Source organism: Staurois parvus, unplaced genomic scaffold, assembly GCF_062004578.1.
Source record: "Staurois parvus isolate SC_StPar_1 unplaced genomic scaffold, SC_StPar_1.0 ptg000635l, whole genome shotgun sequence".
Classification (NCBI taxonomy): Eukaryota; Metazoa; Chordata; class Amphibia; order Anura; family Ranidae; genus Staurois; species Staurois parvus.
Genome location: NW_028318431.1, coordinates 1,344,002 through 1,416,090, shown reverse-complemented (window position 1 = coordinate 1,416,090; position 72,089 = coordinate 1,344,002). Strand labels below are relative to the sequence as shown.

The 72,089-nt window shown below is 43.3% G+C and overlaps 2 long non-coding RNA genes and 1 pseudogene across 3 annotated transcripts; 1 reads left to right on the top strand and 2 right to left on the bottom strand.

The window, feature by feature from the left end:
• Positions 1 to 16,472: 16,472 nt before the first annotated feature.
• Positions 16,473 to 28,279, bottom strand: LOC149449169 (uncharacterized). Its single transcript, XR_016315443.1, has 5 exons — positions 28,133 to 28,279; positions 27,596 to 27,651; positions 25,359 to 25,632; positions 22,290 to 22,403; positions 16,473 to 16,661 (listed from the first exon to the last, which is right to left on the bottom strand). It is a non-coding gene; the product is annotated as an uncharacterized LOC149449169 (long non-coding RNA).
• Positions 28,280 to 35,217: 6,938 nt separating this feature from the next.
• LOC149449168 (structure-specific endonuclease subunit EME2-like) lies at positions 35,218 to 55,616 on the bottom strand (annotated as a pseudogene). The gene is made up of 8 exons (XR_016315444.1): positions 53,640 to 55,616; positions 51,321 to 51,457; positions 46,952 to 47,044; positions 43,275 to 43,387; positions 41,084 to 41,186; positions 39,211 to 39,324; positions 37,403 to 37,592; positions 35,218 to 35,453 (listed from the first exon to the last, which is right to left on the bottom strand). The product of XR_016315444.1 is annotated as a structure-specific endonuclease subunit EME2-like (transcript).
• Positions 55,617 to 55,834: 218 nt separating this feature from the next.
• On the top strand, positions 55,835 to 62,838 carry LOC149449167 (uncharacterized). Its single transcript, XR_016315445.1, has 2 exons — positions 55,835 to 57,891; positions 61,305 to 62,838. It is a non-coding gene; the product is annotated as an uncharacterized LOC149449167 (long non-coding RNA).
• Positions 62,839 to 72,089: the final 9,251 nt, after the last annotated feature.

Here is a 72,089-nt window from a genome sequence, read left to right as displayed (position 1 = left end):
GGCTCCACTGACACTGCTGCGACCCTGCTGCTGTCTCCTGGGCAACCCACCGACTGTTTTGCTCGCTGCCAAGCTGCCACCCTCTTCTCCTGATGATGCGGAAGAAATTGCCTGATGACGACGAGGCTGCCAAGTGCGATCAACCTCCTCATCATCAAGTAGGGTCTCCGCCTCACTACTAGCCCCCTCGGCTGCGTCTGGGTCAGGAGACAGACCTGTCTCTAGACCGGCTACCGAGCCACTCTCCTCGCCACTACTTCTTCGCCTGGCTGCTGAAAAGGCGGATGTCTCCCCCCGTTCCTGACCGCCCTCTGTTAGCTCTTTCTCACTGTACAGTGGGGCTGAGCCCACAGCATGCGATACTTCGCTTGGTGAGGGAACACCAAAGGACAGGGGCAGGTAGAGGACACGTGATTTCAGTGGGCTTGGTCCCGGGCCATGCCAACTAACGGTTGTGTCTGACGTACCCACCGACCGTTGGCTGTAGGTGTCAGAGGTGACCTGGGAAGAGGAAGACGACCGAGCCAACCAATCGACGACGGCAGGGTTGTCGGTGGAGACACGACCGCTGGATGACACCGGGAGCACTGGCCTCTGGCTGCGAATAGTGCTGCCTCGACCCCTTCCTCTGCTGCCACGTCTGCTTGCTCCTAAAACATTGCCTCCTCTGCCACTCCTCTGCATGTTGTCTGACATACTCTTTAATTAAACGATTATGTGTCCCTGAGTAACAATTCTGTGTCCCTGAGTAACAATTCTGTGTCTGTGCGAGTAACAATTCTGTGGCCCTAAGTAACAGTTCTGTGGCCCTCAGTAACAATTCTGTGTCCCTGATTAACGTTTCTGTGGCCCCAAGTAACAGTTCTGTGGCCCTCAGTAACAATTCTGTGTCTGTGCGAGTAACAATTCTGTGTCTGTGCGAGTAACAATTCTGTGGCCCTAAGTAAAGTTTCTGTGGCCCTAAGTAACAATTCTCTGGCACTCAGTAACAATTCTGTCTGTCCCTGAGTAACAATTCTCTGGCACTCAGTAACAATTCTGTCTGTCCCTGAGTAAAAATTCTGTGGCCCTAAGTAAAGTTTCTGGGGCCCTGAGTAACAATTATCTGGCACTCAGTAACAATTCTGTCTGTCCCTGAGTAACAATTCTCTGGCACTCAGTAACAATTCTGTCTGTCCCTGAGTAAAAATTCTCTGGCCCTAAGTAAAGTTTCTGGGGCCCTGAGTAACAATTATCTGGCACTCAGTAACAATTCTGTCTGTCCCTGAGTAACAATTCTCTGGCACTCAGTAACAATTCTGTCTGTCCCTGAGTAAAAATTCTCTGGCCCGAAGTAAAGTTTCTGTGGCCCTGAGTAACAATTCTCTGACACTCGGTAACAATTCTGTCTGTCCCTGAGTAACAATTCTCTGGCACTCAGTAACAATTCTGTCTGTCCCTGAGTAAAAATTCTGTGGCCCTAATTAAAGTTTCTGTGGCCCTAAGTAACAATTCTCTGGCACTCAGTAACAATTCTGTCTGTCCCTGAGTAACAATTCTCTGGCACTCGGTAACAATTCTGTCTGTCCCTGAGTAACAATTCTCTGGCACTCAGTAACAATTCTGTCTGTCCCTGAGTAAAAATTCTGTGGCCCTAATTAAAGTTTCTGTGGCCCTAAGTAACAATTCTCTGGCACTCAGTAACAATTCTGTCTGTCCCTGAGTAACAATTCTCTGGCAGTCCGTAACAATTCTGTCTGTCCCTGAGTAACAATTCTCTGGCACTCAGTAACAATTCTGTCTGTCCCTGAGTAAAAATTCTGTGGCCCTAAGTAAAGTTTCTGTGGCCCCTTAGTAACAATTCTCTGGCACTCCGTAACAATTCTGTCTGTCCCTGAGTAACAATTCTCTGGCACTCAGTAACAATTCTGTCTGTCCCTGAGTAAAAATTCTGTGGCCCTAATTAAAGTTTCTGTGGCCCTAAGTAACAATTCTCTGGCACTCAGTAACAATTCTGTCTGTCCCTGAGTAACAATTCTCTGGCACTCCGTAACAATTCTGTCTGTCCCTGAGTAACAATTCTCTGGCACTCAGTAACAATTCTGTCTGTCCCTGAGTAAAAATTCTGTGGCCCTAATTAAAGTTTCTGTGGCCCTAAGTAACAATTCTCTGGCACTCAGTAACAATTCTGTCTGTCCCTGAGTAACAATTCTCTGGCACTCCGTAACAATTCTGTCTGTCCCTGAGTAACAATTCTCTGGCACTCCGTAACAATTCTGTCTGTCCCTGAGTATGAATTCCGTGGCCCTAACTAGCGTTTCTTTGTCCCTAAGTAAAGTTTCTGTGGCCCTCAGTAACAGTTCTGTGTCTGTGCGAGTAACAATTCTGTGTCTGTGCGAGTAACAATTCTGTGGCCCTAAGTAAAGTTTCTGTGGCCCTAAGTAACAATTCTCTGGCACTCCGTAACAATTCTGTCTGTCCCTGAGTAACAATTCTCTGGCACTCAGTAACAATTCTGTCTGTCCCTGAGTAAAAATTCTGTGGCCCTAAGTAAAGTTTCTGTGGCCCTGAGTAACAATTCTCTGGCACTCCGTAACAATTCTGTCTGTCCCTGAGTAACAATTCTCTGGCACTCAGTAACAATTCTGTCTGTCCCTGAGTAAAAATTCTGTGGCCCTAAATAAAGTTTCTGGGGCCCTGAGTAACAATTATCTGGCACTCAGTAACAATTCTGTCTGTCCCTGAGTAACAATTCTCTGGCACTCAGTAACAATTCTGTCTGTCCCTGAGTAAAAATTCTCTGGCCCTAAGTAAAGTTTCTGTGGCCCTGAGTAACAATTCTCTGGCACTCCGTAACAATTCTGTCTGTCCCTGAGTAACAATTCTCTGGCACTCAGTAACAATTCTGTCTGTCCCTGAGTAAAAATTCTGTGGCCCTAATTAAAGTTTCTGTGGCCCTAAGTAACAATTCTCTGGCACTCAGTAACAATTCTGTCTGTCCCTGAGTAACAATTCTCTGGCACTCAGTAACAATTCTGTCTGTCCCTGAGTAACAATTCTCTGGCACTCCGTAACAATTCTGTCTGTCCCTGAGTAACAATTCTCTGGCACTCAGTAACAATTCTGTCTGTCCCTGAGTAAAAATTCTGTGGCCCTAAGTAAAGTTTCTGTGGCCCTGAGTAACAATTCTCTGGCACTCCGTAACAATTCTGTCTGTCCCTGAGTAACAATTCTCTGGCACTCAGTAACAATTCTGTCTGTCCCTGAGTAAAAATTCTGTGGCCCTAATTAAAGTTTCTGTGGCCCTAAGTAACAATTCTCTGGCACTCAGTAACAATTCTGTCTGTCCCTGAGTAACAATTCTCTGGCACTCCGTAACAATTCTGTCTGTCCCTGAGTAACAATTCTCTGGCACTCAGTAACAATTCTGTCTGTCCCTGAGTAAAAATTCTGTGGCCCTAATTAAAGTTTCTGTGGCCCTAAGTAACAATTCTCTGGCACTCAGTAACAATTCTGTCTGTCCCTGAGTAACAATTCTCTGGCACTCCGTAACAATTCTGTCTGTCCCTGAGTAACAATTCTCTGGCACTCCGTAACAATTCTGTCTGTCCCTGAGTATGAATTCCGTGGCCCTAACTAGCGTTTCTTTGTCCCTAAGTAAAGTTTCTGTGGCCCTCAGTAACAGTTCTGTGTCTGTGCGAGTAACAATTCTGTGTCTGTGCGAGTAACAATTCTGTGGCCCTAAGTAAAGTTTCTGTGGCCCTAAGTAACAATTCTCTGGCACTCCGTAACAATTCTGTCTGTCCCTGAGTAACAATTCTCTGGCACTCAGTAACAATTCTGTCTGTCCCTGAGTAAAAATTCTGTGGCCCTAAGTAAAGTTTCTGTGGCCCTGAGTAACAATTCTCTGGCACTCCGTAACAATTCTGTCTGTCCCTGAGTAACAATTCTCTGGCACTCAGTAACAATTCTGTCTGTCCCAGAGTAAAAATTCTGTGGCCCTAAGTAAAGTTTCTGTGGCCCAGAGTAACAATTCTCTAGCACTCCGTAACAATTCTGTCTGTCCCTGAGTATGAATTCTGTGGCCCTAACTAGCGTTTCTTTGTCCCTAAGTAACAGTTCTGTGGCCCTGAGTAACAATTCTGTGTCTGTGCGAGTAACAATTCTGTGGCCCTAAGTAACAGTTCTGTGGCCCTCAGTAACAGTTCTGTGTCTGTGCGAGTAACAATTCTGTGTCTGTGCGAGTAACAATTCTGTGGCCCTAAGTAACAGTTCTGTGGCCTTCAGTAACAATTCTGTGTCTGTGCGAGTAACAATTCTGTGTCTGTGCGAGTAACAATTCTGTGGCCCTAAGTAAAGTTTCTGTGGCCCTAAGTAACAATTCTCTGGCACTCAGTAACAATTCTGTCTGTCCCTGAGTAACAATTCTCTGGCACTCAGTAACAATTCTGTCTGTCCCTGAGTAAAAATTCTGTGGCCCTAAGTAAAGTTTCTGTGGCCCTAAGTAACAATTCTCTGGCACTCAGTAACAATTCTGTCTGTCCCTGAGTAACAATTCTCTGGCACTGAGTAACAATTCTGTCTGTCCCTGAGTAAAAATTCTGTGGCCCTAATTAAAGTTTCTGTGGCCCTAAGTAACAATTCTCTGGCACTCAGTAACAATTCTGTCTGTCCCTGAGTAACAATTCTCTGGCACTCAGTAACAATTCTGTCTGTCCCTGAGTAACAATTCTGTGGCCCTAATAACGTTTCTGTGGCCCTAAGTAACAATTCTCTGGCACTGAGTAACAATTCTGTCTGTCCCTGATTATGAATTCTGTGGCCCTAACTAGCGTTTCTTTGTCCCTAAATAACGATTCTGTGGCCCTCATTAACAAGTCTGTGTCCCTGAGTAATGGTTCTCTGTCCCTAAGTAACTTTTCTCTGTCCCCAATTATCGTTTCTGTGGCCCTAACTCTGTCCCTGTCCCTAGTACAGAGCGGTCTGCCTCTGTTCAATAACTGCAGGCAAATGAAGAATTCCAAAATGGCCGCTATTTATAGCTCGACCATTACACAGTGCTGGCTGGCTGGCTGCTGATAGGCTGATGCGATCACATGTAGTTGAGGAATGCATTATGGGTCAGCGCGCCTTGTCTGCGCGCCTTCCCAGACATCCCCGCTCCGTCGCCGCACATGTCAGCCGCCATTTTCTGAAAAATTTCGATTCGCGCGTCCGAATTAGGCTATTTTTCGGATTCGGCACGAATCGAAATTTTTCCGATATTCGACTCGAATTCCACTTCGGATACTTCGATTCGCTCATCTCTAATTCTAATCAACAAAATTCTGTAAGACACTGTAGTACAATACATACCCGGCTATTGGCAGACGCAAACATGTCACCCTCAACCCTCTTAGCATACGCCACCAGGTTCTCCACGCGTCGATCTCTCATGGCAGCTGGATCAGGAGCACGGAAGATTGCCTGGACCCTGTAATTAGAATAACATTGGATAACATTCACATATACTACCTTAGGGGAATTCAGTACAATTCAGTTCTTACACCTACAGTATAGCCCAACACTATTTCCCTACTGAGATTCACTTACAGTCTGTAGACAATGTGATTTCGAAGATCCTGAGTCACGTGTTGGTGCCAGGCTTTCCTCACCCCTAAAGCGCACTCAGCAGTTGGTATAGTGCCCATATTGCCATCTTGCCTGTGATTATTTACATAATTCAGTAAAGAAGTGAAATGAGAAAATTATAGCAAGTATTAACTATGGGCATTTTTCATTAGCAGAAATATACAGTAGCCATTGTGAGTCTATGAAGGGGACCAGTCACCTATATAATAGATCACGTAGTGAAGTGTGGTTTTGGCAATGGTCTCAGGCTCTGCCGGGTGCGGTTGGGTGGGTAGTGCTGTTATATTCCCAGCTGCTTACTTGGCGTTTGGGCCAAAGCAGGGCAGAGATGAAACCCAGCCTGGATTCAGAGTCTGAAGTTGGCAGCTGTGCTGTGCCTGCTGCACAATTTGAATCTGGCTGGCTGGCCTTTCCTCCTAATGTGCTGAATGAAAGAGGCTTAGATTACAGCTGGCTGGATTCACTCTGTTGTATTGGGTGTTCCAATACTTTTGTCAATATAGTGTATGTCTGTGTGACCAAGCTCTGTACAAACAACCTTACTTCTGTCCTTAGCAACAACGGTTCTGCACCTTACACGTTATGCCAGTCGTGTGGCTTAATCCGAGGGTCTGACCCTATGATCATAATGTGTAAGGGGGAAAGACGGTGGTGTCACTATGCTAAGAACGCTAAAATCCAATGTATATTCTGGTTATTCTAAGTATAGGGATACCACATACTGTATGTAAGACTTTTTTGCAACCTAGCTACATAAAGGGACCTAAAATCCAAAAAGCACCCTCAAGCTTTCAAGGGGTATCAATTAGGCATCTCATTACCTGACTATTTATCACAGGTTTGGAGGCCCAGGAGTGCCAGGACAGTAGAAATACTCGCAAAATGACCACATTTTGAAAAGCAGACACCACAAGGTATTTTTTTAGGAGACATAGTAAGCCTTTTGAAGATTTAATTTTTTTGTCACAAGTTTTTGAAAATGCGTAAAAAGAAATGAATTCTGTTGCAAGCTGTAAATTAATAGGTTATTCCTAACACACAGTAAGGATATACTTAGAAAAACACCCCAAAACACATTCTGCTTTCTTTCTAAGTATGGGGATACCACATACAGTATGTGAGACATAGAGGGGCCAAAATCCAAGGAGCACCTCCAAACTGACTACCTATCACATTTTGGAGGCCCTGAATCACCAGGACAGTAGGAACACCCACAAAAAAGTATTTTTTATGGTAAAATGGTGAGTCTTTGTGAGGATTTAATTTTTTTTGCCACAAGTTTTTGGAAAGTGCATAAAGAAAATAAATTTTTTTTTTTTTTTTACACAAAGTTGTCAATTTAATAAGATGTTTCTTACACACAGCATGAGTATACTTAGAATTACATGCCAAAAAACATTACACATATGTGAGACTTTTTTAATGTATTTATTTATTATGTATTGAACATTGTATCTTGTGTATCGCAAAAAATCAACCAACATTGTATCAAAAACATACTGTAATGCCTCTGTAAAAGTGGTCAGGGAACAGAGCTTAGTGCAGCTTCACCTATAGCAGTTCCCATCCTATAAGCCAAGCAAAGCTAGCCTACTGGTACATCGATTTCCTCAGGAATTATACTCTGCTATGTTCACTGGCCAGAAAGTGTAGGACGTTGAGCAAAGGGTGAACAACAGAGTTCCTGTGGTCCAGAAGTGCAGTTGTCAGCAGAACATGGCTGGGATTGGTGACTTGCAGGAACTTAGTCAGTGGGATATGCAGATGGATCAGTTCAGGCAGCAGGCAGAGAGGTGGTTGTCAAACAGGCAATGGATCAGTCCAGGCAGCAGGCAGAAACATGGTCAATACATAGGCCAGGGTCAGCACAGGTGACAGGCGGAGGCAACACTGCATTAGTATGGCAATGATTAAGACCACTGTTGCTGGCTGCACTTTTAGGCAGGTTGCCTACTGTTCTGAGCCTGGTCTGAGGTTATTCAAAGGGGTGCATGTTGGTTCTAGTGTATCAAAAGAACTTAAGTCAGTAAAGCACAAGTGGAGCATGGAAAAAAGCTCCTACAAAAGTCTAGCAGGAGGATCAATGCAGTTGCTATGGGTAACCAGGTACTAGTGCAAGGTACATCACAGCCAGTCGTGAGGCATGCTACCTGATCCAGGTAAACCTCAGTAGCAAGGGAGGTCTGTGTTCTGGTTCCCTTCACAGCAGTCAGTCTCCCAAAGGAACCAGGACTGAACCCACGTTAAGGAGATCCTTAGCCTGATCACATGGCACAGGAGCAAAGGATTTATCAAGTACACACATGAGGTCTGAGTGCACGGCAGACCCCATTCTGTTTCTGGGAGTGAGGTAAAAGAGGTTAGCTGGACTGGTGTAGAGGGCTCGGGCTCAGAAGCTGCCCTCCTAAATGCTACATACAGGCAATGTGTGTATCGACATGGGACAACACTTTTCAGAGGAACTCTGTACATGTTATTACTGCATACAGTGGCAAGGATCATCTCTAATTCGGGGAACTTCCATAATGTTTGATTTGCCTGCAGCCCCCACCTTGTCCTAAGCATTGATGAGCACAGCCACATCAAGGCCCCCCACGTGCAGTTCAAATGTCCCCATCCACACACTGGTTCTGGTGATACTGAACTGATGTGTTGGAAATCAGGGACACTGTTAATGGCTGCACTGCCTCTGGTGACATTGGCACTGGTGTGGCTAGCAATTAGGAACAGGAACATTGTTGCTGGCTGCACTTGTTTGGTGACACTGTCAATGGTGTAGCAGCAATCAGGAACATGGTTGCTGGCAGCACTGGTTTCGAGTCATGGTACTGGTGTGGCTAGCAATCAGGAACACTCTTGCTGGCTTAAACTGGCCTGAAGACTGAGACTGGTGTGACAGTGAACAGGAACAATGTTGTTTGGGGTCAATGGAACTCATGTGGCGATGATTAGGGATATTGTTCCTGGCTACACTGGCTGTGCTGACACTGGGACTGCTGTGGCAACAATCAGGTACACTCTTGCTGGCTGCACTAGTCTGGGTCACTGGCACTGGTGTGGCATCTAACATGAGCACTGTTGCAGCCTGCACCAGTCTGGAGACACTGGGACTGGTGGGACGGTGATCAAGAACACCGCTGCTGGCCTAAACTCATCTAGTAATACTGGGACTGGTGTGGTGGTGATCAGGAACATGGTTACTGCCTTCCACTAGTCTGGTAATACTGAGACTGGTGTTGTTGGGATTAAGAACACTGTTCTTGTCTCTCTGCAGGTTGAAGACCGAGAGCTCAGCGTTCAGCGGTGTTTGATCACTCAGTTCTCGGTCCTAGACCCAGTGGGGGACAGATGCAGTATTAGATCGATGCTGCATCCACCGAGGTGAGGCCCAAAGTAGGCTCAGCAGCCATGATTTCTTCCTTTGTGTCCACCATGGAGCTTGCAGTTCCAGGAACCTATGCATGGGAGGCATCCACAGAGGACTCTGCACTCGTGGCCAGAGAAAGGGTGACAGGAGTGGATGGCTGGTCTCCATTTGCCATGCTGAACCCCCATCGGACAGGCCTCTACTCCTGCGCTGTTGCATAGTGCACCAATCTGGTGACACTGGGACTGGTGTGGAAACAATCAAGTACAATCTTGCTGGCTGCGTTAGTCAGGTTCAAATCAGTAGTCAAAATGCAGGCAGAGCTCAGAGAGTAGTCGATGTCAGATTCAAGGACGTCAATGATGAAATCCAGACTAGCAAGCAGGGCAGACAAACAGGGAGCTTGAAGCATGTGTTACAAATGAAATATCACAAGCATGAGACTGCAGACTTGGCTGGCTTAAATCAGGTTTAGTCTCCAGCCAGAGACTGGCCACATCAATCACCTTGCAAGTGGACAGACAGGCAGACAGACATGAAGAATGTATTATATCCAAAACCAGGATGCTGGAATGAGACTAGCAGCTGAGATGGAGCAGGAGCGCTCCTGACGGGGACACATTGCCCATTCTGGAGTTGTACTGTGATATTCCCCCAGAGTTGTACCATGGAGCTACTTTGCAATATGCTACAAGGTGGAGTGATCCGGGAAATCTGCAGCCCCTGGGCCGCTTCCATTGTACTGGTGCTCAAGAAAGACAGCAGTCTGCGGTTCTGGATGGACTATTGAAAAATGAACGCATGCAGCCACAGGGACGCCAACCCCCTTCCTTGAGTTGAGGAATCCCTGATGGTACTTGGACAAGCCAAGTTCTTCTCCATCTTGGACCTATCCAGTGGCTACTGGCAAGTCTCTTTATGAGACCAAGACAGGGAAAAAACCGCCTTTATTACAACCCTGGGATAGTTCGAGTTTAATTGCATGCCCTTCAGCCTTAGCAACACTCCCAGCACCTAATGGAGAGATGTCTAGGGGATTTCAATTTTGAGACTGCTGGTTTACCTTGATGACATTATCATCTTCTCCAAGACGTTTGCTAAAACGTGAAACATCTGGACCAAGTGTTCTCCTGTTTGGCTCAATATGGACTAAAACTCAATCCCAGCAAAGGCCACCTTGTGAGGCAAAAGATACAGTACTTGGAATATGTGGTCAAAGCTGGAGGCATGACCCCATATCCAGGCAAAGTACAAGCTGTCCAAGATTGGCACCCACAAAACCATCAGGGAGTTACGCTCCTTCTTGGGTCTTGTAGAATATTACCAGCGTTATATCCTTATCGTGAAGTTTACTCAGATAGCTGCCCTACTTACTCAGTACCTGGAGGAAGGGTGGACCCTCCCCTTCCATCCAAGCCCAATGGTACGAATCCCAACAGCAGGCCTTTGAGATACTTAAGCAGAAACTGACTTCTGCCCCATTACTGGCCGACTCAGACTACACCCAGCCCTTCCAGGTGTACATGCACGGAAGACTCCAGGGACCAGGTACTGTTCTGGCCCAGTTGCAGGATGGCCAACAGAGGGTGATTGCATATGCCAGCAGGAGCCTACTCCCTGCTCACGAGAGCCGACATTGGGGTCTTTACTGACAACAACCTGCTGACCTACCTGGGAACTGCAAAATTAGGAGCAGAAATGGGCAGCCTGCTTGGCATGGTTAAAACTCAAGATACTTTACAAGCCAGAAAAGCTCAGTCCTGCTTGCCCTGTCCCGTTTTCCAGTGGAGCGCCCAGGAGAGGATGTGGACTCTAACCTGGAAGACAGAGGTCGCTTCTGTCCTTCCTCGTATACCATTTAGGAACGAGATCATGGCCCACAGACCAAGACAGCAGAGCTCTATGGGCAGGAGGAATGAGCACTGATCCAACTAAAGGACCCAAATTTCAAACAAGTGCAGCGCAACCTCTCACAGAAGTACAAGCCTACCTCTCGGGAGTGCCAAAAGTTGTCCTCTGTTAATAGGGCAATCCTGAGATAATGGGATTGACTGGAGTTATGAGACAATATACTGTACCATTAAGCCTGCATCCCTTCTGAACAACGGGGTATCCTTCAAGTTGTGGTCCCTCAGTCTTGGAAATCTGTCAATTACTCCACACCATGGGAGGCCATTTGGGGGCAGATCGAACTGAGTCACTGGATCGGAGGTACTTCTTTTTCCTCCATTTGCCACACTGGGTACTCAAAGCATGCCAGGAGTGCAAAAGCTGTACCATCCACAAAGCATCCCCTGAGAAGGTAACACCTATGATTATCACCACCTCTGAGCCATTTGAGTTGGTGACCATGGACTTTCTGACAATTTCCAGTGCACCTTTCTGGTATCAGTATGCAGTGGTCTTCATTAACCACATCACTAAATTTGCAGTGGTGGTGTCTACCAAAGCCCATACAGCTGTCACCCCCTCCAAGCTCTTCTGCCACACATCATTTAACCCTATGGTTGCCCGTAGTGGATCCTTTTGGATCAAGGTTCAAACTTTGAATCCATGATCATGATGGAACTGTGCCACCTCAGTGGTATTTGGAGGTCCCACACCACCCTCTACCACCCTCAAGGGAATGGGACCAGTGAGTGGTTTAACCCCACTCTGCTGGGCATGCTACAGACTCTAGAACTGAGCTACCGGGATTGCTGGCATGTTGGAGCCGTAGTGTGGGCCTAAAACAACACCGTCCACTGGACACACACCCTTCTTCCTGATGTTTGGGCGATATGGCCAAATGCCTGTGGACCCCCTATTGGGAACTCCAAAGCACCTCCCACCCAGAACACCCAGTTCTTGGGTACAGGAGCATTGGGAGCGAATGCAAAAGGCCAAGCAGATAAACACAAAAAAATGTCTTCTGACCCTGTTCTGAGAGAACTGCCACTACAACCGGGGGACATGTGTTGGTTGGTTAAGAACACCAAGCACACAAGAGGGAGAAAGCTGGAGCCCAAGTGGGTCGGAGCACACCCAATCACAGGGTGGTGGGGCAGCTTTTCCCACCTACCCCACTCTATGACCTGGTCTCTGAGGGCCCCGACCCAAAAAGAGACTGCATTGGAACATGCTGAGACTTTATGTGCTGAGTGGTGACTGCCCCAGGAGGCCCACCGATGACTGGGAGGCGTTTGACACCACATATCATCCCCCAGTGCATGAAGCTCCAACGGATTGGTTCCCGCTGCCCCCCATACTCGAGTCTCTAGCTTCCCAGACCTAGAGCCTGACTCCATTGATGTTAAGAGCATGGGGGGCCAATCTATTTTATTCAGTAGCACAGACTGTATTGACTCATCTGAGGACTTAACCATGGGCTCAGGTGAAGGAAAGGCAGTGGACTCATCTGACCCCTTGTAACCCTAGGCCTCTGAGTCACTACATGTTGAGGAACCTGTTCTGAGTGACTGAGAATAAGGGAAGCCAGTGCCCTCTGTGGCCTAACTGTGGGAAGCTCCCTGCAAGATATTCACAGGAGTGCCGATCAAGCGGCATTCCTGTGATTCATAGGAGAAGTACAGCCAAAAAAGCTTTGACTATACTTCTCTTTTAAGCTTAGTGCTAGCCTGGACTTCCACTTTAAGGCATTAGAGGGCATACACACGCACCAGCTTCAGACATCTTGCTGTTCAGCACTTACTAAACATGTTTAGGACTATGGGGGCATACAGTGCCAGTCAAGGTCTTCAAGCACCTTAGGCAAAAAGGCCAAAGTGTGCTCTTATCCTCTTCATGAGCTGTGTACTACTTCAGCAGCATAAGTTGCAGGTCTTGCCATTTTTGCACCCCTCTATTACTGATGTGCCTAAGGCAACCGCCTTTTCTGCTACACCTAAGCCTGGCCCTGGAGGCGAATTACAAACGCCAATGGCTTCAACCTATGAGGAAGAAAATAGTGATGGGATAAGGTTTTCCAATCCAATCAATCATTATTTCCTCCAGTGAGCCTCAGCACACAGGTTCATCCAGTGGTTTCTTCAGCTGCTCCCAAGACATTACATCATTGCCCAATCTGTGTCAATGACTGGTCAAATTGGAAGGGTGAGGAGGGTGGACTTTGGCACCTTTGCCTTGAGTGCTAGAGGACCTTGTCTTGGAACTGAATGGATTTTATATCTGAGAATAGCCAGCATAAATGTGAACCATCCACACTGACTGGGTTTTACATGTCTCTATGGTTTCTTCTCTAGTCATTATTATATACATGAGAATAATCTTAAAGCGGAACTTCACACTCTCAATTAACATTGACTATTTGTAATCCGTATGCTGCTAGCATTAGTAAATAGGTAGGAATGTAAATCATATTTACATTTATATATTTTAATACTTATTTTCCACCATAATTTGCAAATAAATTCTTTCCAAATCAGCCAATGTGATTGTCTGGATTTGTTTTCTCATTTTGTCTCTCATAGTTGAGGTCTACCTATGATGCCAATTACAGGCCTCTCTCATCTTTTTAAGTGGGAGAACTTGCACAATTGGTGGCTGACTAAATACTTTTTTGCCCCACTGTATATGAGCCGAACTGTATGTAAAGCACTGCGTAAATTGACAGCGCTATATATATATATATATATATATATATATATATATATATATACATATACACCTGTAATAATAATATCTGCGCAACACCTCATTTTTTAATGTGAATGTTTTAAGTCAGGTGCATTGCTTTGATTGTAAAAAATTTTGTGCAACCCTGGGCGCACTGGAAAGAGAAATCCCAAGGAACGTACAGTATATCATACCACAGTGAACGGTGGAACAAAAATAAAAAAAGAAACCAATCCTTCACGCATGCCTTCCTGTGCACAAAATATAGACATTAAGCTAACTCTATGCCTTTGCCTTCCTTAACTTCAACATTTGTGGAAAAAATAGAGAAAATGCAAAAAATAATGAAGCATATACTCTGGAATTGCTACACAAGCCATGTTGTAATGTTATGTTATTAAAATTACTTTTCTTTTTCAATCTGATGCTGTAATCTTATGAAAAATTCAATGTAATATGGCAACCCGATTGTGTTCTATACACTGCTGGTGTAGAGAAGGGTCCCAGAAATTCATATTCCTGTTCATTTGATTGGTTCAATAAATTTCCCAGATGTTTGCACTAAGATATAAGTAAAAATTTTAAACACCCCCTGCACAAGGGATTTCAGTTTTGGTTAGATACTCCCTAAGGGTTAAATGATTCTATAGGGATGTAGATACTGCAACTTTTCTCTTTAAAATACTGAGTACACCAGCTGATTATAATGAGTCAGTCCCTCCCATTCAGAATCAGTCCGCAGAGGACATGGTGAAACAAAAACAGAGAAAACTTCATGGTAAAGGGCAAGGCAGGAATCTGCCACAAAGTTTGATAAAATCCTTGAGATGTACATTGGTCACCCAATAGGGATTGGAGCATACAGGTGGCGCAAACACCTAGTGCATTATCCAAGGTTTATTGAAAAAGTAAAAAAGACGAAAACATACTCACAGACATATCATGTGTGTAAAGCTTTGTATGATAATAGAAATGACCACAACAATGGGCAGGGTGTTCCAACTGTCAGTGTTGTCGGCTTGCTGACACGTTTTGGGGATGAATTCCTTTCATCAGAGCTAATGATGGAAGCTTAGCTTAGCTCTGAGGAAAGGGATTCGTCCCCGGAACGCTTCAGAAAGCCAACCACACTGACAGTCGGAACACCCTGCCCATTGCTGTGGCCATCTCTTATTATCTTACAAAGCTTTGCACACATGCTATGTCTGTATGTTTTTGTCTTTTTTACTTTTCAATAAACCTTGGATAATGTACTAGATGTTTGCGACACCTGATTGCTCTTTTCAAGTTCTTGATTTCCCTATCTGAGGAGGGCTGCATCTCCGAAACGCTATCCATAGGCTACCTTTTGCCCTGGTTCCCCTGGCCTTCCTTTGGCAATTGATTCCCGGAGCGCTGGAGAGTACACTGTTACCCAATAGGGCTTGCATTTTTGTCAACAAAAGTAGAGTTATTGTTTAAGTAAGAAATTGATTAACTAGGTTGGGTACTAGTTAGCAATCAGCAACCACTGAGATAACAAACCCTTAGGTCAGGAGTATGTAATGTACAGCACAGCTTATGAAATTCAGTGGTATTTTTGCAGTATGTTCACATAGTGTTCAGTGTGGTATCACCTTATATTCCTTACATAGGCAGTCATAGGTGAAGTGCACCTTTTCACTGATTGTCAGTGGAGAAGTGTCTCCTACATTAGTGGTCAATGGTAAAGTGGTCCTTTTAGGTTGGTGGTCAGTATTGTGTGCCCCTTCCATTGGAGGATATTAGAATGCCTTCTTTTGTTGGTGGCCGATTGTGAGTGCTCCCATGAGTTTCCATTTTGTCACCTGTTCAAACAGGGAAGGAGCTTCAGGAGAAATATATTATTATTATACAGGATTTATATAGCACCAACAGTTTGCGCAGCACTTGAAGGCAGACATTACAGTTACAATACAATTTGGTACAAGAGGAAACAGAGGGCCCTGCTCGTTAGATATGTTGCATTATTACCATCTCAATAACTAATAAAAAGCAAATTTTTAAAAACTAACTTATTTTCAGCCTTCTGGACATGTCAGGGCCCACACCTAAAGTGATATTAAAGGCTATAAATTTTTTTGTTAAAGTAAAAAAAGAGGTTATATTTACCTGCTCTGTGCAATATTGTGGCTTTTATTTTAAGGTTTTATTTAAAAGGTCCCTTACCTCCTCTTTGGCAATTCCCTACTGGCACTGTCTGATCCTACTGCTCCTCCTCTGGGTGCCTCCCCAACAAGCCGGATGCTAAGAAGGCACCCATGTGTATGCGCTCCCAAGCCGAGCGGTGTGCATGCATAGATACACACAGCGGTGGTAAGCCATGCCCATGCTTCCTCCTTGCAGGAGTTTGACTGGCAGCAGAAGGAGCTCCCTTCTATCTGACACAAAAAATGTTTGCTTTTAGTTATACTTTAATTCCAGAAATAAAGATTACAGCACTTCGGTACTTAAGAGTATAGTAACAACTTCTGCTTACACCATGTTATCCTGGAGAAAGGGGCCCTAAAACATTTCCCAGTCCTTAGCTGCATAATGTGAGGAAGCATAGCTTTCATCAGATAGAGAAGAGTCAGGCCTTCTTCAATTTAAATTCTCAGACCACGGAGAACCATAAAGAAGAAGTTGGACAGTTCCCCAATAACCCTTGAAGTCTTCATCTGTTATATTTCAGTTTCATACACCCGATATCACCTACAAATAATTTGTATTTATTCCTTTTTTGCAGGCGAAAACTGAAAGGTTATTTGCCCAGCGTAAACCTTGATTGGTATCATATAAAATAAAAATGGTGAAAAATAAGAAAAAAAAAACTTGTAGTCTTCAATGGGCTTTTGGCTACTGGCAACCATTAGAATTCATACACAGACCATTTTTATTTTTATTTGTTAGTTGTATAGTTTTTTTATTTTGAATCTTTAGTAAAATCTGCACCACGTAAGTTCACACGGTAGGTTCTGGCAGTGTTCGCTCAGTTGGGCTACTGATGTCAGTGAATCTTGCTTCATTTTGCCTTTCAGTTCTGTATTGACTTTATATCCATGTATCTATGCTGTAAAAAAAAAAAAAGAGAGAAAGTAAAAATATTCAACAGAGAAATACTATTTGCTATTATTTGTTTTTGCAGCACTACCTGTATATACCCAAGACAATCCAAACTATTGTGTTAGAAATTGTTACCTAAAGCTGACCGTAGACAGTTCCTCCAACTACACAAACGGGTTGGATGGAGGAATCCATCAACCCCTCCTACCCAACTGGGATATTGTATTCTGACAGTGAGGCCTGGCGCTGTCAGAATACACTAATTACCAGCTGCAGCCAATTGACTGCAGCAGTTGATCATCAAAAGTTTTCCAGCTTGTTCATTTGACAGTCGTCAATCTAATGCAGGCCATAGATGGGTCGAAAATCGGCCGATTTTTCGTCCGAAAATAAAATCGGCTGATTTTCGGATCGTTAGTAGGCTATTTGTTCGGCCGTTTTTCGGTATTTTGGCAGATTTTTTTATCGGTAAAGTTGGAAAAAAAATCGGCCGATTTTCGCGGCAATGATGGGGGAAGAAGAAGAGGAAGAAGAAGAGGAAAAAGAAGAGGAAGAGGAAGAAGAAGAGGAAGAGGAAGAGGAAGAGGAAGAAGAAGAGGAAGAGGAAGAGGAAGAAGAAGAGGAAGAGGAAGAGGAGGAAGAAGAAGAATTCCAGTACGGCAAAAAGTGTCCCTGCAGAGAGCTCTGCTATTTCTTTGACAGTTCTTTGACATTTATAGCGGCTGCAACATTGTATCTATTTGTTTCCGAATAAAAACATCTGTATCCTAAATGGATACAAATAGATACATTGTTGCAACCGCTATAAATGTCAAAGAACTGTCAAAGAAATAGCAGAGCCCTCTGCAGGAACACTTTTTGCTAGCTGTAGACGGGATGAAAATCGGCCGATTTTTTTTTACCATTGCTGGTAACGTCGGCCACTTGAACGACCGATTTTTCGTTTTTTAAAAGAAAAATCGGCCGTTTTTCTCCCCGTCTATGGCCTGCATAAGGGAAGGTCTCAGACTAATTGAAATTCCTTGCTGAACTTGTCAAATTTTGATCCATCTATGGCAAGCTTTAGTCTCCAGACTAAAAAACCCTGTATGATGACTATATAAAGTCTCCTGAGGAAAAGGACATCATGCTTATAAACTCGCACATTCAGACCTATTTATCAGATAGGGACACAAAGGAAGAGGGGATATTTGCCTGCAGCCCAGCCTGGTTCATATCTTCTTACTGACATACGTATGTATCTGCATCTTTACTGACCTGGGGCCCATTCTGCTTTGCATAGATCTCAGAGGATCCACATAAACCACCAATAGTCTAATGCATTTTATAAAGAAGATGTATACTATGTATGTACAGTATGTGTGGTTATATTGGTGCTGATATCACATTTTTATAGGCATTTTTGCACACTACATAAGCACTATTTAAAAGAGACAAAGGGTCAAATTTATATCCATAGGTTGATTGGAGGGCTGCATAGAATTTAACAAAACAATACAGTTTTTAGCACAAACAACGCTTTCTATTGATTATATTGTCTTGCAAAAATTATTTTTTTGTCTATTAAATCTATAGAATATATATCTATCCATTCAGTTGTATCCAACACTTGGCAATTGCATGGACCGTCACTCGCAAGCGACTTCTTCCATTAATTCTCTTAGCAATTATTGTACAGGGTAGGTTTCCAGGTCTTTCCCCAACCCCTACCATGCAGGAGATCCCGCATGGCCAGGGATAGAATATATATATATATATATATATATATATATATATATACTGTTTTTCTTCTACTTTGAATAGTATTTTTCTAAAACAGCTAGTGTAGTAGATAAAAATGACTACATTGTTCTTTGATTTGTCCAATTTATAACAACACTAAACTTACATTAATAGAACAAAGCATGGTGAACCTACCTATAATCAAAATAAAGTTTTTTGTTTTTTTTAATTTGGAGCATTTTTAATGTGATAATAAAATAATTAGGGAACAAATTTAAAACAATCATTAGAGAAATAACTAAGAAGGGGGGGGGGAGCGCAAGGGCCCAATCACAAGTGTGATCTTTGTGACCTTGGTAGTTCTGCCACTGGTGTCAGTAGTTTTCTTTATTGTGGTTTTATTTTATTTATTCTTTTAACCATTGTTAATTCTTTTTTTTATTATTTTTTACAATTTTTTTTAGGAGCTCTTTGGCTTTGGTGAGATATCTGGGGTCTAAACAGACCTCTGATGTTCCACCTTTGGGACAGAGAAATGAGATTAGGAGACAGCCCTCAATCTCATTCTCTGCATCCTCAGCTGCACAGAATGAATGGACAGGAATAGGTTTGTACAGATTTCCCTGCCCATTCATAAACTGAAGCATAGTAAACACAGTTTACTGTGTTTCAGTTATGAATAGATGGAGTCAGTGATTGGCACTGATCACTAACTGTCTATTGAGAAAATGAAGGGGCCGCTAAATGACAAAGCAGAAAGAAGCTGGATAGGCGGAGATATGGGGGCAGCTGCATATAGAGGAAATGACCTATCGATTTTCCTCCTGTAACCACTGAATTCCTGCGGTCGAAGCTGCCCTGCCTCTCCTCCTATCCAGGCGTACAATTGACCACATGGGCTCCCTGAAGCATGGGGCCAGGTCTCAGTTGCGACCCCTGTAGGTACACCTCTGGATACAGGCATGCCATAGAGTATAAAAGAGTGCCTGCCTCCCTGCATGTTTGTAGATAGATGGGCATTCCATTATACTCCACAGCAGAGAGTGCAATATTGCAGGAATGCATGCCACATTCAAGGTCCCATTCACAATGCTGTGTCACATTTGTCACCCATGTTTTGCTGTGCTTTTTCCGCAACAGAATATGGCAGTTTATTCATTTGAATGGGCTGCCCTATGGGGGAAAAACGTGCCAAAAGAAGCTCTCGGACCTTTTCAGGCATTAAGTTTCGCACACGTTTTACCATGCCACAAAACACGTGTTTGCTAGCCACATTTGGGGTACCATTAACAATTAATGGCAAACAAGTGTGATGTGCATTTTTAACACATTTTTTGAGCATTTCAAGAATGCGCATGAAGAGTTCCCGGAATGTGCGCCTTAAAGGGAGTGTGCCGCTATAATAAAAAATTCCTGAAATTGGATTCAGTGCCCACTGGATAGGTAAGTACTGTGTTTCCCCGAAAATAAGACATACCCATAAAATAAGCCATAGCAGGATTTCTAAGCATTTGTGCAATATAAGCCATACCCCGAAAATAAGACAGTGATAGGCGTGGCTATGTAGCGTACGGACGCGGAGCCGGGCAGCCCTTCTCATCTCCCCCATTGTGACAGCTGCTATCTCGGAGGTGAATGGAGAGGTTGCGGGCAGTCCGATCAACAAGGTCGGCTCCCGGTCATTCTGTGCGTGCTGCAAGCCAATTCATAGAGGGAGACAGTGAAGAGGTAGAAAGTGAAAGTAAAAGTCTCCTCAGTGAAGTGAGGATCAGGACGCTCTGCTTTAGGTACCGTATTGTGTGGCTTCAGGGGGAAGAAGTAAAGCTGTGCCTGCTGTTTTACTCGGCACTGTGGGTCTCTCTCCCCCAGCACCAACCAGCAACAGTCTGTGGGTCTCTCTCACCCTCACAAACACCAGTAAAGCTGCTGCTCCCCAGCACTGACCAGCAACAGTCTGTGGGTCTCTCTCACCCCCACAAACACCAGTAAAGCTGCTGCTCCCCAGCACTGACCAACAACAGTCTGTGGGTCTCTCTCACGCCCCACAAACACCAGAAAAGCTGCTGCTCCCCAGCACCGACCAGCAACAGTTTGTGGGTCTCTCTCACCTCCACAAACACCAGTAAAGCTGCTGCTCCCCAGCAACGACCAGCAACAGTCTGTGGGTCTCTCTCAGCCCCCACAAACACCAGTAAAGCTGCTGCTCCCCAGCACCGACCAGCAACAGTCTGTGGGTCTCTCTCACCTCCACAAACACCAGTAAAGCTGCTGCTCTCCAGCACCGACCAGCAACTGTCTGTGGGTCTCTCTCACCCCCACAAACACCAGTAAAGCCGCTGCTCCCCAGCACTGACCAGCAACAGCCTGTGGGTCTCTCTCACCCCCACAAACACCAGTAAAGCTGCTGCTCCCCAGCACTGACCAGCAACAGTCTGTGGGTCTCTCTCACCCCCCACAAACACCAGGGGATAGGGGAAAAGCTTTAGCTTAAGACAACTTAACTATATTTGAATAAATGTAGATTGCTGTACCATACTTAATAAAAATAAGACATCCCCTTAAAATAAGCCATAGTGTGTCTTCTTGAGGAAAAATAACTATAAGTCGGTGTCTTATTTTCGGGGAAACACAGTATTTATAAAATAAACAAAGTGCAGCGCTTTAAAACAGGTTTAAAAAGTTCGACCTCAAAAGTTCGACCGAGGATCGATCTAAAGACACACGTTTAAATGTTCATATGATCAAAATAGGCAATATGTGAACACAGCTGGAAATCTGGTCCGGGAAATGGCAAGAATGCGCACTCACCGACCGCACATAGGAAATGCGCGTTTACGTGTATCCAATCAAAACGAATGTAGATATCCCACAGAGAGAGATGTCCTCAATCGATCTGCTGGGCTGATGGATCAATCATAGGCACATGTTCCTTCCAGGTACAGGTGTTCCTCCTCTGGATGATATGTAGCTGTGTCTGCCTACCCCTCAGTGGGGTTTAAGAAGTGGGAAAATACTCATGGTGTAGTATGTCAAATATTTATTGATAGAAGTGATTAAAAAGCTAGGTCAGTAATGTCACTGGCAATGTGCCATATAACACATATACAAAAGTGAAGATTGGATACACGTAAACGCGCATTTCCTATGTGCGGTCGGTGAGTGCGCATTCTTGCCATTTCCCGGACCAGATTTCCAGCTGTGTTCACATATTGCCTATTTTGATCATATGAACATTTAAACGTGTGTCTTTAGATCGATCCTCGGTCGAACTTTTGAGGTCGAACTTTTTAAACCTGTTTTAAAGCGCAACACTTTGTTTATTTTATTTATACCGAAGGTGGTTGTGATCATCTTCAGTGCTATTAGCTGCTTACTTGATTATTCTATTAGTAGCGCTCACTTTATTACATATAAACACAGTATTTAGCTTCTCAGTGTTCTTTCTCTTCCAGAGCTAGGGGCATCACTGTTTTTCAACACTTCGTAGGTTTGTAGGTTAGTGTTTTCCCTGCCGTGTTCTGCAGTATCACCTACCTGCTCCTACACTACTTTAAGGTGCTGGAGTGACATAGTGACCAGCAGATGGAACCACAGAGTGCAGTGAGTACACACTATCTGACACACCCAGAAGTGTCAGATAGCAGCAGCACCCTTTAGCTCTGGAATAAAACAAATACTGGACTCTGCCCACCGGACAGGAAAGTATTCAGCTCCTTCTTTTACAGAGTACTTTGGGTTTATATCCTGTTATTACAACAGGGTCACTTTAAAGCTTGGAATTGCATTTGCTCTGCAACATATCATATGCACAATATTCTATCATCAGTAAGGGCACATATGGCTCACAATTATGCCCTTTTGTGGGACATTGTTCTATATCACCAAAGAATACATGGGCAATGAATACACTTACACAGCTGGTTCCTGTTGCTTCTGGCATTCCCTACAGGTGCGCACACAGGACAGTCCCGCCGTGTGCAATTCTTCCAATGAGAGATTATCTGCCTGGAGGAAGCACAGTGGGGAACTAAGGGATGAAAAGGCACAATATTCTGTAAGTGCATACTGTAGGGTAAGATATAAATAAAAACTTTATTTCATTTAATGTGGCCCACCCACTACACGCTGCCTGCAAAATACAATAGGGGCAGATACAAGACTAGTCACCCTGCACAGGGAGAGCGATTAGCAGTGACCAGTCTTTATTAGGTCTTTATTCATAGCCATGGCTATAATTAATGTTTTTTTACCGAAATGCATAAACTGCTGTAACTTGCACACTGTACCCTTTATTAACCACTTCCCGTCCTGCCATTGTATATAAACGGCCGGACGGTGGCGGTACAGGGTGGGGTGGCCGCTTATAAACGCCTCCCCGCGCCCTGCTTGTGCGCGCTCCCTGGGAGCATGCAGCACCGCGATCCAGTGCCCGCTGTATCCTCCGGACACAGTGGAACACCGATCGTCAGGCGGGACAGTCACGATCGCGGCGTCAGACCCCCGGCCTTCTCACCAAACTCGTGACCAAAGGACTAGCCGATCTAAAACCGCGATGTCACGTGTGTAACAATGCCACACCCAGCTGCACCCTGCACAACGAATTTCCAGCTAATTGGACCACAATCGATGTACAGGCAGCCTGAGCGATTGTTACTGGGTCAGGTTAATTACGCAATTAACCCTTCACACTGCCACCACCTCCTTTTTGTACAGAGAAAGAGGAAACGCGGCAATCTCAGCAATAACACTATAATGGTTGAGGTAATCGTTTGCATAACACGGTTATGCAGAGGGTTAAACAAACACAGTAGCATTCTCTTTAGAGGCAGGAATTCGTAAATTGCAATAAAAGCGCTATAGAAACAGTTCAACACTTTCAGAAGGAAAGATTTATTACTAAAAGGTTAAACGGGTGCAATAAAAATATTTACAGAAAAGAGGTAACTAAGATATATATATAAACATACAGAGACCAGCAGCACAGCAAAGAGATATCAGAGAGAGGTTAAAGGGTTAAGGTACTTGCCAAAATCCTGGGTTAGCAGATCCAAGTTTCAGAGCAAAAGGGCATGGGTCTCCCCAGGTGGTATTGATGTTAAAATGGGAGACGTCTTCAACTCCCACTCTTAGGCCTGACAGCCTATTTTGTAGTCCCCAGCAGGGGGTGTCTCTGAAGTCAAGGACCAATACCCCGTGTGGGGCGTGGAGGTATGGGTGGATACCTCAACTAGAGCCAAAATCTCCCGTTACTCATATTTTGGCCCATAACTTTCCATCTGCACAAGTGACATTCCACCCGCGGGTAGATTATTATGCAGACACGTCTCAGGATTGATTAGAGATGAAATATGTAATTCTATACTGAATGGTTCACGAGATCTACTTTTCTGCTTTCCTGTGTATTCGAGACAAGGCAAGTAATCCAACAAACTGTTCGCCTTTTTGTGGCCAATCTGGCGATATGTCCGGTTTTTATGTAAGTCTCTCATATTCCAAGATATGAGACATAGGGGAAAAATGGATTTTAACAACGGTTATCTGATTCTGTCACATACGCTGAGTTAGGTTTATTAGGTTGGAATCTCTTTCAACTCCTGGGAAAGCTTGCACTTATCTCTTCTGAGGTGTTACAATTTGCAGATTCTTTGGACAGGGAGGCCCCGGCTCCCTTGGGGGGCTTTATAGCTCCTATGACCCTTCTGTGACACACATACACACTGGCCAAATGTCGCTGGGACTCTCAGAAAGGGAGAGGGGAAGAATGAGGGAGAAATATATTTGTCAGGATGGTTAATCCCTTTGCCAAGATGGAGGTTGAAGCCAAAATGGTTGATCCGCGTCCATCTCTGAGTATACGCTGTTACAGGGACCTCTGTGCGAGGTCCCCATCATGTGATCACTGATTGGCAAGAGTAGTAAGCAAGATGTCACTTCTGACATCATTGCTTACTACGTGTGAAATCTGTGAATGATCAGAGGTCACATGGTACAAGGTTATTCACAACAGCTTTGTACCATGTGACAAGCTGTGACCAATCACAGCTCACACAGTAGTTCTCAATGGCTGCAAGAATGCAGCTAGAGAGACAGAAAAATGATTGCTTTTACAGTCTTTATGGGTGTAAAAGCAATCAGTGTAAAAAAAAAAAATCTTCATCACCCCCCACAAGTAGTACAATGTCACCATGGTGACACTGTACTGCTAAGGTGACAGTATGTAAAAAAAAAAACATAAATAATAATATAAAAAAAAATGTAAAAAAAATGTTTAAAAATTATAATTTTTGGTTATAAATTAATTTGGGTTATTTTTATTTTTTTACTAAAAAGATAACGGAATAAATTTTGGCCAAGATTTATGATGAAATACTATTTATTTGCAAAATTTTATAAGAAAAACACTTTTTTTTTAAATTTTTGGACATTTTCATTTACATAGCAAGCCTACAGCTTCGTTTGTGAATCCCACATGTTTACTTTAAAAGTTGAAGAAGAAGCCTACAACTCTTTAGACAAAGCTCTGTTATAAAATAAAACACTCTTAAAACATTCAGTTTTAGCCTACCTAAAAGCTTAAAATTGTTTCATCTCAAACGGGCAACCAAATCATAAGCAAGGTGGGCCATTTAATGTAGAATTGAAGAGTCAAATTTGGTTTCCAGCAATAATTTTATGGAACCAAGAAATATACAGTAAAGACATCGAAAATGATTTAATAGCTGGCTCCTGAACGCTAGGATTTACATATTGGAATCCTATTCACATTCTGCATCTTTTTTTCTTTTAATTTCATATTTTACAGGCACTATGATGTTACATTCAGAAGCTACAATGACTGAGCAGCCTGACAGTTTCTGCACTGAAGGCAATGGAAAAACAATATCTAAAAAGTAGGGAGTCAAAGGTTGGGAACATGGTACAGTGAATACAGAGCAGCAGTAAAGGTTATTTTAACAACTTGGTACATTTGATAACAGCTTACCCTGGCAGGTTCTGCTAGCTTTACAGTGTGGCATGTGATTCAGAACATTCTTCATGGTAAGACAATGGGGAAGACTTCATACATGCATGACACCACTGCCTTTCTGCTGTCATTGACACTTGTGTGCATGTAGCAATAACACCAACTGCTGTTGGATAAGCTTGCGACGTTCTAGGCCAGTAAAGGTTCTGGTTCCCATTGAGGAAAGTGTACCTGTGCTGGTTTCAGTGGTAGGAGTTGTGGCTACCGGGTGAACCCAAGCCTGTAAAGGAGACTGGAGAATGGAAAGAAGACATCCAAACACTATAAAGTACATATGCTAAAAAAAAATGCATACTTTATTCAATTAATAAAGTGTATAAGCAATAAAAACATGGGGCAGACATGCCCAGTATAGTGCAAAGAGAGCTGACAAAAACTTACCCACTTCAATCAAAAACTGATAAGTGCAGTCAGAAAAAACAAAAAACCTACAACAAAGTTTTAGCTTTATGCTCCAAGCATTGCCTTGAATCTGTCGGGGAAGGCTCTTGGTTTAACTTAAAAACAGTCTTCAATCATATCAAAGCAAACCAAGCTCTAGCAACCTGAAGATTGCAGACTGATAGTGCTAAGCCACTATCTTCCAATTGACAGTGGCATTGTCAATCTGCTGTGCAAGTCTTAGTTGTCCATTTGGCTGCCTCTCTGACAAATCTGATAGGCAGCCCTATGGTCAACTGAACGAATTCACTCATCATACTGGAAATGGTAACTGGAAACACAAGGGAAATGAGAAAAATATTCTGAGAATTACATGAGACGAAAGTGATCAAAAGGTGAAGATTAGGTGGCCAAAGGAATATTGTATAAGTAGGAACGATGACAAGGTGAGTTATATGTTGTCATTGAAGGTTTATGAGGAGTTTCCTGGAAATAGTGAGTGAGGTGTGGTCAGGCAACAAAGGGTTCATGAAATGGTGTTGGTCAATGTGATTTAGGTGTGGACAGCCAGCACAGGTTTCATGGAGAAGTTCTGTATCAGAAATAGAGGAGTGATGTGTAGTAAGGTAGTAAAGGGTTCATGGAAAGGTGTAGGACAGAGGTAAGCAAGGTGTGGTTGGGCAACAAAGGATTCCTGGAATGGAAACGGAGAGGTGAGTGACGTGAGGACACGAATCAGAGGGTTCACAAAGAGGTGTCAGGAAGAGGAGAGTAAGTTGTAGGCAGGCAGCGGAATGTTCACAGAGAACAGACAGGTAGAGATGAGTGAGGTGAGTGATGTGTGGACACGAAAATAAGAGTTCATGAAAAGGTGTCAGGTTGAGGTAAGCAAGGTGTGGGCAGGTAGGAAGAGGGTGCCTGAGAAATGTGAACGAGAAGTGGGCAAGCAATAGATTGAGATTAGAGAAGGAGAGTGGATGGCAAAAATGGAAACATGAGCAGAATGCTCTTAAAGTAAAAAATATAGGACATATAGGAAATTAATAAGGTGTAGTCAGGCAGCAGGGGTTCATGGAGAGGTGTTAGGGAGAAGTGGGTCAGTTGTGGTCAGGCAGCAGGGGTTCATGAAGAGGTGTTAGGGAGAAGTGGGAGAAGTGGGTCAGTTGTGGTCAGGCAGTAGAGGGTTTATGGAGAAATGCAAGTGAGATGTGGACAAGGCATAAAATAGCCAGTATTGGGAGGTGTGGTCAAGCAGCAAAGGGTTCATAGAAAGGAAACAAAGAGATGTGAGTGAGGTGTAGATGGCAAGCAGAGGGTTCATGAAGAGGTGTCAGGCAGAGGTAAGTAAGGTGTGGGCAGGCAGAGGGTTCATGGAGAGGAAACAGGGAGAGGTGAATGAAGTGTGGGCAGGAATAAAGCGGGTGGGAGAGGAGAGAGGTGGGAACAAGTTGGAGAGGGTTCATAGGGAGATGTTGAGAAGAGGTGAGCGAGGTGGGGACAGGCAGCAGAGCACTGACTGAGATTACAGAAGGAGAGTGGAGGGCAAAAATGGAAACACAGGCAGAATACCCTTATGACAAATATATACAGAACAGAATTGGTAGCAGGGGTTCATGGAGAGGTGTTGGGCATTGGTAGATTACGTGTGGTCAGGGAGCAGAGGGTGTATGGAGAAGGGTTGTGTAGAGATGAACAAGTTGTGGACAGGAAACAGAGAATTCATGGACAGATGCAGGTGAGTTGCGAACAAGGTGTGGAAAGGCAGTATTGGGAGGTGTGGTCAGCCAGAAGAGGCTGTAAATCAGTTTACTTACAGGTAATGTGTTTCCTAGGAATCCTTCAGGACACTCTTGAGAGGGGGACTCTCCACCTAATTAGGACAGGATGACAATATTGGTATAGCACCTTATACCAGAAATACAATCTAAGAAACAACAAGAAGCTATTTAAATTGGCCAGTGAGCTCCTAAATCACCAGCCTGGCATGTCCTCTTCATACATTGTGGGGGACATTTAACAATTTTATTGCACAGCAAGGTAGTGCTAAATATGGATGAACTCTGGTGTGTTTGGATCCTAGTCTAAACTCTACTACTTACTCCGCATTATATTCACATCATCCTCTGCCTCGGAGCCTCTATACTGGAACACAAGACTAAGATTCCAATACTAGAATCTACTGATCTGAGACCAGGGTTCAGAATGAGAGCCCTGCTTGCAGTGGTTGTGGGGTTGCTAAAGCTGGAGAAACACTCCCTGAGCACAAAAGACAATAAAGACTTCCATGTGATCTCACACCGACAGACTTCAGGATACAAACACGGGAACAGAAAATTAAATAGAATACATACATGATACCCCGTTTTTCTCCTGTTCTCTCTGCATTGATCTGAAGTATTCCACTATATTACGTAGCTTCCTGTTCTTCTTCAGAAAAGGCCTCTTTGGGTACTTTCCTCTGCATTCAGGACAGGTATAAGATCTACCCCCTTCCTGGGTGTCTAGTGCCTTCACTATGCAGTCATGGCAGAAGTAGTGACCACATCTCAATGATACGGGATCCGTGTAAATTTCCAGACAGATACCACAAGTCAGTTCTTCTCTCATAGCAGCAGACGCCATACTAAACAGAGCAAAATGAAAGTGAAAGAAATCTCAAGAATAGGTGACTTCTCAAGGACTCCAGATGGTGTCAATACTGAGCCACTGGCCTGAAATAAGCAGAGAGGTAGAAAAAATGACAGCACCTGATCCGCATTCTTGTCTTGGGTTGGTGATTCTTTACTTCTGACCTTCAGCCAGCAGTAAACTTGTACAAATACGGGTAGATAAGCGTTGCCTTATTGGATATTCAAACGCATAAGTGCAACACAACGTGTAAACAAATATCACTATAAAAAGTCCATCATATCAAAAGTACATCAATATCAGTGCCGGTGTGCTGTTCTCCATACAATTAGTGGCAAATTCACATGCTGTGCTCCCCACCAATGGTCCCACTCACTCACCGACTTCAGCGGACTCTTAGACTTGGACTCTAAAGCACTTAGTGGGAAATTCTGGCTCTGCTGGGGCTTGTAGTGCTCCTTGATTCAGACGATATCTTAGAATGTAAGCTTCAAGGAGCAGGGCCCCTCTAACCCTCTTGTATTGAACTGTATTGTTGCTGTATTGTCTCCCGTTATATTGTAAAGCACTGAGCAAACTGTTGGCTCTATATAAATCCTGTATAATAATAATAATATAATCTCCACATATTTATTTATTTCAGGTACTTATACAGCACCATCAATTTACACAGCACTTTACATATATATTGTACATTCACATCAGTCGCTAACCCTCAAGGGGCGTACAATCTAAGGTCCCTAACTCACATCCATACATACACATACTAGGGACAATTTAGACAGGAACCAATTAACCTACCAGCATGAGTGGCGGACCAATGGACTGTAGAGCCTGTGCAAGAGTTTGGAGTGGAGAACTAAGAGAGGAGAAGGAATAAAGAGTTTGCCAGGAGGGATATACCACTGAGGTGGAAACAGCTCTGCGGCCCTGTGAGGGTCAAGGAGGGGAGGTGAGCAGGCATTGCTGCCATTTGGAGGATTCATTTTACACCTAGAAGTGGAGAACATGAGTGGTTTTAAAAGCACAGAGTCACATGCATGGACATTTTATCACCTATGATGTATATATAATGTGTGTAAATTAGGCACGATATTTTAGTGGTTAATTGATATATTATATGAGTTTTTATTCACTTGTATATTCACTCTTAATTTGATTTGTGGAGTCCTTTTGATTATATGCCGTGCAAAATAGTATCTTTCACAGTGTGTGTTAATTCACCAATTTAATATGTTTGGTTGCACCATTTTTCTTCCTCCACTAGAGGGAGATATTAGCGTATATTATATAGAGTTGTCACATATTATTATTATATTTATTATAATTTTTGAAGGCACTTTTTATTTTATATTAATTTTTATGTAATGTAAGCGCTTCACTATTTTTCTTTATTTATTGTTGCTGTATTGTCTCTCGTTATATTGTAAAGCGCTGAGCAAACTGTTGGCGCTATATAAATCCTGTATAATAATAATAATATAATCTCCACATATTTATTTATTCCAGGTATTTATATAGTGCCATCAATTTACACAGCGCTTTACATATATATTGTACATTCACATCAGTCGCTAACCCTCAAGGGGTGTACAATCTAAGGTCCCTAACACACATTCATACATACATATAATAGGGACAATTTAGACAGGAGCCAATTAACCTACCAGCATGTCTTTGGAGTGTGGGAGGAAACCGGAGTACCCGGAGGAAACCCAAGCAGGCACAGGGAGAACATGCAAACTCCAGGCAGGTGGTGCTGTGGTTGGGATTTGAACCAACGACCCTTGTACTGCCAGGTGGAAGTGCTAACATTTTAGCCACTGTGCTGCCCAACATATACCAGGATGTCCCGGTTTGCACAATCACAGGTAATGGATGCTCATGTATGGAAAATAAAGGATGGGGGCCCATATAGTGTAATTTATGAAAAGCGACATGTTTACTTACTTTCCCTCACCCCACCCACCTTGCTTAAAGTGGAACTCCACTTTCTCAACATTGATTATTTTAATTTTTTTGCTGCCAGCAAATGAGGTCATACATCCCAGGAGTCTTCGGGAGGGGAGGAGGGGTTTTCTCAGCTAAGCACACCTTCCTGCCTGTATTCCTGAGCTAAGGGCAGATAAATTCCAGGAAGTGAATGTTACATGAATCATCTGCCCTTACTCAAGATGGCAGCAGCCAGAAACGCTAGGGAGTTGTTTTTCAAAGTGATTTATAAAAGGACAATAAACCATGGAGACATGGCTTGATGGGGGAGTTTGCTTTGCATATTAAAAATGAATTAAATAGCGATCTTGGTTTGTGGTGCTCAAATGCAGTGCAGTTCCACTTTAACTTAAAGGAATATTTTACTGAAATGAAACAGAATATAGACAGATAGCTAACACTTTGTGTGCGCCTACCTTGAAGAAGAATTTCATTAAAGTGCTTCTAAACGCAAAACCTTTTTTACCATTAAAGTTAAAAAAGTACTGCAATACCTATCCTTGCCCCCCTGTCCCTAAACATCTAGCTGGCTCATCTCACCAATCCCGTGCTGTCTTGGCTGCAGCACTGCCCCTCCACTTCCTGGGTTCAAAGGCTCCTACTGCTGTCATCAAACTTCTGAGGAGGGAGCACAGGTGTGGCTTACCAGTGCTGTGTGTGTCTATGGATGCATACAGCCTTGCTCGGTACCGCTGCTGCACGGGTGCCCCCTTAGCACACGGCTTACTGAAGGGGCACCCAGAGGAAAGGGGAGCAGACTGCACTGGCAGGGGACCCCAAAAGAGGAGTTAAGGAGCCGCTCTGTGCAATATCACAGAATATCCTTCTACAGAGCAGGGAAGTATAACATCTTTTTTTATTTTAAAGCAAAAAAATGTATCCTTTAGTATTGGTTTAAAATAGTTACAAACTACACAGCAATGAGCAACTTTTGAGAAAATAAACACTTTATGCATAATTACTGTATGTAAAACATAACATAGCATATCAGGTCTATGTGACGCTCTAAACCAGTGGTTCTCAACCTGTGGGTCGCGACCCCTTTGGGGGTCAAACGACCCTTTCACAGGGGTCCCCTAAGACCATCAGAAAACACATATTTCCGATGTGTAAAGAGCAGCTCCTGTGTAGAAAGCAGCTGCTGTGTTGAAAGCAGCAGTATTGGAGGTAAAACGACACTCATGAATTATAATTACTGGATAAATAATTTTATGGTTGGGGGTCACCACAACATGAGGAACTGTATTAAAGGGTCACGGCATTTTAAAGGTTGAGAACCACTGCTCTAAACCGTATATAGAGCATAGCGGTCAGGACTATGCAATGTACATAACAGTGCTGGAGTATGTACTTACATTTCTGGTCAATGGCAGAACAAATACCCCAGCATCAGTGGAAGGAAGAAGCCTCAGCAGCAGTGGTCAGAAGGGGAAAATGCCTTAGCTTCAGTGGTTAGAAACAAATACTTGTGGTTAGTGGGAGGCTGAATATCTGGCATCATTGTCTGGTGGAAGAAGAATGCCCTGACTTTGGTGGTCAGTAGGAAGAAGATTGCCCTGGTGAACATGAGCAAATTAGGTTTTTTTTCAAAGTGTAAAATCTTCAGATCCCCCTTTACATTGGTGGTCAGTATGAGGGCTTTCTACCCCGACCACCAATGTAATCTGAGCATTACACTGACCACCAATATAATGGAACATTTACATTAACCACCAATGTAATGGAGCATTTATGCTGACCACAGAAAAAAATGGGGAGTTCTACATTGACTTAAAATTTAAAGACGATCCTACACTGCCCCCACCTCCTTTCATCCACTGCACACCTCTGCACCCCCTCCACCCGCTGGTCAATTCTTCCCCCACCCCCATCCTCTGGTTACCTGTCCACCTCTTTCCTTAATCCACTGGTCACCTCTGTACCCACCTCCCATCATCTACTGGTCACTGTACCTCCTTCCTTCTCTGCTTACCTTTGCACCCCTTTTCCATCCATTGGTCACCTCTACCCCCACCTCCATTCACCAGCAATCTCTGCAACCCTTTCCTTCATACGTTGGTCATCTCTGCAACCCCCCCTTTTCTATCCACTGGTCACCTCTGCATCCTTCCTCTATTGGTCATTTCTGTACCACCCTCCATCCACTGGTCACCACTGCACCCCCCAGATCACATCCATTGCTCACCTCTGCAGCCACTCCCTTCCTCTGTTCACCTCTACACCCCTCCCTCCATACACGCTATATTACCAAAAGTATTGGGACACCCATCCAAATCATTGGATTCAGCTGTTCCAATAATTTCCATGGCCATATGTGTATAAAATCAAGCCCCTAGGCATGCAGACTGCTTCTGCAAACATTTGTGAAAGAATGGGTCGCTCTCAGGAACTCAGTGATATCAAGTGTGGTACCGTGATAGGTTGCCACCCGTGCAATAAGTCCATACGTGAAATTTCCTTGCTACTAAATATTCCATGGTCAACTGTTAGTGGTATTTTAACAAAGTGGTAACAACTGGGAACAACAGCAATTAAGCCATGTAAAATCACAGAGCGGGGTCAGTGCATGCTGAAACGCACAGTGCGCAAAGTCACCAACTGTCTGCAGAGTCAATAGCTAAAGGCTGCCTTCAGATTAGTTCAACAACAGTGTGTAGAGAGCAGCTGCATCCAAGCTTTACATCACTAAGCGCAATGCAAAGCATCGGATGCAATGGTGTAAAGCATGCCACCACTGAACTCTAGAGCAGTGAAGATGTGTTCTCTGGAGTGACCAATCACGCTTCTCTGTCTGGCAATCCGATGGGTTTGGCGGTTGCCATGAGACTGGTACTTGGCAAACTGCATTGTGCCAAGTGTAAAGTTTGGTGGAGGGTAGATTATGCTGTGGGGTTGTTTTTCAGGGGTTTGGCTTGGCCCCTTAATTCCAGTGAAGGGAACTCTTAAGGCGTCAGCATACCAAAACATTTTGGACAATTTCATGCTCCCAACTTTGTGGGAACAGTTTGGGGATGACCCCTTCCTGTCCCAACATGACTGCACACCAGTGCACAAAGCAAGGTTCACAAAGACATGGATGAGCAAGTTTCGGGTGGAGGAACTTGACTGGCCTGCACAGAGTCCTGACCTTAACCCAGTAGAACACCTTTGGAATGAATTAGAGAGGAGACTGGGAGCCAGGCCTTCTCGTCCGACATCAGTGCCTGACCTGACAACTTCTCGTCCGACATCAGTGCCTGACCTGACAAATGCGCTTCTGGAAGAATGGTCAAACGTTCCCATAGACACCCTCCTGAACCTTGTGGACAGCCTTCCCAGAAGAGTTGAAGCTGTTATAGCTGTAAAGGGTGGGCCAACTAAATATTGAACCCTACGGACTAAGACTGGGATGCCATTAAAGTTAATGTGCGTGTAAAGGCAGGCCGAACAATACTTTTGACAATATAGTGTATATGGGAGTGGGGGGGCCTCATAATTATTTTGTGGGGTATTTTTTGTGGTGGAGGGGAGGGAGGAGAGTGGACACACGTCCGCTCTCCTCCCCTTCTTGCTGTGACCCAGAAAACTATGTGTATGACATCTTTTCCAGGTCACTTGTCGCTTTCCCTGGCTAGCAGAGCCGGGAAGGAATGTATTGCAATGCGTTTTGCATTGCAGTACACTCAGTGAAGTACAGAGGAGACATCTTTTAGACTGAAAACCTGTCACCTAAAAATCATCAGCGGGTAAGTAACTTTAGTGCAGAAGAGACAAAGCATGTCTCTTCTGCATTAAACGTCCTGCCTGTTTGCCCATTTTTATTATTTTAGCTAAAGTACCACTTTATTGACTGTAGGCAGCCACACTCGAGTAAACGCCTAAAGTTATTAGAGCCTGACACTAACTTTTCTTAGAAATGTTCCCTTCCTGCTGTGTAAAAAAAAGATCTATATACTTACCTTTTTTTTTTTTTTTTTTTTTTTAAGTCCGATCACATGATCCTGCAGCTCTGGCTCTAGCAGTGACCACAGCTTTCCATGGCCCAGCCATTGTCAGCCCTCCTCCTCTCCCCTGCAGCAGCCACTCATAACACAGGGAAGCTGGAGCTGCAGGATCACATGACCAGGCCTGAGCAGACTAAATAAAAAGGTAGGTTTACAGATCTTTTATACACAGAGTAGACAGGATAGGCAGGAGGAGGGGGTAGGAACATTTTAAAAAATCGTTAGAATTAGGTTTTAATTCCACTTTAACACAAGATGTTATAGTGCATGCAGTACCACACTGTTGAGATAACAAACTGGTCTAAATGTCAGTGGACATCTGGCCGGTATAATCTAAAGCCCTGGTGCCCAGCCTGCAGCCCGAGGGCTACATGTGGCCCTTTGATATATGATGTGTGGCCCTCAGACCTTAGTGGTTTATAGTGGAAACATCAATTGGGGCAATAGTATTGATCTTTACTAGTTTCATGTAACGTGTTCCCTGTTTTCTATTGTCTCCAAAAGCACATCCCCAGCCCAAAATGTGGCACGTCTACACTCTCTGGCCCTCATTTTCATCTATTAAAGTCTGAAGTCTCTGACAGTCCTCTCAAGCACTATATATATTGAACAGTATGTGCGGTCCTTTGGTGATGTCAGGGGCCACATTTGATGCCCCCTTTAGCTCATACGTTGACAACAACGGATCTAAAGTGACTATAGATCTTTCCATAGGGTGTGAATGAGCCAGTCATTAAAACACACAGGCACATTTTCCTTACTGCAATGATTGGAAACATATTTTTATTATAAATACTTTACTGCCAAATAACAGTACAAAAGCACCAGTGATTATGTACTAGGAATTTAAGTCCAATACCAGTTCTGGATTGGTTGAGGTCATGAACAGCCAGATGCGTCGTGACAAATCAGGACCAATGCGCCTCTCTCTTGCCTGGTCTTGGTCATTAGACTGTGTGTCATCGTCATCTGGATACTCCATATCGTCTGTGGCACATCCAGCACGTGGTACCCTCAGGTTACTGAGGAGAGATAGTCTCTCCTTATCAGTATTACATGCCACATATGCCTGGATAGAGAGAAAAGATACAGAATTTACTTTCTTTGAATAACATCAGCTTTATACACCGACTACTAGAATTAATACAGAACAGATGAAATGCGTACATGTGAGCTTATTTACCTGCTAAAGGATTTGTGTTTCTGTCCATCCGGTCTTACCATTTACACAGCTCTGCCTCACAGCACATCCCTGCCTAGAAGGGGACTTGATTTGTCTCTGCTGTGGATTCATTTTTACTTACAGATCTATTTTCCACCCCACCCTGTGTCAGGGCAATGAAAGGAGAAGCAGCACACTGCGCTCATCCCTTCATCACTGCTCTTTTATCAGCATGCTCCTTTTGCACTGCAGCAACACCTGGCTGTTTGTGTTTCCTCCTTTCTGAGCTCTGCTGTACAGGGGAATGCAGGCTGATACCAAGCCAAACATGGTGCTTACACTGCTGACACTGAAAAAAATACATTATTTTGATGTATTAAATGATTACAGAACAGCATCAATGTATGTTTCTATTAAACTAGTATGGTAAAGTCTAAGAAATACTTGAAGCACTTACAGTACCTTTTAATATTTTCCAGATCCACCAGAGATCCCCATATTCTGGGGTGCTCGAATATGCAAATATTGCCTTAAAAGAATAATGGTGAGAGTTGACACCCCCTCCTGGCTCCTGTGCCTCCCTATTGGCCACTGAGCTTACCTGTCAATGGGGAATAGTAGATGAGAGGGGCTTTGTGAAAGATTGTAAAGTTTCTAAACCACCTTATACAAGCAATTAAAAAACAAGATCTATTTTTATATATACTGTACATCAGCTTGATGTAACTAAGTAAATGTCTTACATCCACTCAATTTCAGATATGTGCTTTTCTACAGCATTCCTTAGAACAGTGGTCTCCAAACTGTGGCCCGGGGACCAGATGCAGCCCTTTACTTGCTTTTATCTGGCCCTTGGGGAACTATTTCATCCAATGATACCAACAATGGGGCATAATTACCCCCACTGACAACAATGATGGGGCACTATTCCTCCCAATGACACCAAGGATGGGACACAATTTCTCCCACTGACACTAACAATAGGGCCGTATGACATTAATGATGGGGTACAATTCATCTCAATGACACCAACGATGAGGCACAATTCCTCCCAATGACACCAAAGATGGGACACAATTTCTCTCACTGATACCAATGATGAGGCAAATTTCCTCCCAATGACACCAAAGATGGTGTCAGTGACTTTTCCCCACTAACATCAGGGACTTTTTTTACTCCTAATCCAGCCCCCAGAAAGTCTGAAGGACATTAACCCCTTGGCGCCGGCGCCTCCTGGCCCTTTAAGGGTTTCAGAAGTCGGGAGGCGGGGCGGGGTTTACGGTCATGTGACCACCGTGACACACCGTCACATGATCGGGAAAGAAGAGATCGAAAGAGGAGATCGGGACCTTTCCATGAGTACTGGACATGTGTGCTGGGAGTGCGCAGGCGTGTGCTCTCAGCAAATATGTTTTTTTAATAGAACGCAAATGTGCGGCCGCTCGGCGTCTAGGCCCAGACACCGGGAGGCCGCACATTTGCATGCGTCAAGAGGTTAAACTGGCCCTTTGTTTGGAAAGTTTGGAGACCCTGCCTTAGAAGATGGTCCATTGTTTTGATAGGAGTGATCAATGATCCCTATGGCTATACACTCCTCTGTCTAATATCTGCAGATGCTCAAGCTTTCCCTTTAGTGTGAAAAACAGTGGGGGAGATTTGCTAAAACTGGTGCACACAGAATCTGGTGCAGTTGTGCATGGTAGCCAATCAGCTTCTAGGTTTTATTGTCAAAGGATAACTGAACAAGCTGAAGATTGAAGCTGATTGGTTACTATGCACAGCTGCACCAGCTTTAGTAAATCTCCCCCATTGCATGTGGATCCTGGGCAGAAAACACATTACACAAAGACACTGACCTCCATAAGGAGTTGTGGAGAAGGATAGGCCTCTGTTATAGTTGCAGCCATTGCTGGACTGACTCTATTAAACTGCTGAATCTGTCTCTTCCAGGCCAATGGTAAGCCAGTGAGCGATCCTTTGGGTCCCCACCCTCGCCAGGTGCCTGCTGAGGTGCAGAAGGAGTAGCTCTGAGCCTCCCAGTGCAACCTGCAGACAGAGAGAGAACGTTGTTTACCATGGTCCACCTTGCTGCACCATCACTTATAGGCCATCTGGCCTCAATGTTTGCTGCAAAGAAAAGAAAAATTTGGGGCACGCATGCGTGTGCCCACTGCTGACCCGCACCGAGACTGGACACTGTGCAATTTTGTCAGCAGGTTTCATCCAATGATTTATGGCTGATACCTGCTGATTGGCTGTATCCAATCACAGCACACAGCCCTGTGTTTACAAACACACAGGACTCTGTACACAGAACAGCAATCTGTCCGTTTCTTCTCCCTGAAAAGCAGGGAAAAAAAACAGCCAGATCTCTTAGGCCCCTTTCACACGGACGTTCTGATCGGGTCCATCTGCCCGTTTTTCAGGCGGACCCATTGAAACATCTATTCTCCTCTATGGAGCGGCGGGTGTAAATGGACATGTGTCTGTTTACACCCAACGACATCCAATCTGATTTGATCCGTCAAAAAGATGAATGGGGATCCATTCCCCTTCTGTCCGCCGGATCGGATGGGATGGCAGCTGGATGGAAACACACAGGCGGTTGTTTTCCATTCAACCGCTCATAGAAGACAGTTGATCCGCTGACCGGTCCACCCCGTCTGAAAGGGGCCTTAGTAAAAGTAGCACATATTACACATACAACACTTGTTAGGCACACAGTTAACCCCTTGATGTGAACCCTTTCCAAGCCAGTGTAATTAGTAGAAGGACAGTGTAAAGTATTATATCTGATCACTGTATTAGTGATGTCAGTGTCATTTAATTTATCTCCCAGTGACGGTCTGTTAGCACTAGATTGTCCACCACACTATCACAGTCCTACTGTAAGTCACTGATCACCAGCACAGCGTTAAAGCTGCGTAAATTCCAGTATATATACACCATAGTTTTTAGATGCTATAACTTTCACACAAACCAATTATTATACACTTAGTGGGATTTTTCCTTTACCAAAGACATGTAGCAGCATTTTGGCCTAAATTTATGAAGAAATTAGATTTTTTACATTTCTTTATTTTTTATAACAGAAAGTAGAAAATATTGTGTTTTATTTCCCCAAACCTTTTGGGTTTTTTTTTTTTCGTTTATATAATAAAAAATAACACCAAAAGAAGACTCTATTTGCGTGAAAAACATTATATAAAATTTCACTTGGGTACAGTGTTGTATGACTGATCAATTGCCAGTTAACGTAGCACAGTGGTGAATATAAAAAAACTGCCGTGGTCATGAAGGGGGTAAAACCTTCGAGAGGTCAAATGATTAAACAGAAGCTAAGAAAATAGCTTCCTTGGCTGTAAAGGACAAGAGGGTTTAGCTCTGCTCTAAGTGTATGTTATTTCAAGATGTTGCAGTTTGGTTATTGGCATACACCTAAAACGGAAATAATTTAGTAGGCATTCAGTGGATTCAATAGACAATTCATTTTAAATGTAAATTCTTTTTCCTTTATACCAGCTGAAAATGCTGATTTGCTGAAAAACAGAAATCTAAATAATCCATTAAAGCAGGGCAATGATTATAAGGCTGCTCATGTCGCTTGTATAACCTTTCACTCACAAGGAATTTACATTGTCCAGTCACTTTTTTGTGAACTCACCGGAACGGGCGCTGAGCTATACTCTTGGTCACAGCACACACGTTGCCCCAGTTCTCTCCATGTATCCAAGAATAAGACTTCGGTCTCATGGTACAGCTGTAGAAATATAAGTGCCTACCTCCACAGAGGAGGATAACAGTTATCAAAGAAGGTGACATCACAGAGAAAACTTTATTATAATATACATAATGCTTTCACTTTAAAATTTAGATTTGACAGCATGCCTAACAGTGATAATAAACTAGAGAAAAATCAGAGTTAAAGGGCAACTCCATCTTTTTGCACCATGTTACGCCCATATTTAGGTGCTGCCCCAATCTAAAAGGATCTTGTAAAGAGATGCAAAGGTTGCTCCTTTTCTTACAAAATAAATTTACATTCATGACTACAAAAAGTAAAAAAAAAAAACAAAAGAAAAAAAAACACCTAAGCTGGGGCCACTGATGCAGAGAAGGTCTGAGATTCTTATTACAGCTCTGAAACTGATCAGAAAGAGGGCTGATCTTGCCACTTGGCAGTCAGTTTGCAAAAAGTTTTGACAATAACTCAGTTTCTACTGTAAAGGACACAGGAAGGTTAAATAAAGTGACAAATCTTTAGTAAATTCTCCCCAGAAGCTAGTTTGAAAAATATATTATGGCTTCAACATAAAAGCCTCATTGCTCACTGGGTGTTTAGCCCCCGGTGCCTGAAATCCTGGCATTTTGGTGCAAATGAAAAGTTCACCATCCAGCCCCACTGCTGACAGTCTGAAAAAATCTATGAGAGGCTGAAAGCTGCTGCGGATGGATTGGACTGGATGGTGCGCAGAGTGGTACTAACATTTAGGGCAGTATGTTCCCAGGAATGAATACCCAGAATGCAAGCAGTGTGCACTCCCAGCATTCATCCTTGGCCACATACTGCCCAGGGGCGGACTGACCATTTGGAAACTCGGGCACTGCCCGAGGGCCCGGGGTCAGTAGGGGGCCCCATGAGATGCCCCTGGTACCTTTTTCATAGGCTTTTTGAGTTTGGACAAGGACACAGGGGCCCCATAATCCCCTATTGCCCGGGGGCCCCATGAGTTGTCAGTCCACCCATGATACTGCCACAAACATTAGGAACACTCAGTGCAACATCCAGGCCTGTCCAGCCACAGCAGCTTTCAGCCTCTCATAGAGTTTTACAAGTTGCCGACAGTGAGGCTGGATGGTGCAATCTTTGCCTTCCGCCCGCATCAAGATGCTGGGATCTCATGCATCGGGGCTAAATGTCTAATGTGCATGGGACCTGAGGTGTCTGGAACATGTAAACTTAAAGTGGAACTAAATGTAAAATAGAAACATTTGTGAACAGGCAGTCTTTTTATTGCAGAAGAAAAATGCAATGTTACACTTTCCTGCCTATTTGCAGTCCTCTGTAGAATGTACACTGAACTGCACAAACTGGGAAACTCCCAGCGTGCCAGTATGACTGTAATCCTGCGCATGCGTGGGAGTGATGTCATCCCACATCAGCCAATCAAAACAGACAAAAACCAGGGTCCAAAAGAACCCAGGGAGAAGAGAACAGCGCCGAGCAGGGACTTTATGGGTGTCAGATTGTTGGAACTAGAACTAAGGTAAGTACGTGTGCCTTTAGTTCCACTTTAAGACAAAAATGTATTGCATAAGCTCACTGGGCCACATAGTCCCCCCCTTTAGGACACAATGCAGCAAAGTAAAAGAACTATGTAGCAAAGCAAAATTCATTTTAGGCTCTTGCTTAAAACAAAAAATTGTATTCAAAATTTAGTTTCCAAAACTAATCCTAGAAGATGATACTAAAGAAGATGATGTATGGAGAAGTCTTTAACCGAGGACTGGTATTTAAATGTAGATTAGCTACCAACCTCATCTATATGTCGCCTGGTCACTTGGCTTTCTGGCTGTTCATCATAGCAAAGGCTTGGCTCTAGAGAGTGTCTCTCCATCTTACGTGACAGTCTTTGACATCTGGTGGTCAAAAAAACATTTACTATTAAAGCTCAGTCAGTTCACTTTTACCATCTCAGTGTTTTCCGTCTTCAAGCATAAAAAGAGAACCCCAAATAAATAAATAAATAAATAAAAAAGTGAGCGCTTTCAACGTCAGCAGCTATGCACTAAAGGTAACCAAATAAAACTTCAGTCAAAACAGTAAGTAAAGTGCAGCGGTATAAATAAGTAAATAAATGATAATAATGTCCGTATAAATGAATATTCTTATGGTGACAATCCGTGTGTAGAGTGCCCACTATTGGCGGTACTTCAGTGCTTGTGTTTTTAAAAGTGGGGTAAGAATACGCACTCACCAGATGTGTAAAGAAATTACGCATTTAAATCAATCATCAGAGGTCCCCTTTAAGGAAATGGATTAAGCCATGTATAGAGATATCCTCCCTCTGGATGGGTGGTATGTCAGGCACTTCTGGGTGGTATATGGATCCAGTAAACCAGAGGTCCCCTTTAAGGGATGAGTGGGTGTAGCAACCTGTGTAGCAGGAACTCCCTCCTCTGTGTAATAAGGTAGATCTTGATTCAGGGGTGGGCTCTAGGAAATCAATGACTCCACTTCCTTAAAGGGGACCTCTGATCATTGATCTATATGCGTAATTTCTTTACGCATCTGGTGAGTGCGTATTCTTACCCCACTTTTAAAAGCACAAGCACTGAAGTACCGCCATAGTGGGTACTCTACACACGGATTGTCACCATAAGAATATTCATTTATACGGACATTATTATCATTTATTTACTTATTTATAGTGCTGCACTTTACTTACTATAAAAAGAGAACCCACCTCTTTGTTACGTTAGCTTTTGGAACCAGAAGTCTGGTGTTGTAAGTGCACGGTTTTTAGCAAAAAACTGAGGACTTGGGGTAAATAATGCAGGTGCCTGTGAACTACACCCACTATGCACTGATTACACTTGCAATGCTCTGCAGGACTGAATGCATATATTTAAAAGAGAAGCATTGCCAACCGTCTCCTATGGATCATAGGTGTGCAGCTTGTTCTGCACTCCTGTGATCCATTTTCTGACCTCACAGAGCCAGTCCAGGCTCTGAAAGATCCTAACCACATGGTTGGAATCCACCCAGAATCCTGGACCGGCAGCTGACTCAGCTTCTCAGCAATCCAGTGATATCCTGAGCCAGCCACTCCCACCCCCACCCCAGCCTATCACTCCAGTGAGTGCTGGAGGGGCAGAGCAGAGAGCCAGTCACTGACAATCACTGCTCCCTGCTCAGAGTGGAGGGGAGAACTGAGCGATCAGCAGTGTCTGATCACTTAATTCTCAGTGGATAGCCGGTGGGGGACAGATGCAGCATCAGATTGATGCTGCATCAACCTAGGTGAGTAGAAGATTTTCTCTTTGTATAGCCCATACTTCTCTTTTAATAAATGCACATTTTTGACTTTATTAATGTGTGTGCAACCTCACCTTCAACACTTAACCTTTAAGCAGAAATCGGGGCAAAATGTTTTTTGAACCATTCAGTGGTGCTGTGCCCACACTGCACGGGCCATCTGCTCGTTTTTGTCTAGGGGTCATAAGAGTGAAAATATACTTACCGAATCAGATGATCCTCAGAGCGCAACACTGGTCCTTGCCGCTTCTCCCCCCCCCCGCATGCTAGCGGTCTTGTCAATGGACTGTTCCTGACGTCATCACGCCCACAGACCGTCTCAGAGCCTGAGGATGGCAGGAACAGTCCACCGCTGGACTTGGGGGAGCGTGGTTTTCCGGAGGATCGGAGGACGGGATATATATAGCTTTTCCACTAAACCCCTGGACAAAACGAGCAGTTTTCCCATGCAGTGCACAGCCCCACTGCATGGGAAAGTAAAATTTTACATGGAGTTCTGCTTTAAATTTCAATCTGTAAGCCAGACTTGCATCTTAAAATCAGACTGACTATTGAACACTGTAGCTTTGAACAGAAAGTTTTTTGGACAAAAAAATGTAAATAAAAATGTTTAACTTGAATCAGAATGGTATTATGTCAAAAGTGAAAGGTCCTCTTTAATGAAAGTTGCAGTCTGTAATCCAACTTACCTTCTATAATCATGTAGCCCCAAAACAGCCAAGGTGATCTTCTTTCCAGAACACTTCCTATCTATTCCAAACACAGAGGTCGGAGTCTCAGAAGTCATGGAGTTTTCAGGAGTCTGGAATGGAGAGGGATCAGCTACTTTAGATCTTACAAGGCTGTTATTAACTTTTTCACTGCTGGGCCCTGACGTCCATTTTTTCACCTCATATACCCAGACCACTTTGGCAATATTTTCACTGGTTATGATCGGCAGCTGCTGATTGTGGCCCTTCACGAATTAGGAGAGTCTCAGGTACCACTCTGCCATAAGTTCATGATCAGCGTGGTGGCTATTAGCTTATAGCCTAAGGCAGTGGTCTCCAAAACTGTGTCCCGGGGGCCAGATGCAGACCTTTGCTTGCTTTTATCCAGCCCTTGGGCCACTATTTCTTCCACTGATACCAACCATAACCCCCCCATCACTGATCCCAATGAAGGGACACAACTCCCTTTAATGACATCAACAATTGACACCAATGATGGAGCACAATTCCTCCCACTGACACCAAAAATGGGCATTGTGTTTTCCCACTCATGTTAGGACCTTTCTACTCCCAAGGGCCACAATCCGGCTCCCCAAAAGTCTGAAGCACAGTAATGGCTCTTTGTTTAGGAAGTTTGGAGACCCTTGGCTTAAGGGAATGCAACTGCAAAAAGGATTACTGACATGGCCTACTGCAAGCAGTTCTGCCCTTACGTCAGTGCCAGTGAAAGGATTAAACACAACCTCCACCCCGATCATGCCATGCTTTTAATGCCAATGAAAGCGGATCTATCATTACAAATTACAAAGCACATGAATTAATATGGGAACATTTTACCATGACATTCTTTTGAGAAAAAAAGTACCTTTTTGTTGTTCTTAAAAAAAATGGCTGCTCAGGTGATCTAAAGCCTGAGTGGAAGAAAATGTGGGCTCAGTTCGCATCACCCCCGTGTTTTCCCCTTTGTTTTATCTGTATACTTCATATCTTTTCTATATCCATCTACAGTACATGCCTTTTATTACATATTCCTTTGTAATTAAACTACTTCCTTGTATAATCTCCCAAAATGAAAACAACTGAAATATACATAGACATTTAGCAACATTTTACTACTTGAAGTCTCTCTAAGGTAAGATTCACACTACTGTTGGTTGTGAACAAAATTGTGCGCTTTCCTGACGCAAAACATCCTGCACAACAAACACTTTACTCCTGCGCTAGGAAAGGACTCAGTAGACCCAATAGGAATGTTCTGGAATTTTCTGGAATATGCACTGCTTGCTGCCCTCAACAGACCGGGGTGGTCCGAATACACTGGATACAAATGGAGAAACAGAAAAAGGGCGCACCGATCTAGTGCATTATCGTTTAAAATGATTTATTAAAGAAACAAAAATAGGTATCATACTCACAATGGGAATAATAACACAGGCATGTCAAACTGAACAAGATGTATGGTCCAAACAACATCTGAGTCCATACGATGGAACCCTGGATGACCAACTGGCTAACGCGTTTCGAGGACACAACCTCTTCCTCAGAGCCAACACTACAGGAGTCTGTACTTCTCTTTATATAAGTTACTAAATGGTAACAAAAGGGCTGTCCTTTGGCAGACACGTGGCAGTGCCAATATTTCTGAATTAATTAATTATTATTATTAGTAGTATTTATTAATTCCTAATGGCACTCCCATGTATCTGTTTTCACACGTACCGAAATGCAGGGTACGTTTTGATGCGGCATGATTTTTGACAGGGGTCAGAGGCTTCTTTACCATGTTTCCTACATGTAGGGAAGCCCACTGAAATGAATAAACTGCTCCACACATAACTCACAGGAACTTGATAAAAACGCAGTTAAACGCAAGGATGTAAACTGAGCCTTAAGGCGGAGCTCCTCCCAAAGGGGGAAGTTCCGCTTTAAGGACTGCTCCCCCGCTCCCCATTAAGGACTGGCACCTTTGGGGGGCGGATACCCAAATGTGACAGGTACCTGCTCCCATTTGCCGGTCCGATTGCCTAGGCGATCGGAAACAGAAGGTGTCCTCCCTCCCTCTCTGTAGTCTTTTGGGACACGTGACAGGTCCCAGAAGACTACAGGACCATTCAGGAAGTGCAGCACTACTCGCGCATGCGCAGTGGGTACCCGGCTGTGAAGCTGCAAGCTATCACAGCTGGGTGCCCACACTGAAGATGCTGGCCTCCTGGAATACATGACGGCCTGCTGGCTTCCTGGAATCCAGGACGGCCAGTGAAACGGGCTGCGGGGGACACACCACAAGACCGAGGGACAGGTAAGTGGCTGTTTTTTAAAAGTCAGCAGTTTTTGTAGCTAATGACTTTTATTTTTTGACAGGTGAGTAGAACTCCTCTTTAAAGTGTTACTAAACCCAGGACCCTGCATTAACTATATCTGGCCTCCCACAGTACACAGAACATGGAAATATAATTATTTTAGTAAATATAAACTGCTAAGTACCTTTTTTTTATCAACGGGTAGAGCAGTCTTGAGACTTCTATCAATGTCCAGCAGAGTACTGGATAAAGCTAGTAGGAGGAGTTTTCATTCTCCCGACTGTCCTATGAGGCTGCATGACCCCTAAACCTCTGTCTGGACAGTGCTTATTGACCCTGTGCTGGATACATGCACTCTCCCAAGAAAAAAAAAAAGCTCTCTAGCATTACACACCAAACTGTGCATGTTCAGCTTGTCTCCAAGGCTCTGTTCTATCAGCAGTTGGATTGGGGACAGCAGTAGAAGGGGAGGATCAGAGAAATCTGGATCAAACATCATTTTTAGACAGTGCAGAGGATTAACCCCTTAGGTTCCACAGTGAGTATACCAAGGATGCTTTACTGCATATACAGACTGATTTTACTGCTGTGGGTTTAGTAACACTTTAGGCAAAAAAAAAAAAATCTAGGACACATACTGTAAACCTTTTTTTACATCTATTATAATTGACCTCAGCAAATGCAATTATTGTACATATGGCACATGGAAATTGAGCTATATGCCCCATGGGTCCCTATATTATTATTAGTATATTATTATACAGGATTTTGTATAGCACCAACAGTTTGCTCAGCGCTTTACAATATAACAGGAGATAATACAGCAACAATACAGTTCAATACAAGAGGGGTAGGAGAGCCCTGCTCCTTGGAACGTACAATCTAAGAGGGAGGAGCTAGTGGTACAAAAGGTAATAACTGTGGGGGATGGACTGGTAGGAGGAGTAGAAGTTTCCATTATTAGCTGAGGGCAGGATAGGCTTCCCTGAAGAGATAGGTTTTCAGAGATCACCTAAAAGTAAGCAGAGTAGGTGATAGTCTGATAAATTGGGGTAGAGAGTTCCAGAGCATGGGGGAAGCTCTGGAGAAGTCCTGGAGACGAGCATGGGAGGAGGAGACAAGGGAGCTAGAGAGCAGAAGGTCGTGCAAGGAGCGGAGAGTACGGTTTGGATGATATTTGGAGACAAGATCGGTGATGTAATTTGGGGCAGAGTTATAAATGGCTTTATATGTTATTGTTAATGTTTTGAATTTTATCCGTTGGGCAATGGGAAGCCAGTGGAGGGATTGGCAGAGAGGGGTGGCAGATACAGAATATATATAAATCTGCATGTTCTTCACCTTCCCAAATTTTACCTGAATGTAATAGAAGACACTCTTGAGAAATTCTCTAGGCTCCACCAAAATCAGCATTTGATCTTCTTCCCCTTTACATAGATCCAGACCATCCTGGAATATAAAAACAGCGATTGAAAAATCCAGAAATATTTTTGTGTTAGCTGAATGAAAAGAGTTAGGGACTTCATTTCTGTGTTTCTCGTGTGTAGTGCAGTCCATGGAAATGAATAGGCTGCCATTCATGCCACACATGGAAATGCACCTGCATTTGGTTGCATCTGCAGGTGTGAACCAAACCTAAGAGGAAGAGAGGACACCCCAAGATAGGAGCTCTCAATAGCTGGCATTATATCACCATTCTGAGCAAACATTTGTAGTAGGTCTTATGTGCACTCCTTATCCCCCCCCCCCCACACACACACACACACACACACACACACACTTCTTTTTGCCTCAGAACATATTATTATTACAGTGCTAGTGTTACTGTTTGTGTTTTTGTTGTATAATTTTGCTGTCGTTTTGGTAAAAATTCTCTTCTTTGGTCCCGGTAGAGTAACAATTTTCTTACTTAATCCCCCAATACCAGGGTGGATTTGATTTAAATCAAACTGAGTTAAATCACGATTTAAATCACTAGTCAGTAAGGCTTGATTTAAATCCTAGTTTTCTACATAAAGACTAATTCTTGCTGGTATAACTTTAATATGCAAGTAGATGAAGATTTTTAGAATAACAACTTTTCATATTAGTTTTTTTATCCCCAGTTTAATAGGTTAATCATTCATATTTGGACAACTTTTCTGTTGTACTTAGGAAGGAGAAAAATAATCATTACCTTAATAATAACAATTTAAATAGATTTATTCAACTGAAACAATAACATTCCAGCATATGTTATTTGCTTAAACATCCATGTTTGTTAACTAATTTGGCTAAACAAAATATATATATTTTAAGAAACTTAGACTGTCAGCCCCTTCCTCCTCACACTTAGTTTCACTTTCTTCTTGTGCAGATCTATTCCACTCCAAACAATCAGAAAAATATTGTTTCTATTCTATTCACTGAACTTCTTGAAACTTCGCACTGAAGGGGTTGATTCTGTATTCATAGGTTTGTAGAAGTTAGGATGAAGGTCTTTTTCTTAACTCTCTTCATGTTATAACATTTTTGCTGTGAAGAAGAGGCATGTGATCTCCGCTGAGTCAAATTCAGTTTTGAGAACTGCAAAAGTAAACCGAACATCTGTGATAATATCTTGTAGTCAGAGAAACTGACCAATAATCTTACAAAAACCTCTGGAAGAGCATGACATTGTGAATGGATTCATGGAATTTATTTACCAAAAAAATTAAACATATACAGCCTTATTCTACATAATTAAAAAACTAATCTTTATTTCATGATGGAATAACCTTTGGATGGTAATATATTTTCCTCAAAAAGCATTTTATTCAAAAAAATCCGATTTAAATAAAAAAAATCAGATTTAAATTTAAAAAATCAGATTTTTAAAAATATATATATTTTTTTTTTAAATCATTGATTTTTATCCACCCTGCCCAATACTGATGATCTCATCCCTCTGCATTCCCACCCTTGGAGGCTGCTCCCAGTGTTAGCCATGATAAGCTCAGAATACCTCTCTCAGTCTTAGTGCCCCCTGTGCAGGCTGATATCAAGTCAGAGGATTTTCAAAGTCCCCCCAAAAAATTAAAAGTCAGCAGCTACAAATACTGTAGCTACTGACTTTTATTATAAGGATATTTAGATATCCATGGATCAAGTGCCGTCCTCACCTGGGCTGGTTACTCACTGGTCTTTGGCAGCCCGGTGCAAGCATGTTTATTAATTGAAGTGCGCAGTGAGCCCTAACGGCTTCACAGCCAGCTACCTACTGCGCATGCACAAGTTGAGCTGCACTTTGTGAATGGTCTTGCAGCTTTCTGGGACTTGTGATGTGTCCCAAAATGTTGCGTGTTAAGAGAGGGGGTGGGGGTGAAGTTTCCTTTGGATCGCCTGGGCGAAGTTTCAATCAGATTGCCTAAGCGATCCAAGTGGAAGTGGGAGCAGATACCTGTCAAAACTAGATACCCACTCGACCCCCCCCCCCCAAAAAAAAAAAACAACAACGTGCGACCAAACATGTGGGGGGGGGGGGGTGAGTTGGAGGCAAAAAAGCAGAACTCCCTCTTTTTGTGTGAAATTCCACTTTACCACTGTATGCTAGTTTTATGATACATTGAATATAGTTTACTGAATACTTACCAGATTACATGATGACATTATATACATGCTTAGCATTTGGCATTCAGCTTTAAAAAAATATATTCTGCATATACCGTAGGTAAAAGGAAATACAGAAAACAGTGTATGGGAATTACATTGTGTGCAGTGGCTTGCTGTTTGTGCACAAAGGTGGTGCCATAAAAAGAATACAATGGAGACCTTTTCTCATAAAATATGAATTATTAGAATGTATTATTCTCTTTTTAACATAACAACATAAAGGAAACCTTTAGAGCTTCCAACATAGAGCAAGAATTTAGCTAATGAAGCCAGAGAAAAATCAGAACGGCTCATCTAATCTGAGTTATTGACTCAAAGTCCTGAAAGCCTTTGGGTTAGCATAATAGTCCAGCAACTAGCATTTCCAATAGAGACTTTAGTACTGACAGCCCCTATTTGCTCTTACCAATTGTTCAGTGTCTGCCACCCCTCTCTGCCAATCCCTCTACTGGCCTCCATTCAGTGTCCTCCACCCCTCTCAGCCAATCCCTACACTGGCCTCCATTCAGTGTCCTCCACCCCTCTCAGCCAATCCCTCCACTGGCCTCCATTCAGTGTCCTCCACCCCTCTCTGCCAATCCCTCCACTGGCCTCCATTCAGTGTCCTCCACCCCTCTCAGCCAATCCCTCCACTGGCCTCCATTCAGTGTCCTCCACCCCTCTCTGCCAATCCCTCCACTGGCTTCCATTCAGTGTCCTCCACCCCTCTCAGCCAATCCCTCCACTGGCTTCCATTCAGTGTCCTCCACCCCTCTCAGCCAATCCCTCCACTGGCCTCCATTCAGTGTCCTCCACCCCTCTCTGCCAATCCCTCCACTGGCTTCCATTCAGTGTTCTCCATCCCTCTCTGCCAATCCCTCCACTGGCTTCCATTCAGTGTCCTCCACCCCTCTTTGCCAATCCCTCTACTGGCTTCCATTCAGTGTTCTCAATCCCTCTCTGCCAATCCCTCCACTGACTTCCATTCAGTGTCCTCCACCACTCTCTGCCAATCCCTCCACTGGCCCCCATTCAGTGTCCTCCACCCCTCTCTGCCAATCCCTCTACTGGCTTCCATTCAGTGTCCTCCACCCCTCTCTGCCAATCCCTCTACTGGCTTCCATTCAGTGTCGTCCACCCCTCTCTGCCAATACCTCTACTGGCTTCCGCTTACTCAACAAATTAAATTCAAGGTGCGTACAACAACTTATAAAGCCATCCACAACTCAGCCCCCAGCTACACCACTAACCTAGTCTCAAAATTCCAGTCACATCCTTCTTTTCCTTCCTCCCAAGACCTCCTGCTCTCCAGCTCCTTTGTTACCACCTCTTATTGTTGCCTTCAGGACTTCTCCAAAACTGCTCCCACCCTCTGGAACTCCCTTCCCCAATGTGTTCGACTATCTCCTACCCTGTCCACTTTTAAACAATCCCTAAAGACTCATTTCTTCAGAGAGGCCTATCCTGCCCCCTTCCTAGCAACTGTACATGTATTTTCCTCCAACAGCCCATCCGCCGCAGTTATTACTTTTTGTATCAATTGACCCTCCCTCTTAGATTGTAAGCTCTACTAAGCAGGGCCCTCTGATTCCTCCTGTATTAATTTGTATTGGAACTGTACTGTCATCCTTTATATTGTAAAGCGCTGCGCAAACTGTTGGCGCTATATAAATCCTGTATAATAATAATAGTACAGATTTCCTCAAATAGGACTAACCCTCTCAGATGGATATTTTATTGCAGGTGACGTCTGGCAGACTGAGACTGCCCCAGGTTTCTTTCTTAGATCTTGATTGCTCTTACAGGGAGATCTTCCTGCTATAATTCATGACTCAGTTCCTGGCCACCTTTGCTCTGGCTATGTTTTCCGCAGTCTAGAATAAATATGAAAACCCAATAGAGAGAATGGGACATCTCATAATGGCCACATCAGGTGTGAAAACCTGATGCTCAACAAAGATCTCAATAGGAGAATCCCAGGAGAACTAACAGGCATTTTATCTCAACAGCACCTACAAAGAACTGAAATATCAGTTTGGAGTTGACTGATTCTTCCACGTTAAAATTTAAGTGGCTCTAATACAAAAAAGTGTTGTCTGTTCCAATCACAACTTACTACACATGTCCAGTCAGCAGGCATCTCTCTTCTCCAGGTAATGCTCCATGGCACAGAGTGTGGCTCTAAGGAGTAAGTATACCCAGCTGAACTCAGAGCTTCCAGCATTCCTTCTGACCCTGCATCTTGGAGAAGACCTGCGCAATAAGAGATCAATCAACAACGCAATGTAGACGTATATGTGTGATTGACAATGATGCAAAAAGTTGATCTGTAATGTTAGCAAGCACCAAAAGACAATTTATATAGTGGCAACTCCCAATGAGTCACATTTGCTTGTAAACTCTACATGTAAGAACACAAGGCCTAACCTGCCAGATACCCTCTTCTGGTCCTCCAAAAAAGCTGCCAAACACCAATCTGAAATGGTAGCTTGCGCCAAAAGACAATATACAGTGGGGATCGAAAGTTTGGGCACCCCAGCTAAAAATTTGTATTAATGTGCATAAAGAAGCCAAGGAAAGATGGAAAAATCTCCAAAAGGCATCAAATTACAGATTAGATATTCTTATAATATGTCAACAAAAGTTAGATTTTATTTCCATCATTTACACTTTCAAAATAACAGAAAACAAAAAAATGGCGTCTGCAAAAGTTTGGGCACCCTGCAGAGTTAATATCTTGTACTGCCCCCTTTGGCAAGTATCACAGCTTGTAAATGCTTTTTGTAGCCAGCCAAGAGTCTTTCAATTCTTGTTTGAGGTAACTTTGCCCATTCTCCCTTACAAAAGTCTTCCAGTTCTTTGAGATTTCTGGGCTGTCTGTCACGCACTGCTCTTTTAAGGTCTATCCATAGATTTTCAATTATGTTGAGGTCAAGAGATTGTGAAGGCCATGGCAAAACCTTCAGGTTACGCCTCTTGATGTAATCCCCCGTGGATTTCGAGGTGTGTTTAGGATCATTATCCATTTGTAGAAGCCATCCTCTCTTTAACTTCAGCTTTTTCACAGATGGCATCAAGTTACCATCCAAAATTTGCTGAAATTTTATTGAATCCATTTTTCCTTCTACTCGTGAGATGTTCCCTGTGCCACTGGCTGCAACACAACCCCAAAGCATGATTGATCCAACCCCATGCTTAACAGTTGGACAGAGGTTCTTTTCATTAAATTCTGTGCCCCTTCTTCTCCAAACGTACCTTTGCTCATTCCGGCCAAAAAGTTCAATTTTAACCTCATCGGTCCACAGAACTTGTTTCCAAAATGCATCAGGCTTGTCTACATGTTCATTTGCAAAGTTCAAATGATGATTTTTGTGGTGAGGACATAGAAGAGGTTTTCTTCTGATGACTCTTCCATGAAGACCATATTTGTACAAGTATCTCTTTATAGTGGAATAGTGTACCACAACTCCAGTGTCTGCCAGATCTTTCTGGAGGGATCGTGCAGTCAAATGTGGGTTTTGAATTGTTTTTCTCACAATCCTGCGAGCTGTTCTGTCTGATATTTTTCTTGGTCTTCCAGATCTTGATTTAACTTCCACTGTTCCTGATGACTGCCATTTCTTAATTACATTCCGAACAGAGGATATTGACATCTGAAGACGCTTTGCTATCTTCTTATAGCCTTCTCCAGCTTTGTGAGCGTCAACTATTTTCAGTTTCAGTTTTCTAGACAACTGCTTAGAAGAACCCATGGTGCTGATTGTTGGGGCAAGGTCAGATGAGTCTGGGTATTTAAAACCTTGAGATTGACATCACCTGGTCTTCCCAGACGATGATTGAGAACAATCCATGACACTGGCAGGTCTCAGCTTTGCAAAGGGGGCAGTGCATGCTATAAATTCTGCAGGGTGCCCAAACTTTTGCAGACGCCATTTTTTTGTTTTCGGTTATTTTGAAAGTGTAAATGATGGAAATAAAATCTAAATTTTTTGACATATTATAAGAATGTCTAATCTGTAATTTGATGCCTTTTGGAGATTTTTCCATCTTTCCTTGGCTTCTTTATGCACATTAATACAAATTTTTAGCTGGGTGCCCAAACTTTCGATCCCCACTGTGTATATATATATATATATATATATATATATATATATATATATATTGCCAGTTCTCAATGTGCCCCATTTGTTTGTAAACCCTGCATGTAAGAACATAGAGGTCCATCACACTAGCTACCAGATTTGGTCCTGCAAAGGACTGCTATGATATTATAGGCTGATCTGAAATGGTAGCATTCACAAAAGGACATTTAATATAGTGACACTTCTCAATGTGTCCCACCCACCAGCAAACTGATTCTGGTCCTTTCCAGAGCTGCCATTGGCCAAAATCTGTTTCGGAAACTGGGAAAAATAAGCGTAGGACATTTTCCTACCTGCATCCACCTGGACAACCATAAATTTCCCACATTGATCTGGCCTCAGGAGCTTCAGGGCCTGTGCTGATTCTTTCCTTTTCTCTCGTTCCTCCTTTTCCAGATTCTTGATCTTCTCTTTCTCCTGACGCTTTTGTTCCTTCTCCCTCTTCTTCTCCTCAGCCTTTACTCTGTTAGCCTCCAGCTCTTCAGGACTCTTCTTCCTTCTTGTCTTCTTTACTGGGCTAGACTTGGTGGACTTGGGAAGAGGTAGTGATAAGGCTGATGAAGTTGGAGGAAAATGGACCTCTTGAATGTCAGAAGGTTCTGAACCTCCAGCTTTTATTGTAGGAACAGTCCAGCCAAGTTCTCCACCATGTCCTCCTTGTCCAGGTCTCAAAAGCTCCCTAGGTTCTGCCTTTACAAATAGACTGCCATCTACATCATCCCAACACTTGCTTACATTTTATTCCTGCCTCTGCTCCCTTGATGTCCTCTGTTAGAATACAGTCTGGCTCTTCCTCTTCTGAATCTGATATCTCCCATGTTTTGGCTCTTTTCCTGGGGGAACTGGTGACTGTGATTTTCACCTGCCTTTGCTCCATGTTTAAAGCGTATGTAAACCCAAGAATAAAAAAGATAGGATCTGTTAGCTTAGCCTCACACAGTGTCTTTTTTTCTCACTGTTGTTGTACCTGGTGATCCTGCCAGTAAGCACCTGCACATGAACTTCCTCCAAGACAGTGACAACGTTTACTCACAACTCAACATTTATGCAGGAAAGTGTTGTCACCCTCATGATACGACACACATCGTCCACACCACTTCAATTATTTGTAAAGCAACTACCGCCAATAAGAGTGCCAGTGGATCCTGATTCTCCCCAGCTAGAAAGCAGAAGTAGAGGAAATGATTTCTAAAGACATGCACAGCGCTGGATTTTTCCTATTATAAAGCAAGTTTACTAAGCAACTAAAAATAAAAAAAAGGACACCACTCCCTCTTCCTTTAAAACAGATCACAACTCTCTCTTATTTAATTAAAGGGCTTATTTATACTTCAAGACAATATATATAAAAGGAAACAAATCCAGGATATTGCAAACAATGCCATTCACTTATGGATGGGGAAGGGAACATGTGATCATTTCGAAAAAATGTAATGTAACAATTTGTGGGAGAGAGGATCCATTATTTCCATTAATAGATATTTCCATTAATAGATATTTCCATAAATAGAGATTTCCATAAATAGAGATTTCCATAAATAGATATTGGGCAAAGCCCCAAAACCCCTTAATATACTGCATTGATATATGATCAATGCTTACAGCTACATCTAGTGTCAGCCATGACACATGATATACATTGGTCATCAGTCCTCCTATCATTGATTTACATTGTAGATTGTACACACACGATGTACAAACATGGACAAGGTATTAGTTCTGATACAAACCATTCTTGTCTTTATTAATATCTGATTGCTATTAGTATAGATTTGCTCTGAGTTTATCTATCTAAAAATTCATGACAGATAACAATCACCTTCCCTATAGAACTGTCAATAAATAAAACAAAGGCAGCAAACTAAACCAGAACACAGTCCCCCTCACACAGGGACAAGCCAGCACCACGAACAGCCATCTACCCACACCATGATCCCTACAAGACTCTCAGTCTCTGGACACCAGCTGGACCCTCTGGGCTTCAACAAAATGGCTCCGAGGTCTCTGCCCTCTACTAAACAATACAGCCACGTGGCGCCCACTGATTCCATCACATGCACAGGAGCGGCCATATTTGTTCTGGGCACTCTGCTTACTCTATCAAGTATATTTTATAGATGTTAATGTGATATTTTATATAAGCATTACATCTCTGCACAAGGCTTGGTAAAGGGTCTGACAGGTGGGATCATGTGACACTTGTGACAGCTGGGTGACGGTGTTGCAGCAAGATCTGTCCCCCGTGAAGATCTGCCCCCCATTGACGCAAATATCCCCCCCTAGCAATAAGCTCAGTCTCCCTTGCTGCAAATCCCCACCCCCATGTGACTGGCACCCACGTGTAACTGCACCACCAAAACATGTTATGGCCCCCCAATATCACTGATCCCCCCACATGTGGCTGTACTTGCCATGTCACCCCCCAAGCAGCCCCCCAAGCAGCTTGGCGACATTAGGATCGTCAGCAGCAGCAGCAGTGATCCGAGGGATGTGACTCCTGTAATTGCAATCCAGCATGAAAGGAGTTAACACTTTCTCAGAGCGAGATCGCTGATCGTCTGCTTATGCCTGAAACTGGCACATGCGCAGATACATCAAGGGGGGCAGATCCTCACAGGAGACACATCTTCATGCAACACCGGCATCGGCCGGAGGAGATGGCCGGGGACGCTGCAGGGGACACATCGTGGGAGCGCAGGGTAAGGTAAGTGAAGCACAAATGCCGGAGCAGTGCCGCATGGTATTCCCGAGTGTAGCTCGGGGTTACCGCTTTTGGTACTGAAATGTTACCCCGAGCTACACTCGGGAATACCTCCAAGGAGGTTAAATGCACAAAGATCATACATTTCCCAATTTCCCATTGAGGAGAACAGAATTTTACAAAACGGAGTCAACAGTGTAAATTGCATTATGCAAAAAATGTAATGAAATATTTGTCAGTAATATCTTAACATGACCCTGTCATCAAGCAGCTTGTAATAGAAGAAGCAATATATATATATATATCCTATTTGCTAGGCATTCAGGGAGCAGCAAAAAGTGCTTCTTGAAACTAGTAAACCCAAAACAGGTGTGTTTTTTAAAGGCAGGACAGCTGTCAGCAACACATCCAATATCATCACACTGATTGGAGTCAAGGTTGGCTCACTCCTGGCTCCAATTAGCTCTGGGAGAAGTCATTAAGCTAGGGCCTCACATACTTTTTCCTCCCTGCACTGTGAATGTTTACATGTTATGTGCAATTAAACCATGGCAACATCTAATGTTTGTGTAGTATTATGTTCAGCAGACTGTGTTCTTCTATTGTTGTGACTTAGATGACGTTCAGAGCACATTTTATGCCCAATTCATGCAAAACTCCACGTAATCCCAAGGGGTTCACATACTTTTTCTTGCAACTGTATATGTAAAGCACTGCGTAAATTGATGGCGCTATATAAGTACCTGTAATAAATAAATAAAATAATGTCTGTGCAGTGCGGCTTGAGCCATACATTTTCTATGGCTCAAATCACATTGCATCCGCACCAAAAATTTTTTAAATCCTGACCTGAATCGCATCGCTTGGGTGTTCTCACTATGCGATGCTATTTCTGGCAATCGCATCGCCTTTTGCAATCAGTTTCGGAGTGTCATTAATTTATCATTGACACTTGCACCAGATCGCATAAACAGATTGCGATTGCACAGGATTTTCAGCATTTCCCACACCGCATTGGTGTGAACCTGGGCTAAAGCAAGCATGTCAAACAGTGGCCCAAATGGAGAGGACCAAATATTCAAGGGGGCTGCATTAGGGCTGCACCTACATTATTCCAGAAAAACATGGCACTTCAGAACCTAACAGTAAAAATGTCAATCTACAATATTTAATTCCAGACAAAGAATCTATAAAACATTTGCTGAAGTAGTTAGCTCCAAAATTACGAAAGGAAGTGTCATTTATCAACTGGAGAACAATCTTCATTTTTTATTCTTAAAGCTGAAGTCCAGCTTTTTGGTCCACTTTACAAGATGGCCCAACTGAACTGACATGTGAGGCCCCTGGATGTGCTGTGTAAACTGTTTGTATCAGAGGCTACATACAGTATATAGCACTGTGTTCCGGTGAAAACCGAGACCTTCTTGTCTCAGACCCAGAACACAATAGAGTCTGTCTGAGCAGCGCTCAGCCACTCATAGAAAGCAATGTATTCTATCAATGAGTCAGCGGTTGTGACATCATCAGCCCGCCTCTCTAACTTTTTTTCTCCCCTCCTCTACTTTTGGATTTTTTTTTTTCTGGTAGTGGGTATCTATTTCTGACAGGTACCTGATTCCACTTCCACTCTGCACACCACCCTACCCTGCAACCTCCTGGGACACATCACAGGTCTCCGGAGACTGCGGAAACTTTGAGAAAGCACAGTACATCTCACACATGTGCAAAGGGGAGCTGGCTGTAAAGCACCAGGAAGTCACATCCGGTTTGCCACATCCAAGATGGTGGTGCTTGGGATTGGAGAAGAACAGCCCAGGTGAGGACAGCTGTGGATCTCTGGACTGGTAAGTGCATGTTTATTAAAAGCCAGCAACTACGGTACAGTAGCTGCTGACTTATGTTTTTCCCAGCCAAAGTTAAGGTATGATGTTGTATATTACCCTCTCAAGGACAGTTTTTCAGCAGTGACAAGGTCATCAGATCACGCAGGAAAGAACTGTAGACAGGTCCTGGACTACAGAAACATGGAGAAGGAGACATTGCCCTCTTTACAGTCACTTTCACTTTCTACTGTTATGCTGGATGTTTCAATATTCCCCTCCATTCAGCAGGGGGAGAGCTACAGCTAGGAAAGTCTATGGACTTCTAGGTAGAACACTGAGGATCATAAGAATCGAAGTCCAGAACATCATCCATAGAATGGGACTCGTGGACCCTTACACTACTGAGATTTTGAGGGGGAAGGGGGAGTAGTGGAATATCTTTTTATGGGAAACTCCTTCCTCTGGGCAGTATAGGAATCCATGTGAGCACATCAGCCTGTGTGTGCACATCTTTGTGTTAGACCAGACTGGCAGTGCTTGAGACCTGAAAGTGATAACACAGGGGCAGTACAGTATCCCATCAATCTTGGCCTTGCTGCAGGTAGAATCTTTCCTGTGTCCAGTGCACTCTGCAGTGTATGTAATATCTAGCAACATTATCAGACCCACACAATTAATTTCTGTAAGCTACAACATGCCTATCATATGCCGTTGATATGAGAGAGAGAGGGGGGGGTGTTCTGTAGTCTCAACACCAGGGGCGGACTGACAACTCTTGGGGCCCCCAGGCAATAGGGGATCATGGGGCCCCTGTGTCCTTGCCCAAACTCAAAAAGCCTAAGAAAAAGATACCAGGGGCATCTCATGGGGCCCCCTACTGACCCCGGGCCCTCGGGCAGTGCCCGGGTTTACAAATGGTCAGTCCGCCCTTGCTCAACACCCTTCCTGTTCTAAGAGGCTACTCCTCCATAGATACTGTACAGTGAGTGTTGTGACTTTAGAACATGAAGTTTGTTACTGGCATAATCACCACGTGAAAATGAAGTTAAAAAGCCTGACAAAAAGAAAGCTAATGCAGCCAATGCATCAAAGGAATGTTCAACTACAATGTATTACATTTTAGTTTCTGAGTTTAGATACACTTTAAATATGCTGTGATAAAAAAAAATTATTTTATTGAAATACATATAAAGTGATAGCCCATATGTTACCCATTGTTAAAGTGTTACTAAACCCACAACAGTAAAATCAGTCTGTATATGCAGTAAAGCATGCTTGTTATACTCACTGTGGAACCTAAGGGGTTAATCCTCTGCATTGTGTAAAATGCTGTTCGATTCTGACTTCTCTGATCCTCCTGTTCTTCCAGTGTCTCCCTCTTATCTCCTGATAAGACATATCCTGTGGAGACACTGCACATGCTCAGTTTGGTGTGTATTAAGAGGTTTTTTTTCTTGGGATAGTGCATGTGATCAGTACAGGGCCAATCAGCACTGTCCAGACAGAGGTCAGGGGTTCTGTATCCTCCTAGAGCAGAAAGGAAACTCCTCCTACAAGCTTTAACCAGTGCTCTGCTGGACACTGATAGAAGTCACAAGACTGCTATATACTGCTGGTGAGAAAAGGTATTTATCAGTTTATATTTACTAAAATAATTGCATTTCCATGTTCTGTGTACTGTGGGAGACCAGATACAGTGAATGCAGGGTCCGGGGAGAGCGGATATAGTGAATGCAGGGTCCTGAATTTAGTAAAACCTTAAAGCTGAACAATAGATATGTGTAGTTGTGTGTATCCTATTACCTGCAAACAACTACTGGTAAAAATCTTCCATTGAGTTCCTCTTTTGGAACTGCTGGATACTGCCTTGAGCAGCTGTCTTCCAATACTATGAGAGTTAACAGCTGCCATTGAGAAAAGTTGCACTTCTTGCCCACCGCCTGCTGCCCCTCCACCATTTATATTGTTTGTATTGCTACTCTCACACAATTCATCTCATTCTGTGAAAGGATGGTGGAGACCCTGTCATTCAAGTGCTCTCATCCATTCACAGAACACAGTGAATTGTAGGAGAACAGTAATACGAGTTTTGTGAATGGCAGAGGGAGGCGGGCAAGTGGTGCTTCTTTTCTCAGCTGCAGAGGCTGCTTTTAACCTTCACAGCTCCAGAATATAGCTGCTCGGGGAGTATCTGACAGCTCTAAAGGAGACACTCAATGGAAAATTTTTACTAACAGCAGCAGACTTCAGGTAATGGGGAAAAACACAAATACACAAACACCATTACACATAACTAACATGTTTGTTCTTATATCCCAAAAACTAAAAACTAAATTAGGCTTTCAGGCTTGCTGACAATGAAAGATATGATATAGATTAAATCCAGGATCTAGACTTCTTCCTGTACAGACGCCTACAGTGGGATTTTCAAGATATCAGAAAAGAGTTTTGCATAATTACATGACTATCAGTTAAAACAATTAATGTTTATTGTAAGAGAGCACACAATGTTCTTAAGACCAAGTACACAGCCGAATATCTGTGCTCCAAAATATGCTGATAGATAATAAAAAAGAGATGCTACACCTCCTAGCTCACATCTCCTATCACCATGTTGCAAATATTGTCATTATAAACATACACATAAAGCCAATCTAAAACATACATAACACCAATGTAATGTCATGCATCCAAATATACATGTATTTACATATCAAGTTACACAAAAATTAAATTCAAATTTAAAAGAAAAGTATCTATTTCTCTCTGTATTGACTGGCATTCACACCAGGAGCGTATTTACCACAATGCCAACAAAGCAATTGCCTATGGCGGCATTTTTCATTGGGGCAGAGGCATTTTTGAGGGGGGCAGCACCGCCCCCCCTGAAAGAAAGAATGAAAGAAGGGACACATGCAGCATAGGGACCAGGTGGGATCTGAGAGAGGCTGCAGGCTGCTTGATGGTGTATACAGAGCCTGACTCTTGTTCCCGGGGATGTCCGGAGATGTGAAGGTGAGTGTCTTCTCTCTTGCCAGGGTGGGGGGGGGGTTGCCAGTGTATGGGGGGGGTGGTAGTGGAAGGCTGTCTTGGGTGGGGGCTGGGGTGTTGTTAGTCAATGTCAGGCTCCCTTCGGGGGGGGGGGGGTGTTGGTCAGTGTCAGGGTCTCTCCGTGGGGGGGAGCCTATATTTGTGTTGCTTAGGGCAGCACAAAACCTAAACACCACTGGTTCACACGGTAGAATTAGAAAGAATGGGAGAGATGAGCATCAAAGGAGGGCACATAAGTCCCACCGATTTTCAGAAAAGATGTACAGTATATTAGCTATCGCTGGTACAGAGGCAATGTTATGTTATCACCCATGCTGTTCATATGTGAGTAAACTTACCCTTGTGTGATAAGTTGAAGGCCTCACTGTTGCTACTCTCCCTAGGCGTGGTCGTCCTGTAAAAATGACTGCAAGAGCACAGCGCAGATTGCTACATGAGGTAAAGAAGAATCCCAGAGTGTCAGCTAAAGACCTACAGAAATCTCTGGCACATGCTAACATTTTTGTTGACACATCTACAATAAGGAAAACATTAAACAAGAATGGAGTACATGGGAGGACACCACGGAGAAAGCCATTGCTGTCCAAAAAGAATATTGCAGCACATTTGAAGTTTGCAAAAGAGCACCTGGATGTTCCACAGCACTACTGGCAAAATATACTGTGGACAGATGAAACCAAGATTGAGTTGTTTGGGAAGAACACACAACACTATGTGTGGAGAAAAAAAGGCACAGCACACCAACATCAAAACCTCATCCCCACTGTAAAACATGGCGGAGGGAGCATCATGGTTTGGGGCTGCTTTGCTGCCTCAGGGCCTGGACGGATTGTTGTCATTGATGGGAAAATGAATTCCAGAGTTTATCAAGACATTTTGCAGGAAAACGTACGACCATCTGTCCGCCAACTGAAGCTCCGCAGAGGATGGGTGATGCAACAGGACAATGACCCAAAGCATACAAGTAATTCAACAAAACAATGACTGCAACAGCACAGAATACGCCTTCTGGAGTGGCCCAGTCAGAGTCCTGACCTCAACCCGATTGAAATGCTGTGGCATGACCTTAAGAGAGCGATTCACACCAGACATCCCAAGAATATTGCTACATTGAAACAGTTTTGTGAAGAGGAGTGGTCCAAAATGACTCCAGATCGTTGTGCAGGTCTGATCTGCAACTACAGGAAACGTTTGGTTGAGGTTATTGCTGCCAAAGGAGGGTCAACCAGTTATTAAGTCCAAAGGTTCACATACTTTTTCCTCCCTGCACTGTGAATGTTTACATGTTATGTGCAATTAAACCATGGCAACATCTAATGTTTGTGTAGTATTATGTTCTGCAGACTGTTCTTCTTTTGTTGTGACTTACATGACGTTCAGAGCACATTTTATGCCCAATTCATGCAAAACTCCACGTAATCCCAAGGGGTTCACATACTTTTTCATGCAACTGTATTTAAGAATCACACACAAGGCATAGAGATGTATTAAATCTGGGACCATTCCAGAGAGGTGCTTGGGCACCGGACAGCTGCAATCTGACATCCCACTCTGGCCTGCACTCTACATACACCAGGAGCCATCATTGTGATCTTCCCCACAGAGGAAATGCTTCTCTCACTTATCAGTACTCTTCCTATGGATCTGCCATCCTGATCCAGGAACACACACAAATGCTTACTCTGCACACTCTCGGATCTAGAGATATACTAAGAGGGCATTCTCTATCTTGTTGGCTCTGAGGAATAAGGGATCTCCCTTCAAAATGCGTCAGCCTTTCGTGAGAGTCTCCCTGTCTGTGGGATTTTCACGCTGCTTGATTTCCTGTGATCACTCTTGGATACCATACGCTTTTTATACTGCTACGTTTGTGAGTACACATCTTATTTTAATAAAATCTTTGTATTGCTGAGGTAATGCGCAAGGTTGGTGCGCTTTCTTGTGTTCTTATTTGCAGTGTTGTTCAGACTTCCCCAGCCTTACAGAAGGGCTGCACAACCTTTGATCCCTTGGTGGCCGGGTTCTACGGAGGTCGATTTATCCACCTGCTCCGGATCTAGATCTCTGAGCGCTGGAGAGGTCATCTTGATTGGCAACCTATCATGGTACCATGCGTGCATTCACTGAGCTCCTGAGAGTGATCAGTTCTTTTACAAATGTCCGTAGAAGCAGTCTGCATGCCTAGGTGCTTGATTTTTTTAACCCTTTGGCTATGGAGGTGATTGGAACACCTAAATCCAATGATTTGGAGGGTTGTCACAATACTTTTGGCAATATAGTGTAATACGGCCTGAAGCAGAGGCCATGTTTTCCAAGGCCTGAATTCTCAAGTCTCACTGGCTTTACAGGACCATCCCTTAGAAAATGTTAGGTCATATCTGCGAGGTAGGAATATTGACTGAAGTGGCTTTTAAAATACCAGCCATCACTTTGTCTGTGTTTGTTTATGGAAATTTTTTCCCAATGCCAAAGGTCTTTTCTTTTCTCAGTGCCAGTGCATGCACATTCTGACTGTTGAAGTTCACATAATGGTGGATAAAAATGTATGTGACTATAGAGTAGGAAGATGGAGTGATACAGGAGTTTGCAATCTAACCAGGTGGATAGGCATTTTCCAAGCAGGCTCAGCCAGGGAGAGCTAGCTAGGGTCATAGAGGTGCCTTTAAACATAAAAATGTTCCCCATCGTTAAAGAAGGAAACTCATACATGCATATTAACTGACAATGGATCCCTGTGTCTACATATTTAGGAGACAGCTGCAGGGGAAGGGATATTGTAGGATGTAAAAGGTGTTTCTTGCTGGCTTAACTTAAAGTGTTTCTAAACCCACAAAAGTAAAATTAGTCTGTATATGCAGTAAAGCATGTCTGTTATACACACTGTGGAACCTAAGGGGTTAATCCTCTGCATTGTGTAAAAATGAGGTTTGATCCTCCCCTTCTTCCAGTGTTCCCCTCTTATCTCCTGATAAGATATATCATGTGGAGTCACTCTGCACATGCTCAGTTTGGTGTGTATTGCTAGAGAGGTTTTTTTTTTTTCTTGGGAGAGTGCATGTGATCAGCACAGGGCCAATCAGCACTGTCCAGACCGAGGTCAAGGGTTCTGCATCCTCTTAGAGCAGAAAGAACTCCTCCTACAAGCTTTAACATGTGCTCTGCTGGACACTGATAGAAGTCACAAATCTTCTCTAACTGCTGATGAGCAAAGGTATTTAGCAGTTTATATTTACTAAAATAATTACACTTCCATGTGTACTGTGGGAGACCAGATAGATTGAATGCAGGGCCCTGGGTTTAGTAACACTTTAAGTTATCAAATGGTTAAGGTGAACCTGTGGGAGGAGGGTTCCTAAACTGGTCACAATAGATACAGTAGGTATCTACAGATGCCTGCTTAGATCTTTAGATCATTTTCCACCCACCCTTGAATCCCCAATACCTGGAGCACAGATAGTGAACACAACACAGGGTTGGCCTAGGATTGTGAAAGTCTTCAGGCATTCCTAGGCACTGCAAGTTGAGGTATGATGCCTACCAATGGTAAGTATGGCCATTCTGCTCTGACATTGGGATGGGTCTAAAGGGGTATAGATAAAGAGGAGCTAAGCCTACTTGCTGTTAAACCTGTAGCACTACCCCCTTTCTATCTGAAAAACTAAATAGCTAGCTCTCTCTAGTTAACTAGAGGGGCGCTACACACAGCAAACATATGCCACAGTCTTTATACCCACACAATATGCTTTAAAAGACCTTGACACCAGTTAATGCTTTTATATAAATGCTTTAATTAAAACATAAAGCATGATGGATACATGTGTTATAAGTTTTTATTAGTTGCATTGCAAAATGAATAGGAATCCAACTGTTGTGGAAGTGTCAGATCCTATCCTTTTACCTCACCTCAATTTCATCCATAGCCATTTCCCAAATTTTGATAGCTGCCATTCTATTTTTGTAATTTATTTTGCTGAGGTGCATTTTTAAACATTGTCCACTTTCTCATGACTTTGCAATTGTTTCCAAGAAACCCTGAAGTGATTAATAAATAGCTGTCCTCCGCTAATCTTGAGGAAGTCTTACAGAGAGTTGCCCTTGACATCCCGATAGACAAACAAGGAAACACAGAATGAGGTCAGCACATTTGTCTTTTGAATCATTTTTACTATAAGGCTACTTTCACACTGAGGAGTTTTTGAAGCATTTTTCAGTTAAAAAAAAAACTGAAAAGCTCAAGAAAAATGCTTCCCTATGTATGTGAATGTATATCTATGTATGTTTTCACACTCAGGCAGTGCGGTGTAAAAACTCCTGCTTGCAGCATCTTAGAGGCGTGTTTGGTGAGTCAACAAAAACAGCCCAAAAACACCTCTTCTCATTAAAATCAATGGAAAACGCTTGAAAAAAGCCTCAAAAACGCCTCCGAGAAGCATTTCTGATGCAGTTTTTAAGTCACGTGTCCTTTAAAAACACTCAGAAAGCGAGGCAAAAGCGCGGTAAAAACGCCTATGCGTTTTTGCTTTCTTTTTGCGGTGGATCAGTGTGAAAGTAGCCTTAGAAGACAAAACAGGTGCCGAAGCCAGATGCCAAGCCTGAAGATACAGGTGTCAAAATGTTGTAAACCAAGGTGGAAGAAAACATCTACAGAAGGGAGACACTAAAGAGACATCAAAGAGAGGGTACTACTTCCACACATAATGTTCTAAGTTGAATTTTCCACCCAAACAGATTACTTTTTACCAGAATTTAGATCATAATAATCCTGCTTTTAAATCATAAGGCCATAGTCACATACCATTGTTACAGTATACATTACCTAAATGTAAACTAATGTCATGCTATGAACAAAATCTTCCACAGGAAAGCCAAACTGGAAATTACATTATCTGGCCAAAAAAGTTTGTGGACACATGACCTACAGTACTATATGACCCCAACCCTCAACTTTTGTGATTTTGGATGTTTCCACTGAAGAGTACCATTAATGTTGCCGTATACAAAGACATCTTAGGTAATTGTGTACTTCCTAGGTTGTGGCAACGGTTTGGGGAAGGCCCTTTTCTGTTGCAGCATTACTGTACCCTGTATACAAGACCAGCTCTGTAATGACATGATCAGGGGCGGACTGACAACTCATGGGGCCCCCGGGCAATAGGGGATCATGGAGCCCCTGTGTCCTCACTCACACTCAAACCACTCCCATAAAAAGCCTATGAAAGGTACCAGGGGCATCTCATGGGGCCCCCTACTGATCCCGGGCCCTTGGGCAGTGCCCGAGTGTCTGAATGGTCAGTCTGCCCCTGGACATGATATTATGAGTTTGGTATAGAAGAATTCAGGTGGAATACACAGAACCCTGACCTTAGCCTTACTGAACACATGTGAGATGGATTGGAATTCTGATTGCAAGCCAGGTTTTTTTTGTCAAAGTGCACAAATGCTTTTTTGGGTGACCTCACAAATGTTTTGGGAGAATGGGCACAAATTCCCATAGTTGCATAGGGAGGGCCAGCTGCATATTAATGCCCATGGTTTTAGAAAGAGAAGTTTAACAAGGTCCTATACAGTACACTATGTGTGATGGTCTGTGTGACCACAGGACCAAGATATAGCTGGGCCTTGCACCCAAGAACTAGACAACACTAGCTTAGGTGCAACTCTGGAACTCTTTATTGAACAGAAATACAGGTTTTTATACACTTCAAAAATAGGGGCAGTCCCCACATGAACAATAAAACAAATATTATACATTGGGATAAACATTCTACATAGAGTAGGTAAGAGCTTGATCATATTACCCTAACAGTACAAATGGTAAACAGTACAGCCAACGGCTAACAGTGATCTAATTAACAGCTATTCAACAGCTAGCAACTAAAATGTAACAGTGATATAATCGAACAGAAAGTGAATGAACAGTCAGGCACCCAGGCCAGCCAGGAGCCCACCCCAGACAGCCCGGCACCTTCAACCCTGAATACACAAAGTACATTACACATGCTGTCTTTCAGGTGTTTGCTTTCACTTGTATAATCTGTCCATCATAAGACAAAACTCATACAATATCTTTTGATTGCTTATCTAATCAGAAGGATGACATCTTGCACAGTGGCAATTACAATTACCCCTAGATGGTAATGTTTCTACAGAAGGCATATGCTTCTATGTTCTAGTCCCTTTAAAGATGTTGAATTCATATCTTTCAGCATTTGTTTTTATTGCCATGGCAGTAGGAGATGAAGATGTGATCACAGGAGACACAACAATACTGTTTACTGAGCTAAAAGTATCCTTTTTAAAACCTACCTGGATGTTCCCAGGAATTTTGACTGCAAGAAAAAATAGCTTTTAACAGAATTACATACATTGATAGGAGAATGCTTGGGATTCTACTGATGCCATTGTCTACAATGGATCCACCTACACCAAGGTGAAAGTGATGTCTGACCCTATGTCCTTACAATAATTCTAATAACCCAGTTTTCCCAGATATGTGTTTATTTGCCCTCGTACTGACCACCACTAGCAATATGAAGCATGTACAAATCTTTCATTTGAGTTAACAAGCTTTTTTTAGGTACTGATAAATATTGAAATAGTGCAAAACCTAGTGCCAAATATTGTAATTACATTATGTACACAAACCTCCCAGCTAATTGTTGTCACACAAGTGACTCAAACAGCATCCTTATTTGACATGGAAAAGATATGATTCCAAACTGCCTTGACCATATCCGGTAAGGCAAAGTTTTTATTTTTTTAGAGTTGATAGCCCTGGAGGATAAATTAAGCTTTGGTATTTACAAGATTAGCCACCCATCCAATCTTTTGCATTATGTATACCAGTTAATGGGGGAACTAATTACAGCTTCCAAAAACAGGGTGCAATGAATTACAGAGAAGGATTGCTCCTAATAACAATTTGTATTGGTGTACATGCAAGGGAAGCAAGGACCTCCTTTTCAAATTTGGCATTCAGTTTTGAACTACTTCAACCTTTATTTTTGAAGAAAAGAAGATAACACAGGAAATTTACCAGGAAAGAAACTGCTCACCATTTGGATGGGTAAACCTAGCATGGCTTTCATAATACAGTGCACAAAGATGGACAAATGTTTATTTTACTAATGCATTGGTGCCAAGTAAGGACCCTTTCACATGGACATTTCGATTGGGTCTGCCTGCCCGTTTTTCAGGCGGACCCTATCGGAACATCCATTCTCCTCCATGGAGCAGCGGGTGTAAACGTACATGTGTCCATTTACACCAGCTGACATCCTGTCTGATCTGCCAAAAAGAGACAGATGGGCATCCTTTCCGCTTTTGTCCATCGAATCGGATGACAGTCAGATGGAAATGGACAGGCAGGCCATTTCCATCTGACTCCCCATAGAGGATAGCAGGCCGTGTCCGTGTCTGCTCTGTATAAGCAGAGAGCACAGATGGACCTTTCATCCGCTTGCGCAGTAGGGATCAGCAGACAGATCCCCGCCGAGCAATCGGATTTGCTGATGAGTCTGCCCTGTGTGAAAGGGGTCTAAAAGGACAAGACAGAGACATTTAGGCCCCTTTTGCACTAGGCAGACCCATAAGTGGATCCACTTGCTCAGCAGGGGATCTGTCTGCTGACAGAGCGAGCAGATGACAGGCCCGTGTCCGCTCTGCTTATGTAGAGTGACCGGGACACAGCCGCTGTCCTCCATGGAGGGTCTGACGGAAACGGACTGCCTGTCCATTTCCATCCAACTGACATCCAATCCGATGGATGGAAGGAGAACGGATCTTCAACCATCTCTTTTTGGTGCACACACCTAGTGCATTATCCAAGGTTTATTGTTTTTCTCTCTATCCAGTGGCTGATTTCCCCGTCTGAGGAGGGCTGCACCCCTGGAGCATTTCCTTTGGTTGTCGCTGTCCTGGTACCCTTGGCTTCCCTTTTGGCTGTGCATATCCTGGGGTGCTGGAGAGTACATACAACATCTCTTTTTGGTGGATCAGTAATACCAATAATGGGGCACTGTACCTCCTACTAATACCAATGATGGGGCACTATTCCTCCTAGTAATACCAATGATGGGGCACTCTTCCTCCAACTAATACCAATGATGGGGCACTATTCCTCCCACTGATACCATTGATGGGGAACTATTTATCTCACTGACACCAATGATGGGACACTATTCATTGCACTGACACCAATGATGGGGCACTAGTCCTCCCACTAATACCAATGATGGGGCAGTGTTCCTCCAACTAATGCCAATGACTGGACATTATTCCTCCTTCCACTGACTACAAGCACTATGTCTTTAAATGAGCTATATGAGAGGGTGACTCAGGCTTTCTCTACAGTATTCTTCTCATAGTCCTTGTTTCCACTCAGAATCGTTATCATTATTAATTAATGAAGTATAAGGCCCCTTTCACGTGTATATTCTGATCAGGTCCACCTGCCCGTTTTTCAGGCAGACCCAATCGGAATCTAAATTCTCCTCTATGGACATCCAATCTGATCATTGGTATTAGTAGGACGTACAGTGCCCCATCATTGGTATTACTGATCCACCAAAAAGAGATGGTTGGAGATCCGTTCTCCTTCTATCCATCGGATTGGATGTCAGTCGGATGGAAACGGACAGGCATAATTGGTATTACTAGGAGGAATAGTGCCCCATCATTGGTTTTAGTAGAAGGAATAGTGCCCCATCATTGGTGTCAGTGGGATGAATAGTGCCCCATCATTGGTGTCAGTGTGAGGAATAGTGCCCCATCATTGGTGTCAGTGGGAGGAATAGTGCCCCATCATTGGTGTCAGTGGGATGAATAGTGCCCCATCATTGGTGTCAGTGGGATGAATAGTGCCTCATCATTGGTATCAGAGGAAGCAATAGTGCCCCATCATTGGTGTCAGTGGGATGAATAGTGCCCCATCATTGGTGTCAGTGGGAGGAATAGTGCCCCATCATTGGTGTCAGTGGGAGGAATAGTGCCCCATCATTGGTGTCAGTGGGATGAATAGTGCCCCATCATTGGTGTCAGTGGGAGGCATAGTGCCCCATCATTGGAATCAGTGGGATGAATAGTGCCCCATCATTGGTATCAGAGGAAGGAATAGTGACCAATCCTTGGTATTAGTTGAAGGAATAGTGCCCCATCCTTGGTATTAGTTGGAGGAATAGTACCTAATTGTTTATATCAGTAGGAGGAATTGTGCCTCATCATTGGTGTCAGTGGAAGGAAAAATGTCCCATAGTTGGTGCCAGTGGAAGAAATGGTGTCTCCTTGTTTGTGTCAGTGGGAGGAATAGTACTCCGAGGGCTGGATAGAGGGAAGCAAAGGGCTGCAGTTTGGAGACCACTGAGTTAGGGTGTTGCACATCTAAAGGGTCTTCTTCTAGAAGTGAGGTATTTCAACAGTATTGGGTGAGTGAGTCTTGCTCCTGTTTGAGAAAAAGCTGCCGTGCAGCTGCCTTGTATTCTTGGTTCTTTCCTAAATTGTACAGTTACATTATAGCTGCTTTACCCAGACAGACAATGCTTTCCAATTCAGCAATTATTTATTTTGCCTTCCTCTGTAATTTCAGCAATACAAGTATTTACCTCATTCTACTGGTGTGCAAGTGATGGTGAGAATTTTGTATAAAGAATGATTACATGCAGCTACACATACTACAGCAAAAATAAGTATTTTGTAGATTTTTTTTTAGAAATTGAGACTTATCACAAGTTTGAAATAACTTCTAAGCACTATGTGATGCCCTGACCCAAATACTGTAGCTCGGTGTACATGAGCAAACTCTTCTCTTCCCTGAATTGAATACTGCAGGGAAACAAATATGAGTTGCAGCATATACCATTTCATCCCTTGAACGTATGAAGGGTTCACTGAGAACCTCTGAATGCCTTAATGCACAAATATTAGGAAAAGGCTAAAGCCTAGAACAGTGGAGGAAGTTTAGGCAGGTCATGTGTGTACAAAGCCTAAAAGTGCCCATAGATTTGAGATGGCAATCTACTAATTGGGCAATTTTCAAGTGATTTGGTACATAACTGCATATCGATGAGCACCTTCAGACTATCCTAGTTTACTGACTTCAGGGGAAAAGTAATTACATAAGTCAGAAAACTTGGTTGTTTCCACCATGATAGGAGGAGCTCAGAATATCTGCATGATGTGCGCTACAGCTTGCACATGCAAAGCAATGCACAAAAATTATTTTGCGACCTGAGTGTTCCTGTTATGTCTGAAGCAGGGTTTGTCCTGCTAACAAATACTACAGCCAGCTTAGAAGGTAAAATTGGACTTGACAATATCAGAGTAACTTTATGGCAGGGGTAGACAACCCTGGAGAAACCAACCTAAATGAAAATGAAAGATCCAAAAACTCCTTGGTGCTCACTTTTATTTTATTTTTTTTAGGGGATAACCTAGGAAAGCCCATTGAAATGTATGATAAGCTTGAAGTACACAGGGGTCAGTATTAAGTAGTGCAGAGTTCAGAGGTCACTAGTAGCACAGTGTACAGGAGTCAGTAACGTTGTATGCAGAGGTCTGTTGTGTGTAACACACAGTGTAGGGGTAAGGAGTAAGTAATGCAGAGTGCGGGGGGGGGGGGGGTCTGCAGTTTGTAACACAGAGGTCAGGATTATGCAATGAAGAATGAAGGGGTCAGAAGTAATGCAGAGTGCAGAGGTCTGTAGTATGTAAGGTTTACTACAGGGGTCAGTAGTAAGCAACATAGAGGTCAGTTGTATGTATCACAGAGTGCAAGAGTCAGTAGTAAATAATGCAAAGTTCAGTGGCCAGTAGTAGTTAATGTAGAATGCAGATGTCTGTAGCATGTAACACACAGTGTAGGGGTAAGAAGTAGGTAATGCAGAGTGTGGGGAGTTCACAGTTTTTAAACACAGAATGCAGGGTCAGGATTATGTAATGAAGATTGCTGACCACAGGGGTCAGTAGTAAGCAACTTAAAGTTCAGAGGTCAGTTGTATGTATCACAGAGTGCAGAAGTCAGTAGTAAATAATGCAACGTTCAGTGGTCAGCAGTAGGTAATGCAGAATGCAGATGTCTGTAGCATGTAACACACAGTGCAGGGGTCAGGAGTAAGTAGCATAGTGTGCAGATGTCTGTAGTATGTAACACACAGTGTAGGGGTCAAGAGTAA